General features: G+C 42.7%; 1 protein-coding gene across 1 annotated transcript; it reads left to right on the top strand.

The window, feature by feature from the left end:
* Positions 1-39,688: 39,688 nt before the first annotated feature.
* On the top strand, positions 39,689-44,310 carry LOC123426312 (protein NASP homolog 1-like). Its single transcript, XM_045110124.1, has 6 exons — positions 39,689-40,046; positions 41,101-41,333; positions 42,241-42,450; positions 42,530-42,620; positions 43,285-43,513; positions 43,636-44,310. Exons 1-6 carry the CDS (start codon positions 39,826-39,828, stop codon positions 44,020-44,022), a joined length of 1,371 nt encoding a protein of 456 aa, XP_044966059.1. The 5' UTR covers positions 39,689-39,825; the 3' UTR covers positions 44,023-44,310.
* The last annotated feature ends 27,779 nt before the right edge of the window (positions 44,311-72,089 follow it).

Raw genomic sequence — 72,089 nt, 5'->3', positions numbered from 1 at the left:
CCGGTACCCTCCGAGCACTCCCGGTACACTACCAATGAGCCCAAAACTTTTTCGGTGACCAAAACACGACTTCCTATATATCAATATTTACCTCCGGACCATTCTAGAGCTCCTCGTGATGTCCAGGATCTCATCCGGGACTTCGAACAACATTCGGTCACCAACACATATAACTCAACTATATCGAAACGTCACTGAACCTTAAGTGTGCACACCCTGCGGGTTTGAGAACTCTGCACACATGAACTGAGACACACTTTGGTCAATAACCATTAGCAGGACCTGGATGTCCATATTGGCTCCTACATATTCTACAAAGATCTCTATCGGTTGATCCCATATGTTGTTCCCTTTGTCCTTCGGTATGTTACTTGCCCGAGATTCGATCATCGGTATCTCTATACCTAGTTCAGCCTCGTTAACGGCAAGTCTCTTTACTCGTTCCATAATACAAGATCCCGTGACTAACTCCTTAGTCACATTGCTTGCAATGCTTGTTGTGATGTTGTATTACCGAGTGGGCCCCGAGATACCTCTCCGTCACACGGAGTGACAATTCCCAGTCTTGATCCATGCCAACCCAACAGACACCTTTGGAGATACCTGTAGAGCACCTTTATAGTCACCCAGTATTGTTGCAACATTTGATACACACAAGGTATTCCTCCGGTGTCCGGGAGTTGCATGATCTCATGGTCATAGGAATAGATACATTGACATGCGGAAAACAGTAGCAATAAACTGACATGATCATATGCTACGTTCATAGTTTGGGTCTTGTCCATCACATCATTCTCCTAATGATGTGATCCCGTTATCAAGTGACAATACTTGTCTATGGCCAGGAAACCTCGACCATCTTTGATCAACGAGCTAGTCAACTAGAGGCTCACTAGGGACAGTGTGTTGTCTATGTATCCACACATGTATTTGAGTTTCCAATCAATACAATTCTAGCATGGATAATAAATGATTATTATGAACAAGGAAATATAATAATAACCAATTTATTATTGCCTCTAGGGCATATTTCCAACAGTCTCCCACTTGCACTAGAGTCAATAATCTAGTTCACGTCACTATGTGATTGTAATGAATCTAACACACATACAGTTCTGGGGCTTGATCATGTCTTGCTTGTGAGAGAGGTTTTAGTCAGTGGGTCTGAACCTTTCAGATCCGTGTGTGCTTTACAAATCTCTATGCCATCCTATAGATGTTTCTACCACGCGCCATTTGGAACTATTCCAAATGACTGCTCCACTATACGAATCCGCTTTACTACTCAGAGTTATTCGGATTAGTGTCAAAGCTTGCATCGACGTAACCCTTTACGACAAACTCTTTAATCACCTCCATAATCGAGAAAAAAATTCCTTAGTCCACTAGTTACTAAGGATAACTTTGACCGCTGTCCGGTGATCCACTCCTGGATCACTCTAGTACCCCTTGAAAGATTCATGGCAAGGCACACATCAGGCGCGGTACACAGCTTGGCATACTTTAGAGCCTACGGCTAATGCATAGAGGACGACCTTCGTCCTTTATCTTTCTTCTGCCTTGGTCAAAATTTTGAGTCTTACTCAAATTCACACCTTACAACACAGCCAAGAACTCCTTCTTTGCTGATCTATTTTCAACTCCTTCAAAACCTTGTCAAGGCATGCATTTCTTTGAAAGTTTTATTAAGCGTCTTAATCTATCTCTATAGATCTTGATGCTCAATTTTCAATTAGCTTAATCCAGGTTTTCCTTTGAAAAATTCCTTTCAAGCAACCCTTTATGCCTTCCAGAAATTCTACATTATTTTTGATCAACAATATGTCCACAACATATACTCATGAGAAATTCTATATTGCTCCCACTCACTTACTTGGAAATACAAGTTTCTCATAAACTTTGTATAAATCCAAAAGCTTTGATCATCTCATCAAAGCGTATATTCCAACTCCGAGATGCTTGCTCTAGACCATAGAAGGATTGCTGGAGCTTGCTTACCTGTTAGCATCCTCAGGATCGACAAAACCTTCTGGTTGTATCACATACAACCTTTCCTCAAGGAAACCGTCGAGGAAACAATATTTTGACATTATATCTGCAAGATTTCGTAAATAATGCAGCAACTGCTAACATAATTCCAACAGACCTTTAGCATCGCTACGAGTGAGAAAGTCTCATCATAGTTAACTCTTTGAATTTGTCGAAAACATCTTTGCGACAAGTTGAGCTTTCTTAACGGTGACATTCACCATCATTGTTTGTCTTCCTTTTAAAGATCCATCTGTACTTAACAGTCTTACGACCATCAAGTAGTTCTTCCAAAGTCCACACTTTGTTTTCATACATGGATCCTCTCTCAGATTTCATGGCCTCCAGCCATTTGTCGGAATCCGGGCCCACCATTGCTTTTCCATAGCTTGTAGGTTCATTGTTGTCCAACAACATGACCTCCAAGATAGGGTTACCGTACCACTCTGGAGCAGTACGTGACCTTGTTGACCCACGAGGTTTGTAGTAACTTGATCCGAAGCTTCATGATCACTGTCATGATCTTCCACTTCAATTGGTGTAGGCGCCACACGAACAACTTTCTGCGCCCAGCTACACATTGGTTGAAGTGACGGTTCAATAACCTCATCAAGTTTCCACCATCTTCCCACTCAATTTTTCAAGAGAAACTTTTCCTCGAGAAAGGACCCGTTTCTAGAAACAAACACTTTGCTTCCGGATCCGAGATAGGATATATACCCAACTGTTTTGGGTAACCTATGAAGATGCATTTATCCGCTTTGGGTTCGAGCTTATCAGGCTGAAACTTTTTCACACATGCGTCGCAGCCCCAAACTTTTAAGAAACGACAGCTCAGGTTCCTCCAAATCATAGTTCATACAGTGTCATCTCAACGGAATTACATGGTGCTCTGTTTAAAGTGAATGCAATTGTCTCTAATGCCTAACCCAAAAACTATAGTGGTAATTCGACAGGAGACATCATAGTATGCACCATATCCAATAGGGCATGGCTATGAAGTTCAGACACATCATCACACTATGGTGTTCCAGGTGGCATGAGTTGTGAAACAATTTTCACATTGTCTTAAATGTGTACCAAACTCGCAACTCAGATATTCATCTCTGCGATCATATCGTAGACATTTCATCCTCTTATCACGATAATCTTCAACTTCACTCTGAGATTACTTGAACCTTTCAATAATTCAGACTTGTGTTTCATCAAGTAAATATACTAGTATCTACTCAAATCATCTATGAAGTAAGAACATAACGATATCCACTTCGTGCCTCAGCACTCATTGGACTTCATACATCAAAATGCATCACTTCCAATAAGTTACTTTCTTGTTCAATCTCACTAAAAATGAGGCCTTCAGTCATCTTGCCCATGATTTGCATGTCTCAAGTGATTCAAAACCAAGTGAGTCCAAAAAATCCATCTGCATGGAGTTTGTTCATGCGTTTATACCAATAGACATGGTTCACATGTCCCAAACGTTTCAAAAATGAGTGAGTCCATAGATCTATCAGTATGGAGCTTCTTCATGTGTTTTACACCAGTATGAGTCAAGCGGCGGTGCCATAAGTAAGTGGTACTATCATTACTACTTTGTATCTTTTGGCATCAATGTCATGAACATGTGTATCACTATGATCGAGATTCAATAAACCATTCAGTTTAGGTGCAAGACCATTGAAGGTATTACTCAAGTAAACAGAATAATCATTATTCTCTTTAAATGAATAATTGTGTTGCAATAAACATAATCCAATCAAGTTCATGCTCAACGCAAAACACCAAACAACATTTAGGTTCAACACTAATCTCAAAAGTAGAGGGAGCGTGCGATGGTGATCACATGAACCTTGGAATTTCTTCCAACACACATCATCACCTCATTTTTAGCTAGTCTCCGTTTATTCCGTAGCTTTTATTTCGAGTTACTAACACTTAGCAACCGAACCGGTATCTAATACACCGGTGCTACTAGGAGTACTAGTAAAGTACACATCAATATCATGTATATCCAATATACTTTTGTCGACTTCGCGAGCCTTCTCATCTACCAAGTAACTAGGGTAGTTCCGCTCCAGTGACCGTTCCCTTCATAATAGAAGCACTTAGTCTTGGGTTTGGGTTTAACTTTGGGTTCCTTCACTAGAGAGGCAACTGGTTTGCCTTCCATGAAGTATCCCTTCTTACCCTTGCCCTTCTCGAAACTAGTGGTTTTACTAACCATCAACAATTGATGCTTCTACTTGATTTCTACCTTCGCAGTGTCAAACATCGCGAGTAACTCAAGGATCATCATCTCTATCCCTGATATGTTATAGTTCATCATGAAGCTCCAGTAGCTTGGTGACAGTGACTTTGGAGAACCATCACTATCTCATCTGGAAGATTAACTCCCACTCGATTCAAGTGATTACATCACTCAAACAATCTGAGTATATGCTCAAAGATTGAGCTTTTCTCCCTTACTTTGTAGACAAAGAATCTTGTCGGAGGTCTCATACCTCTCAGCAAGGGCACGAGCATGAAATCCCTATTTAATCTCTTGGAACATCTCATATGTTTCGTGACATTCAAAAAGTCTTCGGTGCCTCAATTCTAAGCCGTTAAGCATTACGCACTGAACTATCACGTAGTCGTCAAAACCGTGCATGTCAGATGTTCGCAACATCCACAGACGACGCTCAAGGTTCAGCACACCGAGCGGTGCATTAAGTACATAAGCCTTCTGCGCAGCAATGAGGACAATCCTCAGTTTCCGGACCCAGTCCGCATAATTGCTACTATCAACTTTCAACTAAATTTTCTCTAGGAACATATCTAAAACAGTAGAGCTACACCGCAAGCTACAACATAACTTGCAAAGACCTTTTGACTATGTTCATGATAATGAGTTCAATTAATCATCTTACTTAAGAACTCCCACTCAAATAGACACCCCTCTAGTCATTCTACTGGCGCATGATCCAAATCCACTAACTCAAGTCCGACATCACGTGAGTTGAGATTAGTTTCAATGGTGAACATCTCCATGTTGATCATATCAACTATATGATTCATTATCGACCTTTCGGTCTCTTGTGTTCCGAGGCCATGTTTGTACATGCTTGGCCCGTCAAGTTTAACCCGAGTGTTCCGCGTGTGCAACTATTTTGCACCTGCTGTATGTGAACGTTGAGTCTATCACACCTGATCATCACATGGTGTCTCGAAACGACGAACTGTCGCAACAGTGCATAGTCAGGGAGAACACAATTTTATCTTGAAATATTAGCGAGGGATCACCTTATAATGCTATCGTCGTCCTAAGCAAAACAAGGTGCATAAAAGGATTAACATCACATGCAAACCATAAGTGACATGATATGGCCATGAACTTGTGCTTCTTGATCTCCATCATCAAAGCACCGGCATGATCTCCATCGTCACCAGTGCCACACCATGATCTCCATCATCATGATCTCCATCATTGTAACGACCAAACCTCGAAGGATTTGAGTCTGTGTGCTTTACTGTGCTAGTCCCTAGATCGACTCGCTAGCACACACAGTATAGATGAAAACCAGATATAGCAAGTGCATCATTTATAATAACGTATGATCCAAAATTTATAAAATATAACAATCTGCATAGCACTTAGCTAGATTTATTCTATTAAACAGCGGAAAAGTAGCAGAATAATAACGATGAGTCCCATCATAGCCCACTGGCGATGTTGAGTGAAGACTCGCGACCCTAACGGTACCTTACTCCTCGTCTGAATATCCTGCAACATCATACGTTGCAGCCATATAGGTCAATACTCTGAATGTATTGGCAAGTTACACAGGAAAAATAATATAGCAGACCTACATGTACATGCATAGTATAACAAGAGAAAGGCTGATGGTTATTTTGCAGAAATCTGATTTTATCCTCACAACTACCTAATAGTCAAGTTTTAGTTTGTTTGCTACAATAACTCACATATGGTTGAATTGGCATCTCCAACTCCAACCTATTACCATTATTAAGTTTCCCACCAAGTTTTATTAAGTGTGTCATCTGTCAAGATCATCCAACAACTGTAATGGCCTAGCTGCTCAAAATTGTCCATAACCGGGGACACGGCTAATCATGATTAGTTTATACACTCTGCAGAGGTTAGTAAGTTGTACCCACTGGACCCAACCCGAAGATTGAGACGAAGTCTTTCAGAAGCAGTCACCTAGTCCCACAGGAGGCCCATACCACCTACCATAGCTACATCAGTTGGAACATCCGGGTAAGGTTTCCACAACTGATCAACTAAGCCAGAGCCCATAATAGTCAGTGGTCGCACAAGGAAACTACTAGTCACTAAGTCTGTTTGATCTTTTTGAACCTGGGCGGCATCCACTTACATTCAGAGGGTTGATACCATGATGTTCTTGAAACCACCCAGCAATACCATATCCGCCCAGAGGTGAATTAAATCCTTAATTACTACTCAAATTTATTTTGTAGTAATCCTCACATAATCTCAATGAATACAGGAACCAATCCCCGTCTACATAGCATAGCAAAACTACAAATACCACGATCTTTCAATGACGAGGGGATATAGCTCAAAAGCATAGCAATAATAATAATATTTCTATACATGCATAATTTTCATAGGGTGATATAATACTACATGCATAGAAAAATAATAGGTAAAGGATGATCAACATGTAACTTGCCTTGATTCTGGTTCAGAAAGTCACACTCGTGACAATAGTTTGCGTCGCACTCCGCACAATCTACATGTTGCAAACAATCACACCAATCAATCACCACAATCACATAACACCAAATAAAACCATCGGCAATAAAACAACTTGTTTAAAACCAAAGCATAAATAGCATGGCAGTGGGTATAAAATCATCTACATGCTGATACGATCATGACGCAAAAAGAAACAACTAAATCGGATGAACGGTTTGCAAAATATGGCCTCCGGTAGGTCAAAAACAAATCTGATTTAACAAAAAAAATTAATTTTCGCAAAACTGAAAACTAATGGTTCTATCATGTTCTACTCATCAATACGAGATCACAAGAAAAAGAATTTCCTGATTCGGAGTTACGAGTAAAAAGATAAAGGTGTTTCAAAATTATACCGAGAATCTGAGAGAGCTAAAAATAGGTTAAAAACAGATTTTATTCGCCCAGAAGCTGTTCATCGGGGTTTGATGAATCGGATCGTGCGTGCGTTCTCACCACGAACAGCGGGGAAAAACGGAAACGTCTCGGTGTGGCTCCTCCGTCGGTGCTCTGGTGGCGGTCGAACGGACTCCGGTGACGGCGGCTCCGCGAACTCCGACGAACACGGGTGAACTCCGGTGGTGCTCCGGTGTTGCTCCGCGATGGGTTCCTCGGCGAGATGGGGCGCGATGGCACATCGAAATCGTGGCAGCAGCGGGTCTCGGACGAAGGGGCTTCGATCTCTGGGATATCTCCCACGCGAGGAGAAAAAGCCCTGGTGAACACGAGCTCTTCCCTAGCTCGGTCTCGGTTTCAACGAGAGACCGGCTCGGGATAGGAGGAACGAGGCAAGGGTGGGGCCTGGGGCGAGCTTCCACCTCGCGCTGGGGTTGCGTGGCTCGATGCGCTGTGGGGTGCGCTGGGAGCTGCGCTCGGCACGTGGCCTCGCTGGGAGCGAAGGGGCCTGGGGCTTGATCCCTGGCGATTTGGAGCCTGGCTGGCTTCTCGTCAACGCTAGGAGAAACTGGCTCGATGGGTAGGAGCCTCGTTGCGTGGGGAGCTGCGTGGTGTTGGAGGTGCGCTGGCTGGGCTGAGCCTTTGGCTCGGCCTGGCCGGTTCCTTTTTTTTAACAAAAATCAAAACAGCCACAAAAAGCTAAATAATAAATAATAATAAGTATATATATATATTTATATTTTCTAGTTAAATAAAATACCAGAAAATAACATATATATATATACTAAAATACCAAGAAAAAAATATACTAATATATATGTATATACTAAAATAGTAATATATATATATAATATGCACTAATAAAATAAAATAAAGGAACCCTAGTTCCACCTAATGCAAATTTTAAAAATAGTTTTAATGCAATAGGACGAACAACGAGCTTTTAAAAACTCAACTAAAAATAATTTCAGAGATTATAAAATTTGCAAAACCAAATCGGTGACTCCAAATAATATTCGAAACATTATGCACTTTAATTCGACAGGGGAGAAGTCATATTATCTCCACTGCAATAAATTGCCCGAAGTTACATAATGAATAAAATTTTCAAAAGAACAAAATAATGCATAGAAAAATATGAGATGCATATGAATGATCTATTAACATCCGAATTTAAGAAAATTGGGATGTTACAAACCTACCCCCCTTAAGATGAATCTCGCCCTCGAGATTCGGGTTGGCTAGCAAATAGGTGTGGGTGATCCTGCTTGAGATCCTCCTCTCGTTCCCAAGTAGCGTCTTCTTCGGTATGATGATCCCACTGAACTTTGCATAATCTGATTGTCTTGGTGCGAGTAACTCTCTCTGTTGTCTCCATAATCTTAACAGGCTTCTCCTCATATGTCAAGTCAGTCTCCAACTGAATTGCCTCAAGTGGCACTGTATCTCTCAAGGGAACATCTGCCATCTCGGCATGACACTTCTTCATCTGGGATACGTGAAACACATTATGAACTCCTGACAAAGCTTCTGGCAACTCCAGCTGATAAGCTACCTCTCCTCGATGCTCCAAGATCCTGTAAGGCCCCACAAAGCATGGTGCTAACTTACCTTTGATCCCAAACCTCTTAATTCCACGAAGTGGTGAAACTCTAAGGTATGCACGGTCTCCTACCTCATATGTCACCTCCTTACGCTTTGCATCGGCATAACTCTTCTGTCTGGACTGTGCTATCTTTAGCCTGTCATGAACCAACCTGACTTTCTCCTCAGCATCTCTAATCAAGTCTGGTCCAAAGAACTCACGCTCTCCAACCTCATCCCACATCAATGGTGTCATACACTTCCTACCATACAGAAAATCAAACGGTGCCATCTGCAAACTAGCCTGATAACTGTTATTATATGAGAACTCTGCATATGGTAAATTATCATCCCAACTGGACCCCTAGTCCAAAGCACAAGCTCTCAACATATCCTCCAATATCTGGTTCACCCTCTCAGTCTGCCCATCTGTCTGTGGATGGAATGTTGTACTGAACTCCAGTCTAGTACCCAATGATTCATGCAACTGACGCCAAAATTTAGAAGTGAACTGAGTACCTCTATCAAAAACTACCTTCTTTGGAACTCCATGCAGACAGACAATTCTGGACATATAAATCTTAGCTAGCTTAGCACTGGTATAGGTAGTCTTTACTGGGATGAAGTGAGCGACTTTAGTCAAACGATCAACAACTACCCAAATAGAATCATAACCTGATCGAGTCCTGGGTAATCTAGTGATAAAATCCATACCAATCTGATCCCACTTCCAATCAGGTATAGGCAAAGGTTGTAACAAACCTGCTGGTTTCTGATGCTCTGCTTTAACTCTCTGGCACACATCACATACTGCAATATACTCAGCAATTTCCCTCTTCAGGCTAGGCCACCAAAATCTCTCCCTCAAATCCAAATACATCTTAGTATTACCCGGGTGAATAGAATAAGGTGAATCATGCGCCTCCTGAAGAATCAGCTTTCTTATATCTGCATCCTGAGGTACACAAATACGCTTCTCAAACCATATGGTTCCATGTTCATCCTCATGGAAATATTTTGCCTTCCCTTTTAGCATATTCTCCTTTATCCCAGCAATATACTTATCATCCTTTTGAGCTTCTCTAATTCTGTCAAGCAAAGTAGGCCTTACCTCAAGTGTTGCCAAATAGCCTCTAGGGACCATATCCAATCTCAGATTTCTGAACTGCTCACATAACTCCGATGGCATATCATCAATATTAATTGCATTAGCATGGCTCCTACGACTCAATGCATCAGCAACAACATTAGCCTTATCAGGATGATACTGTACATTCAAATCATAATCCTTAATAAGCTCCAACCATCTCCTCTGTCTGAGGTTCAACTCCCTTTGAGTAAAAATGTACTTCAAGCTCTTATGATCAGTGAATATATCACAATGATTACCAACGAGATAATGCCTCCAAGTTTTTAGTGCATGCACAACTGAGGCTAAATCCAAATCATGTGTAGGATAATTATGCTCATGATTCTTAAGCTGGCGTGAAGCATAAGAAACGACTTTACCTTCCTGCATCAAAACACTCCCAAGTCCCTGACGAGAAGCATCACAATATACCTGGAAGTCTTTGTGTATGTCTCGCAGAGTTAAAACTGGTGATGTGACTAAACGTTGCTTCAACTCCTGAAAGCTAGCATCACAATCAGTCCAAACAAACTTATTCCCCTTCTTCAACAATGCAGTCATCGGCTTTGCAATCTTTGAGAAATTCTCAATAAACCTTCTGTAATAACCTGCCAAGCCTAAGAAGCTGCGAATCTCACCAACTGACGTGGGTGTCTCCCACTCTGTAACAACGGAAACCTTGGATGGATCAACTACAACTCCATTACCTGATATGACATGGCTAAGGAATGCTACCTCATCCAGCCAAAACTCACATTTACTGAACTTGGCATACAACTGGTGCTCCCTCAGTTTCTCCAACACCAAACGCAAATGCACTTCATGCTCTTGCTTATTCTTGGAGAACACCAATATATCATCAATGAAAACAACCACAAATTTATCGAAGAACTCCATAAACACCTTGTTCATCATATTCATGAAGTATGTTGGGGCATTAGTCAATCCAAATGACATAACAGTATACTCATACAGCCCATACCTCGTAGTGAAAGCGGTCTTTGGAATACCTTGCTCACGAATCTTTAATTGATGATAACCAGACCGAAGATCAATCTTAGAAAACACACTAGCTCCCTCCAACTGGTCAAACAGATCATTTATCATATGCAAAGGATACTTATTCTTAATGGTTACCTCATTCAGAGAACGATAATCAACACACATCCTCAAGGTCACATCCTTCTTCTCAAAAAACAAAACACGGGCTCCCCAAGGTGATGAACTTGGGCGAATAAATCCTTGTGCCTGTAATTCCCTTAACTGCTTCTTCAATTCCTCCAACTCTTGAGGAGGCATTCTGTATGGTCTCTTTGCAATAGGCCTAGTACCAGGCATTAAATCAATGAGAAACTCAATATCTCTATCTGGTGGCATACCTGGCAACTCCTCCGGAAACACATCTGGATAATCCTTCACAACTGGCACCTCTTCCAGGCTACCCCCCTTAAGAGAGTTCACCTGCATCCTGTTATGGTGATACTTGCATACATATTTGATTCTCTTCCCTCCTGGTGCACTGAGAGAAATAGATCGACTAGCACAATCGATAACTCCTTCATATAATTGTAACCAGTCCATACCCAAAATAATATCCAGACCTTGTGACTTCAATATGATCAAATCTGTAGGGAACTCATGCTTCCCAATAGACAAGTTTAACTAATGACAACCAACACCTGCTATCATCTCAACTCCTGGGGAACTCACTCTAATAGGCATACTAAGGGTTTTGGTTGGCAATCCATGTTTATCAACGAATACCCTCGAAATAAATGAATGCGATGCACCAGTATCAAAAAGAACAAGGGCGGGTACTGAATTGATAAAAAACTTACCAATCACTGCATCGGGCTCATTATAGACCTTCTCCACATTAACATGGTTAACATGACCCTTTTGGAAGGGGTTTGGCTTGATGACTCCAGAATTCCCATTACCATTATTGCTCTCTGGGCATGCATTGGAGTAGTGGCCCATCTTTCTGCACTTGAAGCACTGGACCTGATTAAGGTCTCTCTGCACTGGCACATTCTGGCGATTCTGGTTATTATTTCCTCCATTACCATTACCATTACCGTTGCCCTTGTGTCCATTATGATGATGGTGGCCATTATGATTGTGGCCATTACCTCCATGATGATGATGCCCATTACCTCCACGGTGATGATGTCCATAACCTCCATGATTATGATATGAAGTACGTGGCTTCTGCTGTGGTCCTGAATTAAACTTGTTGTTGCTATAATTCCTCTCGCAGTTCTCTATTGCCTGATGCTTTCCCTCAAGCACAATAGCCTTATCAACAAGCTCCTGGTAATTACCAAAAGTGGCCACAGTCAACTGAACTCCCAACTCATCATTCAGGCCCTCCAAGAAATTCTCTTGTCTAGGTGCATCAGTATTAACATCATTAGGAGCATAACGTGCAAGTTTATTGAACACCTACACATACTCATTCACTGAGCGACCTTCCTGACGCAAGCTGCGAAACTCCTTCTTCTTTAGACTCATGGCGCCAGCAGACACATGTGCGGCGCGGAAAGCTGCCTCAAACTGCGCCCATGTGATAGTATCAATGGGATAGGTGACCAAGTAGTTGTCCCACCAAGCTGCGGCAGGACCCTCCAATAGATGTGAGCCAAACCTCACCCTCTCTGCATATGTGCATCCAACGGTCTGCAGGTTCCTACCAATAGAACGAAGCCAATCATCCGCCATAATAGGTTCAGGGCTGCTGGAGAACCTCTGAGGATTCAACCTCAAGAACCTAGTAAGCATATCCATAGGCGGGGGAGGCGGTGGGTTGTTGTTGTTATTGTTTGCCAAGCTCTGGCCAAGCAACTGGATCAACTGGCCTTGTCCCTCAAGTATCTGCTGCACATATCCTGGCGGTGCATCATTGCCATTGCCATAATTGTTGCCTGCTCCTGCATTCCTGTCCCTAGGCTCACGTCTCGGCGGCATCTGGTGGGCAAGAATAGATAAGAAAATAGATAGAATAGGTCTAGAGGAATATAGATATTCTACCCATATGCATATTATGATCAAGGTAATATATATGAGGCAACAAAACACCATAGCAATAACACAAACAAGCATAACAATAATCAAACATATCTATATATATAGTCGAATAATTCCGACAAGATCCTAGTTTAACAAACAAGCAAAATAACAATCAAGCAAACAACCTAGTATCGTCATGCCACAAAGCGGGCATAAACAGATACGCTAACACGTTAATATCGCAAATAAAACAAGATAAGTGGTGGTCTCAGCACTAGTTCCTACTTAAGCTGGTCAAGATGCTAGAGTGTTTATCTAATGAAAGAGTAAGATGTAGACAAAGTTTATAGAATAATTTTTCACTCCTATGGCTTTTCTAATCCATTTTCTAGGGCCACGACCTACAGTCAACCTGGCTCTGATGACATCTGTAATGACCAAACCTCGAAGGATTTGAGTCTCTGTGCTTTACTGTGCTAGTCCCTGGATCGACTCGCTAGCACACACAGTATAGATGAAAACCAGATATAGCAAGTGCATCATTTATAATAACGTATGATCCAGAATTTATAACATATAACAATCTGCATAGCACTTAGCTAGATTTATTCTATTAAACAATGGAAAAGTAGCAGAATAATAACGATGAGTCCCATCATAGCCCACTGGCGATGTTGAGTGAAGACTCGCGACCCTAACGGTACCTTATTCCTCGTCTGAATATCCTGCAACATGATACGTTGCAGCCATATAGGTCAATACTTTGAATGTATTGGCAAGTTACACATGAAAAATAATATAGCAGACCTACATGTACATGCATAGTATAACAAGAGAAAGGCGGATGGTTATTTTGCAGAAAGCTGATTTTATCCTCACAACTACCTAATAGTCAAGTTTTAGTTTGTTTGCTACAATAACTCACATATGGTTGAATTGGCATCTCCAACTCCAACCTGTTACCATTATTAAGTTTCCCACCAAGTTTTATTAAGTGTGTCATCTGTCAAGATCATCCAACAACTGTAATGGCCTAGCTGCTCAAAATTGTCCATAACCGGGGACACGGCTAATCATGATTAGTTTATACACTCTGCACAGGTTAGTACGCTGTACCCACTGGACCCAACCCGAAGATTGAGACGAAGTCTTTCAGAAGCAGTCACCTAGTCCCACAGGAGGCCCATCCCACCTACCATAGCTACATCAGCTGGCACATCCGGGTAAGGTTTCCACAACTGATCAACTAAGCCAGAGCCCATAATAGCCAGTGGTCGCACAAGGAAGCTACTAGTCACTAAGTCTGTTTGATCTTTTTGAACCTGGGCGGCATCCACTTACATTCAGAGGGTTGATACCATGATGTTCTTGAAACCACCCAGCAATACCATATCCGCCGAGAGGTGAATTAAATCCTTAATTACTACTCAAATTTATTTTTTAGTAATCCTCACATAATCTCAATGAATACAGGAACCAATCCCCGTCTACATAGCATAGCAAAACTACAAATACCACGATCTTTCAATGACGAGGGGATATAGCTCAAAAGCGTAGCAATAATAATAATATTTCTATACATGCATAATTTTCATAGGGTAATATAATACTACATGCATAGAGAAATAATATGTAAAGGATGATCAACATGTAACTTGCCTTGATTCTGGTTCAGAAAGTCACACTCCTGACAATAGTTTGGGTCGCACTCCGCACAATCTACACGTTGCAAACAATCACACCAATCAATCACCACAATCACATAACACCAAATAAAACCATCGGCAATAAAACAACTTGTTTAAAACCAAAGCATAAATAGCATGGCAGTGGGTATAAAATCATCTACATGCTGATACGATCATGACGCAAAAAGAAACAACTAAATCGGATGAACGGTTTGCAAAATATGGCCTCCGGTAGGTCTAAAACAAATCTGATTTAACAAAAACAATTAATTTTCACAAAACTGAAAACTACTGGTTCTATCATGTTCTACTCATCAATACGAGATCACAAGAAAAAGAATTTCCTGATTTGGAGTTACGAGTAAAAAGATAAGCGCGTTTCAAAATTATACCGAGAATCTGACAGAGCTAAAAACAGGTTAAAAACATATTTTATTCGCCCAGAAGTTGTTCATCGGGGTTTGATGAATCGGATCGTGCGTGCATTCTCACCACGAACAGCGGGGAAAAACGGAACCGTCTCGGTGTGGCTCCTCCGTCGGTGCTCCGGTGGTGGTCGAACGGACTCCGGTGACGGCGGCTCCGCGAACTCCGACGAACACGGGTGAACTCCGGTGGTGCTCCGGTGTTGCTCCGCGATGGGTTCCTCGGCGAGATGGGGCGCGGTGGCAGATCGAAATCATGGCAGCAACGGGTCTCGGGCGAAGGGGCTTCGGTCTCTGGGATATCTCCCTCGCGAGGAGAAAAAGCCCTCGCGAACAGGAGCTCTTCCCTGGCGCGGTCTCGGTTTCAACGAGAGACCGACTCAGGATAGGAGGAACGAGGCAAGGGTGGGGCCTGGGGCGAGCTGCCAACTAGCGCTGGGCTGCCTGGCTCGATGCGCTGGGAGCTGCGTGTTATGAACCGACAAAACTGGGCGGTGATTAGTGAACCGTCATTAGGACGTAATTAACAGTTATTAGTCTAAACGCCGTACGGACGCGTCCGTCCGTACAGGCGCATTTTCGTACAAATGCCTTTTTGGTTTGCGTCCCAATCCTTGTATAAATATTGCCATCAATCAATGAAAGATTAGTTTTCGCACAAACACTTTCGCTATCACTCTTTACACGTTATCAGCACTGTCTGTGCCGAGAGAAGACAGAGCCATCAGGGGAAGGACAAGAAAAGGTAAGAGTCATGGCAGGGAGGGACCTGTCATCGCTAGCCTTCGCTTTTGCATGCTACATTCAGAAGCAAAGCAGTCGCCGTCGCTTTCCTCGCTCTGAGGAACATCATGTCGCACGCCGTCATGGACTTGGAGTAAACAGTGGCCCTAGACGCCACTTTTTCGCCGGGAACAACCGCCGTCGTGGAGATGCACGCCATGGCAACCACCCGGTGCACCAGGCCGGGCCTTCGGCTCCGGCCGCCGCCAACGAGATTAGACCGGCAACTCCACCAACTGCCTTCTCCATCCCTCCGATGGAGTGGTTGGTTGCAGGGCCATCGGCGCTGTTTCTTGGAGAAGAGGAGATGCTCCCATATCTGGCCCCGCCACCACTGCCCCCATACTACCTGCAGCACCAACCGTGCCCAGTGTGTACGGGCGCACCACCGCGGCTGCCATCATCGATGTCGTCGGATGAACTGCCGGAGCACTTCCTCCCTCCTGGATACGATCCCGTCCCGGAACTCCCGTCCCCGACGCCGGCTGCAGAAGAGACCCATGGCCACTCCATCATCCCGGATCTGAACATCGAGGTCAAGGTGGGAGAGGAGATGGAAGGATAGGGCTCCTCGTCGACACCTCCACCGCCTCCAGCAACACCCCTCCCTCCCACACCTCCACCAGAGGCGCGCCGCATCCTGCGGCAGTTCGCCGCAGCCATGGCCCAGAACCGCGCTACAGTACGGGGTGCGTGGTCGCCGGCGGCCCTCGGCCTCGCCGGCGCCCCCGGGGAGAGCAGCAGATGCAGGAGCCTTGCGGCGGCGCAAGCAGCACCAGATCGAGAGGAGGACGGCCATAGGAGTGGAGAACCGGCTTGGAGAGGTGCTCTGCACCAGATCTGAGTGAGAAGGGGAAACGGAAGAGGAGGGCCGGCGTGGTCAGTCTCCAGATCGAGAGGAGATGCGGGTGAATGTGAGCGGCGGCGCTGTGGGAAACCCTCGCATGCGTGTTCCCAGGCTCCCTTGTCCTCCCGTATGGATGCATAGGCCACCAGCCACGTTCTCTTCTCCAAAAAGGCCACGTTCTCTCCGTGCAGCCACGTTCTCTCTTTGCAAAAAGGCCACCAAACCACGTTCTTTCTCTCCACAAAGGCCTACAGGCCAAGAATCCACCAAGTATAGACTGCCTAAATAAAGTAACAATTAGTATGTTGTGTTAGTATAATCACAGTATTACTATATTGTAGCAGCATGTTTCTTTTATTTGGGTGTGATATCTCACTGTATTAAGAACCTCTGCTTATTATATTCACTCGGTATTGTATTGTACGTTTGAATAATTAGACTATGTATTGTCTAAAATAAAGTCTCAGAATATGTGTACATATTCTATATGATTGCCTCAGCATTTTTCATTTTTTTTAGAATATGTAGTTTTCAAGTACAACATTTTTTTTTACAATTCAAATTTCGGGAACACAATGTAGACGAGGCATCTACTGCACTTTGCAGATTATCCTCATCGCTGAAAGATCTACTTTTTGCCTTCATTCTTTTGGCAAAATGACTATCTTCGAGTGCTCTCCCTAATATGCGAATTAATGTGACTACCTCGAATTTTTGCAAATCACAAGGCAATTGTGTGATCTACTTCATAATTTGCAGATTATCCACTCTCACTGTGAGGTCTATATCCAGTCTTTTGACAAGATGATTACCTTCAAAGTGATTTTGTAAAATGTAATATGACACAAAAGTAATGGACATATGAACATCTACTGGTGAAAACCAGAATATGCTCTCCATTACTATGAGATCTACACCGCAACGGTGAATATCTTTAAAGTGCCATATACATAAAATGAGGTCTACACATATAAGTATAAAGCATCAGCTATACTTGCAAATTTTGCTTCATCAAAGCATTTGTTGTTACTTATATTTTACTCTCATAGTAAAACTAAATTATGCATGAAAATACCATGCAGGAAATGGCTAGCGTCATGCATCGTGAATTTCATGAACTTGAACTAGATGGTAGTAACTATTTACCATGGGCTATGGATGCAAAGATAGCCCCCGAAAGCTGTAAACTCGGTTTCACTATCACCACACCCGATGAAGGCGCCGGAGAAATCCCCACGGCAGCCAAATATACTGCTTTAAGTTTCTTAAGGCACCATCTCCATCCGGACTTAAAGTCGGAATATTTGATGGAAGAAGATCCACTAGCTTTGTGGAACTCTCTCAAGGAGAGATATGACCAACAAAGAGCAGTTATGCTGCCAGAAGCACAGAGAGAATGGTCCCTCATAAGGTTCCAAGACTTCAAATCTGTGGCAGCATATAACTCTGCAGTTCACAAGGTTAACTCAAAACTAAGGTTTTGCAATCAAGCAATTTCTGAAGAAGACCTTATTGAGAAGACCTTGTGCACTTTCCACCCCTCGATGAGAGTACTACAACAACAGTGCCATCAACAAAAAATACAAAAAGTATTCTGAGCTCATATACACTCTACTTCAGGCTGAGAAACATGATGAACTTCTCATGAAGAATCATCAAACATGCCCAATGGGCTCAATGCCACTCCCTGAAGCACATGCTAACACTCAGTTTACTAAAAACTATGGGGTCAACAAAAAGAATTTCAAGAAATTCAATGGAAAGTGGAAAAAGAACAACAAGCAGAAAAGCTTTGGTCAATCTAAAGGTAAAGGTCACTTCAAGAAAAATGACCGAAACACCAACTCCGAGATTTGTCAAAGGTGTGGATGTACTAACCATCGTACTAGCAAATGCCGAACTCCCAAGCATCTAGCGGATTTATACATCAAATCCAATGGGAAAGGCAAACAAGTTCATGGGAAAGCCGAAGCTCACTTCAACGCTTTACAACAAGAAGGAAACCTTGAAGCTAGCACTTCTCAAAGCGCTCCTAAGGAAACAAGGTAGGATGAAGACCTTCTTGATATTGACAAGCTGATGGTGGAATACACCCAAGACGCATATGGAGATCTCATATAATATCCACATCACTCATTTGATGTTAACACCTATTTTATTGTAATAATGGATGTTATAATTTGTATAGCTCCAAGTAGAATAAAGTCCTACGGACCAATCATATTATGTGGTTCAAACATAATATCATATTTCTATTTGTAACTGTAATATGAATACTTTGTATATGTATATTTATATGTGAGTAATATGAATAAAGTTTCCTAAAATATTCTCTTACTCTATATAGATTTTACTGGAAAATAATCCAATGGAAGAAGAATTATGTTTGGTGGATAGTTGTACCACTAACACAATTTTAAGGGAAATAAAATATTTCCAAACTCTAACTAAGAGAAAAGGGAATATTATGACAATCGCCGGTCGCGATGCATCAATTATTGGTTCAGGACGAGCCACACTTGTTCTACCTATGGGTACTACGATTGTAATTGAGGATGCACTCTTGTATCCTGAATCTACACGCACCCTTCTAAGTTTCAAAGACCTCAGATCAAATAATTTCCATCTGGAAACAATTTCTGAAAATAATTCTGAAATTTTGCTTTTAACAAAAAGCAATGGGTCTGAGAAACAAATTCTTGAAAAATTCCCCTCACTTTCATCTGGATTATATTATAGTTATATAAAACCCGTACCACATGTTGCGTACAAAATAATTTTTCAAGATCTTCATAAATTCAAGACTTGGCATGATCGCCTAGGTCATCCTGGCATAGGGATGATGAGAAAAATCATTGACAATTCTATTGGTGACAGCCTTCCAACTAAAAATTTCCCAAAATCATCAGATTTTGTGTGCACCGCATGTGCAACTGGGAAATTAATTATAAGACCATCTTATCTTAAGGTAAAAAGTGAGTCACTTAACTTTCTTGAACACATTCAAGGAGATATATGTGGTCCAATTCAACCACTATCAGGACCTTTTAGATATTTCATGGTGCTCATAGATGCATCTACTAGATGGTCACATGTATGTCTATTGTCCACACAAAATCATGCTTTTGCCAAGATAATTGCTCAAATTATCAAATTAAGAGCAAATCATCCTGAAAATAGGACAAAAACAATTCGAATGGACAATGCTGCTGAATTCTCTTCACGAGCATTCAATGACTACTGCATGGCTATGGGCATTCATTTAGAACATTATGTGCCTGATGTCCATACTCAAAATGGTTTGGCTGAGTCTCTCATCAAAAGAGTAAAATTAGTTGCTCGACCACTATTACAGAATTGTAATTTACCAGCATCTTGTTGGGCACATGCGGTATTACACGCCGCAGAACTGATACAAATCAGACCAACTGCATATCATACAACCTCCCCACTGCAACAAGTACGTGGCACTCAGCCAAGTATTTCCCATCTGCGAAAATTCGGTTGCGCAGTATACGTACCGATATCACCACCGCAGCGTACATCCATGGGCCCCCATAGAAAACTAGGGATCTATGTGGGTTATAATTCTCCGTTAATTATTAAATATCTTGAACCTCTTACAGGGGACCTGTTTACTGCCCGCTACGCTGATTCAATTTTTGATGAGGACCATTTCCCCGCATTAGGGGGAGAATCAAACCACAAAGAATGCCAGGAAATAGATTGGAATGTAACAGGCATTCAGTCCTTAGATCCACGTACTAAAGAATCTGAAACTGAAGTTCAGAGGATCATAGATTTGCAACACATTGCAAATAATCTGCCAGATGCATTTGCTGACCATAAAGGTGTCACTAAATCGCATATTCCCGCTGTTAATGCACCAGAACGAGTGGAGGTACCAACTAAAACCACTCAAACCCCAGATGATAGCAAGAGGGGGAGAAATCTGGTTAGCCGGAATATAGCTTCTCAAAAGCCTCCGCGGAAACAAAGGAAACCAAATCCTCTGCCAGTAAATGTAATTCAACCTCAAGTTGAAGGACACCAACCAGATGCTCAACATCTTGAACCCATCATAAATGCGCATAAAAACATAATAGTTGGGACATCGGAACACCATGACTCTATTGTTGTGGGAAATCACATAGAGTCTGAAGGTATAAAAGAAATTTCCATAAACTATATAGAATCAGGAGAATCATATAATAGAGAGGCTACAATTGTCGACATATATTTTGCCTCTAAAATTGCTGAAACCCTTCAACTGGATCCAGAACCAAAGACCGTCAGGGAGTGCCTCAAGCGTCCTGATTGGCCTAAATGGAAGGAAGCAATTGAGGCAGAACTGCACTCGCTCAACCAAAGAGAGGTGTTTTCCTCAGTAATACCTACTCCTCAAAATGTCTTCCCTGTGGGAGCAAAATGGGTTTTTGTTCGAAAAAGGAACGAAAACAATGAGGTGGTGAGATACAAGGCGAGACTTGTAGCACAAGGGTTCACGCAGAGACCCGGCATCGATTACGATGATACATACTCTCCTGTTATGAGTGGAATAACGTTTCGATACTTAATATCTATGGCAGTACAAATGAGTTTATCTATGCAGTTGATGGATGTAGTGACATCATACTTATATGGGTCACTCAAATCGGGTATATATATGAAAGTCCCTAAAGGACTTAAAATGCCGAATCCAAAAGCAAATCGCAACGCATATTGTGTCAAATTACAGAAGTCACTATATGGCTTAAAACAGTCGGGTAGAATGTGGTATAATCGACTAAGTGAGTTCCTTATTCAGAAAGGCTACTCAAATAATGATGATTGCCCTTGTGTATTTATAAAGAAGTCCTCAAATGGATTTTGCATCATCTCAGTGTACGTTGATGACCTCAATATCATTGGAAGTACACCTGATATCGAAGAAGCACGCAATCATCTAATGGCGGAATTTGAGATGAAAGATTTGGGAAAAACCAAATTCTGCTTAGGCTTACAGCTTGAGCACCTTCCCTCAGGAATTTTAATATACCAACCTGCCTATATTCAAAAGGTTTTGGAAAAATTTAATATGGATAAATCATATCCAACCAAAACACCCATGGTTGTCAGATCCCTTGATATGAATAAAGATCCTTTTAGACCTCGGGATAATGACGAAGAGATATTGGGACCTGGGTTCCCATATCTCAGTGCCATTGGTGCGCTAATGTACCTTGTAAATTGCACCAGGCCTGATATTGCATTTGCGGTAAATTTACTAGCTAGACATAGCACTGCTCCAACAAAACGTCATTGGACGGGAGTAAAGAATATCCTTAGATATTTACATGGCACAAAAGATCTTGGCTTATTCTATCAGAAAAACCAAGACATGACTATGGTAGGATATACTGACACTGGCTATCTATCTGATCCTCACAATGCCAGATCACAGACAAGTTTCGTATTCTTATATGGTGGAACTGCTTTTTCATGGAAGTCAACAAAACAGACTCTCGTAGCAACTTCCACTAATCATTCTGAAATCATTGCATTATTTGAAGCATCAAAAGAATGTGTATGGCTCCGCAGGATGATTAACCACATTCAAACAGCGTGTGGTGTTGGTTCACTAGGATCACCAACTATTATTTATGAAGATAATGCAGCTTGTGTTGCTCAAATGCAAATGGGTTATATAAAAAGTAATATCACACAACACATTTCTCCTAAATTGTTCTATCCTCATGAATTACAGAAAAATGGAGAGATCGATATTTTGCAAACTAAATCATGTGACAATCTAGCAGATTTGTTCACAAAGTCTTTACCAAATTCAACGTTCCAGAAATACATTCATGGAATTGGTATGAGACGACTTCGTGATTTGCAAAGTTCAGGGGGATAAATCTCCTGAAAATATAACCCTTTAATTATCATCAGGTAATGAATATTGTACTCTTTTCTTTTATGAGTTTTTCCAACAGGTTTCTCATATAAGGTTTTTAACGAGACAATTAAATACAAGCATTGATGCATGCCATATCATATTTCTCCTTATATTTTCCTACTAGGTTTTAAAGGAGTTTTTCATGGCACATCTCATTGCACTCTTTTCATTATGAGTTTCTTTGAAATTTTCTCTCATAATTTTTTTAATGAGGCGATATCTTCATTAAGATCATATGTTATACTTTCTATTTTCCTATGAAGGTTTTTAAAGGAAAGTATCTAAAACATATTTATTGTCCTCTAAAACTCACTAATAATTTTCTCCTTCTTTGAACGTTTTTCTCATATGAGTTATCAAGAGACAATAATCACTATATGTTGTATCATTTTCTCCTTATCTTTTTCCCGCTGGGTTTAAAGGAGTTTTAACAACATATCTATACATTTCTCCTCATATTTTTCCCACAGGGTTTTTGGGGGAGAATCTCAAGAATTGACTGATGGATATACAAGGAGTTTTCAATAATGGATTACTCAAGACGGTGTTGTACAAGGGGGAGTGTTACGAACCGACAAAACTGGGCGGTGATTAGTGAACCGTCATTAGGACGTAATTAACAGTTATTAGTCTAAACGTCGTACGGACGCGTCCGTCCGTACAGGCGCCTTTTTGTAGAGACGCCTTTTTGGTTTGCGTCCCAATCCTTGTATAAATATTGCCATCAATCAATGAAAGATTAGTTTTCGCACAAACACTTTCGCTATCACTCTTTACACTGCGCTCGGCACGTGGCCTCGCTGGGAGCGAAGGGGCCTGGGGCTCGATCCCTGGCGATCTGGAGCCTGGCTGGCTTCTGGTCAATGCTAGGAGAAACTGGCTCGATGGGCAGGAGCCTCGTTGCCTGGGGAGCTGCGTGGTGCTCGAGGTGCGCTCGCTGGGCTGAGCCTTTGGCTCGGCCTGGCCGGGTTTTTTTTTAACAAAAACCAAAACAGCCACAAAAAGCTAAATAATAAATAATAAAAAGTATATATATTTATATTTTCTAGTTAAATAAAATACCAGAAAATAACATATATATATACTAAAATACCAAGAAAAAAATATACTAATATATATGTATATACTAAAATAGTAATATATATATATATATAATATCCACTAATAAAATAAAATAAAGGAACCCTAGTTCCACCTAATGCAAATTTTAAAAATAGTTTTAATGCAATAGGACGAACAACGAGCTTTTAAAAACTCAACTAAAAATAATTTCAGAGATTATAAAATTTGCAAAACCAAATCGATGACTCCAAATAATATTCGAAACATTATGCACTTTAATTCGAGAGGGGAGAAGTCATATTATCTCCACTCCAATAAATTACCCGAAGTTACATAATAAATAAAATTTTCAAAAGAATAAAATAATGCATAGAAAAATATGAGATGCATATGAATGATCTATTAACATCCGAATTTAAGAAAATTGGGATGTTACAATCATTGTGCTGCCAACGAGGTTGTCGCGCTAACTATGTTGTTACTACTAAAGCTACCGACTAGCGATAAAGCAAAGCATCTCCAAGCGCAAAATAAATTTGAAGAGAATCCTATGGCTCCTGCCGGTTGCCATAGCATCGACGTGCAAGTCAATATTTAACTATTACAACATGATCATCTCATACATCCAATATATCATATCATGTCATTGGCAATGACATATCACAAGCATACCCTGCAAAAACAAGTTAGACGTCCTCTAATTTGTTGTTGCAAATTTTACGTGGCTGTTATGGGTATTTAGTATGATCGCATCTTACTTACACAAAGCTATAACGATGACATGCAAATTTCTATTTAACCTTCTCCAAGGATTGCGTTGGTCAAATCCGATTCAACTAAAGTTGAAGAAACAAACACCCGCCAGTCATCTTTATGCATCAAGTTGCATGTCAGTCGATGAAACCGGTCTCTCGTAAGCATACGAGTAAAGTTGGTCCGGGCCGCTTCAATCCAACAATACCGCCGAATCAAGAAAAGACTAAGGAGGGCAACAAATTGAACATCAACGCCCACAAACTCTTTTGTGTTCTACTCGAGATATCATCTACGCATGAACCTAGCTCTAATACCAATGTTGGGGAACGTAAGATGGGAAACAAAAAAAATTCCTACGCACACGAAGACCTATCATGGTGATGACCATCTACGAGAGGGAGATCGGATCCACATACCCTTGTAGATCGCTAAGCGGGAAGCGTTAAGAAACGTAGTTGATGTAGTGGAACGTCTTCGCAATTCAAATCGCCGCCGTCCCACGATCCGTCCCGATCTAGCGCCGAACGGATGGCACCTCCGCATTCAGCACACGTACAACTCGACGATGATATTCGCCTTCTTGATCCATCAAGAGGGGGAAGAGACGTAGATGATTTCTCCGGCAGCACAACGGCATGACAGTAATGGTGGTGGAGCTAGTCCAGCAGGGCTTTGCCTAAGCACCGTTGAAAACTAGACTAGAGGAGAAATGAATCTACAGAGAGGGCATCACGTAGCTGATTATTGTTGTCTCGAAAAACCCTCAAAATCTCTAGTATATATAGGAGGAGAGGAGGGAGGCCGCCGGCACTAGGGATGCCCCTTTGCATCGGCCAAAGTGGGAGGAGAGGAGGAGTCCTCCGCCAATCCTACTACTAGTAGGATTCCCCTTCCACTTGTAAACCTTTTCCACCTTTTGTATTTTCCTCTTATTTTTCACTCCAGTCGCATGGGCCCTTAGAGGTGGCTTCGTCCAGCCCACCATTGGCTGGTTTGCCTCCTCTCTTAGCCAATGAAGTCCTAGGGTCTTCACACCCCTCCCGCTGGTCCCCCGGTACCCTCCCGACACTCCTCGTACACTACCGATGAGCCCAAAACTTTTCCGGTGACCAAAATAGGACTTCCTATATATCATTCTTTACCTGTGGACCATTCTCGAGCTCCTCGTGATGTCCAGAATCTCATCCGAGACTCCGAACAACCTTTGGTCACCAACACCTATAACTCAACTATATTGAAACGTCACCGAACCTTAAGTGTGCAGACCCTGCGGGTTCAAGAACTATGTAGACATGACCTGGATACTCTCCAGTCAATAACCAATAGCGGGGCCTGGATGTCCATATTGGCTCCTACATATTCAACGAAGATCTCTATCGGTTGAACCTCTATGTCAGGGATTCAGTTAATCCCGTATGTTGTTCCCTTTGTCCTACGGTATGTTACTTGCCTGAGATTCGACCGTCGGTATCTCTATACCTAGTTCAATCTTGTTACCGACAAGTCTCTTTACTTGTTCTGTAATACAAGATCCTATGACTAACTCCTTAGTCACATTGCTTGCAAGGCTTGTTGTGATGTTGTATTACCGAGTGGGCCCCGAGATACCTCTCCGTCACATAGAGTGACAAATCACAGTCTTGATCCATGTCAACCCAACACACACCTTCGGAGATACCTGTAGAGCTCCTTTATAGTCACCCAGCAACGTTGCGATGTTTTATGCACACAAGGTATTCCTCCCATGTCCGGGAGTTGCATGATCTCATGGTCATAGGAATAGATACATTGACATACAGAAAACAGTAGCAATAAACTGACACGATATTATGCTACATTCATAGGTTGGGTCTTGTCCATCACATCATTCTCCTAATGATGTGATCCCGTTATCAAGTGACACCACTTGTCTATGGACACGAAACCTTGACCATCTTTGATCAACGAGCTAGTCAACTAGAGGCTCACTAGGGACAATGTGTTGTCTATGTATCCACACATGTATTTGAGTTTTCAAACAATATAATTCTGGCATGGATAATAAACAATTATTATGAACAATAAAATATAATAATAACCAATTTATTATTACCTCTAGGGCATATTTCCAACAGTAGGCACCCAAATTGCATGGAAACGAAATGCATTTTGAGGCCCAATAAATTGAGCATAGACATCTCCATCTTTTGCCTTATGGAGCACATATGATGGAGGCATACATTCTTTTGGCTTGTTGGGAGTAGGCTGCCCCCTTGTAGCCTTCCTACTCGCCACCTTCTCGACGTCTCCTAATTTGTTTTCCTTATGCCCTTTGATAATCCCCAAGTGCAAGGAATCATCGTTGCAATTTCCACGTGGAAGTGATAATTATGGAGTGTCGAAGCCACAAGGAGCTAAAGATAAGATCAATGTTCTCTCAAGTCCTATCTGCCATTGATATAACTCTACGTACGTCGAACGTTTGCTTCCAACTAGGAACGAGAAATAAAACTACGTTATGCGTATGAAGAGAATAGCTTTGCATGACATCGGAGAACTAAAATACAAAAATAGGTGTTGTTAACATAAAGTTAGAATATATTACAATATATTACAAATAGCGAGTGTGGAATAATGATGGGTCGGTGTGCGGAATTGTCCTAGGCAATTGTTAACAAGATAGGTAATCATTATTGCATTTTTATATGAGGGAGAGGAATAAGCTAACATACTTCCTCTACTTGGATCATATGCACTTATGATTGGAACTCTAGCAAGCATCCGCAACTACTAAAGATCGTTAAGGTAAAACCCAACCATAGCATTAAAGTATCAAGTCCCCTTTATCCCATACGCAACAATCCACCTACTCGGGTTTATGCTTGTGTCACTGAAGCAGCCCACTATAAGCGTATCATGAATGTATTGCAACAACCTACAGCGGGAATCCCTCACACTTGCGTGACATGAAGAGCACCATAGGACATCATCAATAATAAAGCATGCAACTCAAACCAATTTAGATCATCAATCAACCCATAAGACAAAGGGAATATACTCAAAACATCATAGGATGACAACACATGATTGGATCATAATATGTGGCATAAAGCACCATGTTCAAGTAGGGGATTACAGTGGGGTGCGGGAGAGTGGACCGTTAAAAGAAGATGAGGATGGTGATGAAGAAGGTGATATTGATGAAGACGATCACCACGGAGATGGTTCCCCCGGTGGCACTCCGACACCATCGGGAGAGAGGGGGAAAGGGTATCCCCCTTGTGCCTCCTCCTCCATGGCCTCCCCCAAGGTGGGGAGAGGTTCTCCCTCCGGTCCTTGGCCTCCATGGTGATGATGGCCCCTCCGTCTTCCTCCTCCATGGTCTCCGGTAATGGTGCCCCCTCTGGCAGGGTGCCGAAGAGGGTGAAGATTGGTTTTTCGTGGCTCTGGAGGCTTGCGATGGCGGAACTCCTGACCTAGGTTTCTTTTCGGGGGTTTATGTATTTATAAGAATATTTGGCATTGGAATCACATCAGGGGAGTGCTGGAGCGGCCCATAAGTCAAGGGCGCGCCCTGGTGTCTTGTGGCTGCCTCGGGACTCCTCTCCGGTATCTTTTTGCTCCATTTTTTTTATATTTTCCACAAATATTCTCAGTAAATTTTCATCCCATTCCGTGAACTTTTATTTCTGCACAAAAACAACACCACGGTAGTTGTGCTGAAAACAACGTTAGTCCGAGTTAATTCTAATAAAATGATACCAAAATCATATAGAATTATTGTAAATATGGCATGAATACTTCATAAATTATAGATACAATGTATCAACATCCCCAAGATTGATTCCTGCTCGCCCTCAATTAGGTAAATGATAAAAGAAATAATTTATGAAGTGTGAATGCTAGCATAGTGCATAAATCTGATCAATGATAGTTCCAACACTTTTTCTACCATCATTATATATCATAAACAGTAGCTCATCTCATAAAAATTCTCATGATGAAGTAACAAGCTATTCACGTGTTAAAGTGTAGACCATAAAGTTTCTTGAAAACTAACAAACTATGCTTTCAGTCACCAAACAATTGCAATTCATCTTATTTCGAGGAAGGGTCTATGTAAGAGCTTTGATTTAGCAAATTCCACATACTCAACTATCATATAGTCTTCCATGATTATTGACACTCAAAGCATATTTTTAGAACAAATAGCATCCATCGAATATAGAGAAATATAGGGGCTTAAAGTTTCGCCTCCCAACTTATTTATCATATAGATAATTGTCAACAATAATAATTCAGGGTCAAATATATTTGTATGGATATATATGTTTGGATCTTTCCCCACCACATCATGCTTGCCAACTAATACTTTGAGGTTGGAGTAAGAAGTTAACTCAACAAGAATAGTAAATAACATGAAAGTAAATAGACTGGCCCTTCGCATAGGGAAGCAGTGATTTGCATATGTGCCACAACTCGAGCTTTTAAAACAAAGATGAATACTAATTTTGAGTGGTATGCTTTCATTGTCAACATAACAACCGAGAGATCTCGGTATCTTCCATGCTAGATACATTATAGGCGGATCCCAAACAGAATGGTAAAGTTTTTACTCCCCCTCCACCAATCAATCACACTCCACGGCGAGCCGAATCCACGGGTACCGTCCATACAAACAACAATCTTGTGGGAGTTTTGTTTCATTATATTTTGATTTGATTTTTGAGCATGGAACTGGGCATCCCGAATACCAGCCACTTTATCATGAAAGATAGTGAATCAACACATATCGTGAGAATAACCCACCTAGCATGGAAGATACTGACAACCCCTAGTCACTACATGAGCGATTCAGGCATACAAAACAGACTATTATTTGAAGGTTTAGAGTTCGGCACATGCAAATTTACTTGGAACGACACGTAAATACCGCATATAGGTAGATATAGTGGACTTTCATGGCAAGAAACTGGGTTTAAGGGTTTTTGTATGCACAAGTAGTATCTCTACTTAGTACGAAGTGTTGGCTAGCAAAAGGTTCTAAACAAGCACCACATGTTGGAGGATCCATAACAATATAACTTCTATGCAAATATACCCAAACATAACTCATTAAGTTGTCTTACTTGTCCAACTTCAACTAATTTGCTCAATTTTGAAAATAATCAATGGGGCTCACAATCATAGAAGATGTCCAAGATAGTATATTTATATGTGGAATGTCTCTTCCTTCAATATTCTTTCATGAATTGTTCAAGTGACCAATGCGGTGATTGCTAACTTCCAATAAATTTTACCACCTATACTTCTTATATGTGAAGTCATTAATCCCCATGGGATAAGCATTTAAAACATATATAATTTCAGATTTATGATATTCAATTCATTCAACTATTTACTCATAGGATATAAGTGAAGCATGAGAGTAAATGACAAAACTACTCCAAAACATATAAGTGAAGATCAATGAGTAGTCAAACAATTAAGTAGCTATGTGAGGACTTCCTCTCTCTCAATAAATATTTTTAGATCTGAGTATTTTATTTAAACAACAAGCAAGAGAAAAATAACACTCCAAGAAGAGGACACTTCATGTGAACGAATAAAAATTTAGGCTCAACATAGGCTAACCGATAGTTGACGAAGAGAGGTGGAATGCATAGCATCCCCAAGCTTAGATGCTTGAGAGTTCTTGAAATATTTATTTGGGGTGCCCTGGGCATCCCCAATCTTGATCTTTTGTATCTCGTTCAATCCTCTCATATCATGGTTTCACCTATTCTCAAAAACTTCATCCACACCGAACTCGAAAATAACTCGTGAGATAGGTTAGTACACACAATAATAAATCAACTCTTCATGTACTGCCAAGACAAGTTGTATAATAATTTTAAAACATCATCTGCTATTCACTATCGTTTCCACAATTTATATCTACCAATATAGGCTATGGAATCTATAGGATAAGTAGATAACAAAACTATGACAACAATCTGTCCAAACAGAACAATCTATAGCAATTTATGAAAACAGTGTACTTATTTAACTCAAAAAATTATGACAATTTAGGACATGCTATAAAATTTATGTGACAACACTGTGTAATAATTTCAGAAATTTTCCATGTTCCAGTAAAATATGAAAATTCAAACACTACAACAAGGGTTTTTGTTTTTACACAACACACATCAAACCATGCAATGCAAGCATCCTAATGCAATTCTTGGAACTTTTTTATTGTTTTTTAATAAATAAAACCTAACATAAATCAAAGAAATAAAATGATGATCCAAGCAAAACTTATATTATGTGACGAATAAAAATATAGCTCTAAGTACGATTACTGATAACGTTGGAGAAGAAAGAGGGGATGCTTCTGAGGCATCCTCAAGCTTAGGCACTTGAGTCTTCCATGGATATTACCTTGGGGGTGCCTTGGGCATCCCCAAGCTTAGGTACTTGTCACTCCTTTTTATCCTCATATCGGTATCTCACCCAAAACTTGAAAACTTCAATCACACAAAACTTAACAGAACTTCGTGAGAAGGGTTAGTGTAATAAAGATAGATCAGTCACTTAGGTACTGTAAAAACAAGATTCATAATTGTTCCCACATGATACCTACTATATTCTATCACTCCCATATTTTATATTACTGAATATAAGCTACGGGAACACTAAAATAAGCAAACTATGCATGCAAAACAGAATCTGTCAAAAACATAACAGTGTGTGAAGATCTGTTGTATAGACATACTTCCCTGTCTCTAAAAATTCTGAAAAAATAGTATAACCATAAGAATTTGTATATAAAGACTGTGTAAAAATTTCAGATAATTATCAAGCTCGAGTAAAAAATGAAAATTCCTGTAATGGAGTCAAAAGTTTCTGTTTTGGTTCAACATCAACTCTACTCATCTTGTGAGTCATCCCAAAGGCACTTTATTAAAATAAAAGACACAAAACATGATTACTACAGTAGCTTAATCATGTTAACTCATAAAAACAGAAGGTATAAGTGTTGGGTTGTCTCCCAACAAGCGCTTTTTAATGCCTTTTAGCTAGGCATGGTTATTTTAGTGATGCTCTTCCAAGCCTAATTCCGATGATGATTTCATTCATACTCTGAAAGATATAAGTGAAGTTCATAGAGCATTCTACAATTAATATATATCAACCAATATCCAAGCGCAAAATATATAAGTGAAGCACACGAAGCATTCTATAAGGCCATACTCAAAAGATTTAAGTGAAGTACGAAGAGCATTGTATAGAGCCATACTCAAAAGATTTAAGTGAAGCACAAAGAGCATTCTACAAAGCCATACTCAAAAGATTTAAGTGAAGCACACGAAGCATTCTGTAAATCAATGAAGGACTATATCATACTAGAAGGGTGCATAAAAGGAGAAGAAAAACACTAAAGACGCAAATGTGAACAAAACAAAAAACCGAGGTATACCGATAATTATTGAGGAATAAAGATGGGATGCGCCTCCTTGAAATATTTACTTGGAGTGCCTTGGGCATCCCCAAGCTTGAACTCTTATCTCTTTGTATTATTCTTTTATCGATACCTCCTCGATCTTCGAATACTTCATTCACACAAAACTTAACAAAACCCTCGTGAGATCCGTTAGTATAATAAAGAAAATACTACTTTAAGTACTGTTGTGAACTCATTCCAAATTCACATTAGCATTATATATATTGTAGTCCAACTTTACCATGGTTCATACCCCCCGGTACTACCCATAGATTCATCAAAATAAGACAACAATGCATGGAAAACAGAATCTGTCAAAAACAGGACAGTCTGTAGCAATCTAGAAACTTCGTATACCTGTGTAACTAAAAAATATTGAATAATTAGGACGAAATAAAAAAAATTCATAGCAGTACTGTGTACAAATTTCAGAAACTTTTGACATTCCAGTAAAAAAACGTAAATTCACGCACTACAACCAAAGTTTATGTTTTTGCACTGCACACACCAAACAAGCAATCTAATCATCCTAAAGGCAAATCTTAACACATTATTTATATAATACAATGGATATATACAAGGGAATAATTATTTTTGAGAAACTTCCATGAAAAATTCTACATTGCTTCCATGAGCATGAATACAAGTGTTCAGGGTCGACCCTCACTTCTCCAATGCACAACCTTCCAATCACTTTACTTTTTGAAAACTTCTTAGGCATAAGAGGCAAGTAACTCTTTTTGAATTTTTAATCATTTAATTGTTTTGGTTTATTTCACCTACAACTAAGTAAATTAAAAAGGGAAAACAAAATCTACTTAGTGAAGAAAGAAAACAAGCACACACGATAATATCAACCCCACGCTATTGCTGCCCGACAACGGCGCCATAAAAGAGCTTGATAATCACAAAGTGCAAGGGATCATCGTAGCAATTTCTAAAGGTGGAATTGATAAGTATGGAGTGTCGAATCCACAAGAAGCTAAAGGTAAGAGCAATATTCTCTAAAGTCCTATCTGCCACTGATACAACTCTACGTACGCCGAACGTTTGCTTTCAACTAGGAACGAGAAATAAAACTACGTTGTGGGTATGAAGAGAATAGATTTGCATGACATCGGAGAACTGAAATATAAAAATAGGCGATGTTATCATAAAGTTATAATATATTACAATATATTACAAATAGCAAGTGTGGAATAATGATGGGTTGGTGTGTGGAATTGTCCTATGCAATTGTTAACAAGATCGCTAATCATTATTGCAATTTTATACGAGGGAGAGGCATAAGCTAACATACTTCCTCTACTTGGATCATATGCACTTATGATTGGAACTCTAGAAAGCATCTGAAACTAATATAGATCATTAAGGTAAAACCCAACCATAGCATTAAAGCATCAAGTCCCCTTTATCCCGTACGCAACAATCCACCTACTCGGGTTTATGCTTCTTTCACTCAAGCAACCCACTATAAGAGAATCATGAACGTATTGCACCACCCTATAGCAGGAATCCCTCACGCTTGCGCGACACGGAGAGCACCATAGGACAACACCGATAATAAAGCATGCAACTCAAACCAATTTAGATCATCAATCAACCCATAAGACAAAGGGAATCTACTCAAAACATCATAGGATGGCAACACATCATTGGATCATAATATATGGCATAAAGCACCATGTTCGAGTAGGGGATTACAACGGGGTGCGGGAGAGTGGACCGCTAAAAGAAGATGAGGATGGTGATGAAGAAGGTGATGTTGATGAAGACGATCACCGCGGCGATGGTTCCCCTGGTGGCACTCCGGCACCATCGGGGGAGAGGGGGAAAGGTATCCCCCTTGTGCCTCCTCCTCCATGGCCTCCCCCAAGGTGCAGAGAGGTTCTCCCTTTGGTCCTTGGGCACCATGGTGATGATGGCCCCTCCGTCTTCCTCCTCCATGGTCTCGGGTGATGGTGACCCCCTCTGGCAGGGTGCCGAAGAGGGTGAAGATTGGTTTTTCGTGGCTCTGGAGGCTTGCGGTAGCGGAACTCCCGATCTAGGTTTCTTTTCACGGGTTTCTGTATTTATAAGAATATTTGGCGTTGGAATCACGTCAGGGGAGTACTCGAGGGGCCCACAAGCCAGGGGGGCGCGCTCTAGGGGGGCCCTGGTGGCTTGTGGCTGCCTCGGGAGTCCTCTTTGGTACCTTTTTTGCTCTATTATTTTTCATATTTTCCAAAAATATTGTTCGTATATTTTCAGCCCATTCCAAGAACTTTTATTTCTGCACAAAAACAACACCACGGTAGCTATGCTGAAAACAGCGCCAGTCCGGGTTAGTTCTAATAAAATCATACCAAAATCATATAGAATTACTGTAAACATGGCATGAATACTTCATAAATTATAGACACGTTGGAGACGTATCACCCTTCTTGCACAAATATCTCCTTGAGGGGAGTTGTGGACTTATGTGTCGTCATTGTATTCATGTTTATGCTTGGATCAAATCCAAGCCATTCCTTAGCTACTACCTCCTTGTGTTGACTCAATGCTTCACTAAGGTTATTTTGTCCTTGGGCACATGACATGAGCCCTTTTTCAATTTGAGCCTTTAGCGACCGGTTCTCCTCAAGTACACTAGCTAGGTCACAATTGGGTTAGTAGCACAAGCATCAACATTTATAATAGGAGAGGAGTAAACTTTGCCTAAAATGTTAAGGTATGTAAGCTTGAGTTTGTCAAACTTCTTTGTAAGAGTAGCGAGCTCCTCTTCCTTTGTCTTGAGAGACAAATGTAAGAGCTCACGGTCCTTAGAAAGAGTGGCATGAGACTCATCAAGTTTACACTTGTCACTTTTTAACATTTCAATAAGTGCTTTCGGTCCTAGTCAAAGAGGTAAGTTATTTAGTGTGCTTATCAACGTTTGCATCTATTTTTAAGCACAATTCGTCATTACGTGCTTACTCATATAGGACTTTTTGTTCAAGGATTTCACATTTCTCCTTTTCCTCAGGGACGAGGGTTTCTAGTTTCTTAATGGAGGTGGTGTGCTTACTCACCATATCCATAAGCATACGAAACATAATGAGTTTCTTTCCTTTGAGAGAGCGCATGACTTTCTTCATTTTAGCAAACATGGCATCACTTATTTCAGATTCATGATCATGATCCCGAGCATCAATATATTCATCACTAGATGTGGTAGAGGAAAATAGAGGAGGGTTAGGTCATGGAGTTACCTTTACTTTGTGTGAAGATGTTTGTGCCTCATCATATTATACCACACCTTTTTCCATGAGACATTTGTGTGCATTACCCTTGTAGTCTTTCATGTAGTTGTATGTGACAACATCACCACCTTTGTTGATCAGTCTCAATGTGGTTTGAGTGTCTTGGGCTACGCCTGCAACACCCCCAACATCATTGGTATCAGATTCATCTTGAGAAACCATTGCCTTCCCATATCTCTTCTTGAACTTGTAGTTTAATGGGTTGGGCAACTTCTTATTTACAAAAGTCTTCCGAAATATTGGTTTGTCTTCTCCCTTCTCATAGGGACACTCGTTTGAGAAGTGGTTGGTTTCTTCACAATTCTAGCAGGTCCTTACTTTCTTATTTTGGAATCTTCCCTTGAATCTTCCTGCACTAAACTTCTTGACAAAGAGATCCATGTATTCATACGAGAGCCCGTCATCTGATTCATCTTCATAACCTTCTTCTTCATCTTCCTGTTTTTCTTTATTAACATCGTCATCCCTCACATGCTTGGCCTTCAAGGCAAGATTTGTCTTGAGTGATGAGGAGCCATGCATGGCAAGATGTCTTGTATCATTGGCCTTTGATTCTTCGAATAATTGGAAGGTTGAGATGACATCATCGGGAGACATGTCCTTAAAGCCATGTTCTCTCCTTATGTCACATACCATTTGATGGTGGTATGTAATAAGAGCATTTAGAAGTTTATACACAAGAATCGTTTGGTCAAGTTGAATCTGTCTTGACTCTTTTCACAATCATATGATTCTTTATTGACAACAAGTGTCATCAATCTCTCAAGAAGATGCTTGGGATTCTCTCCTTTCTCCATGTAGAAATATTGTAATGCCCCTTTTGCAATCTCATATTGTGCAAGACAAAGAGAGGACGTTCCTGTCTTGGTCATCACAATGCTATCCCAAAGTTCTTTTGCATTTGATAGGTGAATGTAGTGTCTTTTCTCCTTGTCAGACATGCCCTTTCTTATGAGCATGATCACGTTGTCATTGAGGTGCTTGTCATATACTTAACCTAGTGTGAGGTCCTTGGGGGTTCACGGGGTTGTAACCTTTCTCCAAGATCTCCAGCATCTCAACATTGGCAAACCAAAGATGATCATGCATACCAACTCCCCACAAAGAAAAATCGGCAGTGTCATCAAGTAAAGGAGGGTTTCCCCCAACATTATACTTATGTTTCTCCACTCTAGGTTTTGCATATAGCCATGGAACACCGGTGTTGTTATCAGTTTGAGGTTGTTGGCCCAATTTAGGGAGAGATGCATTTGATTGTTTTATCACACCCATTGGGTTCTCTGGTGGTGTAATTTTTGCACCTAATGCATCCAACCTCATTTTGACCAAAGCGTCAATAGAAGCATGATGCTCCTCTTCTGCTTAGCAAGGGCCCGTTCAAGATCTTCGGAAGTGAAGCATCTCCTTTCATCTGCGGATGAAGCTCCTCCCTCAAGGGGAGGAGCAGTCAGAGGGTTCCCATTCTTATCCATCTCGCTCTAAGGCGGTTAAGCCACATAATTAGAGCACGAGGATCTCATACCAATTGAAAAGGATCAAGATGGACCTAGAGGGGGGGTGAATAGGTGCAATTACAAATTTTAATTGTTACTTACCAGTTTTAGGCTATAATGCGGAATATGAACTTTAGCCTAACAATTGCTCCCGAGATAAGGTGACAAGTATGATATACAAGTTAAGCACTTAAATAGATAAACAACCTTAATATGAAAACATATTATACATGTAAGGAGACAAGTAAATACAAGTAAGGAGCTAGGGTTAGGAATAACCGCAACTCCGAGAGACGAGGATGTATTCCGATGTTCACTTCCTTGGAGGGAAGCTACGTCACCGTCTAGAGAGGCGGATGTTACCACTAAGGCACACCAACGCCACGAAGTCTCGCCCTATTATCTCCTTGAGACAACACCACGAAGGCGTTTCTCAACCACTGGTGGTAGGCCTCAAGGTGGCCTCCAAACCCTCACAAACTTTCTGGGGGAAATCACAAATGTTTGATTCCTCTCCGAAGAACTCCTACCGCCTAGGAATCTCCAACCTCCAAGAGTAACAAGATCAAGGGAACCGCTCAAAACTTGCTCAAACCAGGAATTGCTTTGGTTGAAATGAGGAGGGAGGGACGATATAGAGCTATTTTGTTTTGTTTCTCCGTACTTGAATATCATGGATATGTCAGTTATGATGCAACCCGACAATCTCATGAGAACTAAACCTGAAACACACTTGACGAAGGTGATTAGTTCCATATGTGTATGTTGTTAAAAACATCAAAATATAATTAAAGGCATGATTGTACTTTCAAGGAGGTGGATCATGAGAAACCGCGTGAGCCTCCTCGGCTTGGTTGTTGGCAATGAAGATGTCAGACACAACTGACGGGACAGAGGTGGCATCGGTGAGGCCACCATCGGCCCTCGTGACAAGGGAGCGCGTAGGTTGCGGGTCGAGACGCCCGCGAGGAGCTTGGAGAGCACCGCGTCCTATAGTGCAGACTGCGTGTCGTACCATGCCTTTGCCTTCGCCTCGAACTCATCAGGGTAAGCTGTCATCTCAGGATGCATGGTGGTGGAGAGAATGGTGTGCTGAAAAAATGGTGGTGGAGAGAATGGTGTGCTGAAAAAAAATAGACAGAGCTTTAGGCGAATTTGGAGGGATGATGAGAAGGCTGTGACGCGAGATGTTAGCATCTCGCGTCCCAACTGATAAATCTATCAATAAGGATGGATTACACAGTTTGAGTAGCTAATTTGAGATACAAATCGCTACTAACTAGGAGATGGAACGAGGGAGCCAGAGGTAGGAGAAGAGGAAACCACCGTTGCCGTTTCGTGATCCAAGCCCGGATGATCTTCTTGGTGCTTTAGTCCAGCTACTAGTACCGAAAAAGCATGGCGGCACGCCGCACCCGTAAGAAAGCCTGTTTGATTCGTTGGAGTGGGAATGATAGTTTTGTTTGACCAATTATTTCTTTTATCTCCTCGTGTAGTATTTTTTGGTTGGATGCAAGCCTTTGTACATGCTTTTTATTCATTGTGACAAATGTATCGCTTGAATATTTTCAAGAAGTGATAACTAAGAAGTTATGACAACCAAGAAGTCACCAACTGATACAGTCCATCACTGCATGAAAACAATTCAAGAAGCAGAAGTCCACCAATTTCATTTATAAATAATCTTAGAATGCATTTCTAAATAATATCAGAATTACAATTCTTCATCGACATGAATTCAACAGCTAAAAAAAATCTCACTTCAATAACAAAGTAAGGTTCTTACCTCTAAGAACAATGATAATACGGAGGAATCCTTGAACAATTATGGGAGCATTTCATTTCTGTCATTAACAAATTCATCCCCTTCCACAATCTTGTGAAGAATCCTTCAAGCTTCATACACCACGCCTAAAAAACTGCAAAAAAAACACTCAGATCAGCATCGAGAAACCTTTTCACGAGTACTAAACTTTATGCTTCCAGCAGGAATTCCGATGAAAAGTAGCTGCCGTACTATAGCTTGAGGAAATGTATAATCCATTGTACTCTTTCCAATAGTAAATATACCGATATTCATGTATGTGTTTCGAAGACACAACCAAATATGGAATCAATATTTCACATGATACTCGACTCACGGAAAAATATTTTTTATTAAAGCCTATTTGTTTTTCAGTTTGACAGAAGCAATATACTGGAGTATATAGGAGAATGACCATGCTATGAAATAGGAGGGTTAGTTGACATGTATATGGAGGATAAATCACATTAGACTACCACTTGATGAACTTCACATCAACTACAACAATGAATCCATCATTGCCGTTTCACACAATCTAGCATTTAATTTCATTTCTTGCTTCATCTATAGAATCAATTTATTTTCATATTTTTTTGATTAAATTTAACGAGTTATGAACAAACTAAAATTTTGAATAAGGATCAAGTTAGTAGATATGTTATTTGCATTGGATACCAGCTTATTGAGCTATTTTGCACTTTGAAAGTGCAAGAAGCTGCACTAAAGGGTGACCAAAACCTACACAAATTTTTTAACATCAGTTTGTATTGGGGCTCGCCGGAGGACCATGTTCAACACCGGCCAGGCTCATCATCGGCAAGCTTTTGGTTGGCTCAGTCCTATACTCCGGTTCATGTTTAGCTTGACCTGTGGACTTGTTGTGGGGTGCAGTCGTGGTGTGATAACTCATGTGCACATGAAAGTTTCAAAATTTGAAACGAGTATGGCTATTGGCAGCGCGCCGGAGGATGGTGATTGGGCACAGATCGACTCCACTGCTAGTTCCAGTCCTACAGTTTGTATTTTATTTTAATTCGATGTGTTCTACATGTACGAGGAGTGTGAATGTGTGAGTGAACTTACCATCAGCTTAAATTTTTATAAGTAGGAAAGATATTTGTATTTGCTCATCCACCGAATGGGCCTGCCTCGCAGCCCTCCGCTGAGCCCAAGATGTGTGGAGGCCCAACCGGTCCCTAACATACACTTTCCCCAGAATGCGCGCTGCGTCTCCCCGAAACATTCCCCATTTCATCGCCCCTGCTCCCGCTCCCTCCCTCCCCACCACCCGCAGCTCCCGGCGCCGACAGGGAACGATACCCTGCCCCCCGCCCCCCGCCCCCCGCCGCCGCTGCCGCTGCCGCTGCCCATGGACTCCACCTCGGATAACTTCGTGGCGCCGGTAGACGAGCGCCAGGACCCGCCACCCCCGAACCCTAGCGAGGAGGAGGCGGGCGGCGAGAAGAAAGAGGGGGAGGAGGAGAAAACCCTAGAGCGGGCGGAGGAGCTGTTTGACAAGGGATCCAAGGCCATCGAGGAGGGGGACTTCGTCGAAGCCGTCGACTGCCTCAGCCGCGCCCTCGAGATCAGGTTAGGGTTCCTCCCGCCCACCGATCCTACTCATAGCCCGGCGAAAATTCCCCTACGGATGTATCGTGTGCTTAATATCCGTTTAGTCCATTTCTCTTCTGGGTTAGTTACGTCGGCGGTAGGTCCGTCGAGCTTTTGGTTTATGTAGTTTGCTGGATGGGTTTACCATGGTTTAAGAGATTCTACAGGAAGGTGATCACCAGTTGTGGTATTTACGTTTATTGTGTTCAGCAGGCAGCGCAATGGGATGTGGTAGGATGCGAGGGATGATTATTCGGTCCAATGAGCCTACTCTTATTTGGCAGCAATTATATGGATTTTCCCATTTTGTTGTGATGTGCCATGTGTGAGTTGTGATAACTATATAAAATGAAAGGGCAACAAATTCGGGACTAGGTATTATCCATATTCCATAGGAATGTCTATATGGCTCTCTAGTACAGCTAGTGCTTCTGACTGGCACTATTAGTCATTTGTAAACAATCAACATAGCTCATAATTAGCACCTTGCGACAATATTCACCTACTGGAAACTGATTATATGTGTTCTGTAGATTCAGCTTGTACTTGCAGTGCTTTATATGTGGTTTCCCCCCCTTTTTTTTTCTTTTTCTTTTTGCTTTGGCACGAGGCCCCTTAACTGTGAGGTTACGTTGGCAATTGGTGCTTGATGTGTGTACTAGGATGAGCATTAAATCTAAGTGTAATTACGTGAGGCATAGGCGCGATCCTTTTTCAGAAATGTGTACATGCCTCTTAAGTAATGGTTAGTTACGGATATTTTACTGCTATCTAGTTTATTCATCCTACTTCAGCATTGTACTTACTAAATAGGCTGTGCAAGCGCCAATCAGTAGTTAACTTTTTCTAAACGGCAACCAAGAGGAAGCATAATTAGCATTCTCTGTCATCAAAATGGTTGATGGAACCTTTGTGCTGGTTAACTCTGTTTGGCTTGCTTCATCTCAGATTACGTTACCTTCCATGTTCTTATGTTGTACCCTTAATACCTTTACAATGATACACTGAAAATGTACGGCTTTGTTCTCGCCAGGGTTGAACGTTATGGAGAACTTGCTTCAGAGTGTGCCAGCACGTATTACAAATATGGATGTGCCTTGCTATACAAATCACAGGAGGAGACCGATCCTTTGGGTAATGTTCCCAAGAGTGCACCAGATGAAGAACCATCGAAGAGCACAGCCAGTAAGGATAGTGGAAACTCAAAGGCATCCAGTAGCAATGTCAAAGGTGATGATCCATCTTCAGACAATGGTGGTCTTGAAGGTGTGTTGTTATTCCTTTGCCCAAATAGTTTCAGATGCAGTTATACACCAGAAGACAGACATTAATCTGGACATATTATTATATTAATAACATTATGGTCATTATGATTTAAGACTTATTTATATTCCTCTCTTCCTACCAACTGATGGCTATACACAATAAAATATTAATCAGTAATGAGCTCCTGTGCTGCAAAATGCTGGGTCTTATTAGGAGCTATGTAGTGTTCATAGTTGTTTCTTGAGTTCTCAACTTCTCATCCACTTCATGAAAGTGATTATGTTAATTGGTTAAACGTCTAAAACAATTATGCTATAGATAGCAGATGATTTCGAAGGCAGTAAAAATATGTGCTTTGATTGCTCATTCAAAAGCTTGTTATGGATCAACAATATGTTGTGTGGTTGTCTGCCTGCCTTCTTCTTTTGTCGGATATTTTCCTTCCTGCTTTTAATATTTATGTCTGCCATTGTTGTCCATACACATGGATGACAACACAAAATTAAACAGATATGGGTGCATGAAACTTTGAATGTGTCGCAGCTAGCTGTCTAAATAGTGCACTTGCATGACCTTGGTTTTATGCTTTGTAAGCTGCCTTCAGCCCTTACTCCTTAGTCCTTGATCTTTTGCGGTTCCATGTTTGAACGGGGGTGACCTCCGTGCTTATCTCATGGTTCATGCAAGTTCCCTACTTTTGCAGTTATGTGCTATGTAAGTGTTGCAGAATGTGAATAACTGTCTCACATTTCCATGAGAACTCTAGTTATTTGCTCATGATTATATATATTGATAAAAAGTGATCATGTTATGCTGATAAGTTATATGTATCTCATTACTTACTTTAGCTATATTGCTGCTTGCTCTTCTTCCTACCGTGGTAAACACTGACATAGTCATTAATTAGGTCAAAACTCAAATGAGAAAGATCAGGAGGATGTAGATGGCGACAGTGACAAGGATGGTGATGAGATGGGAGGTGAAGAAGATGATTCTGATTTGGATCTAGCCTGGCAAATGTTAGATATTGCAAGGGGTATAGTGGAGAAGAACCCAGAAAACACTTTGGAGAAAGTGAAAATCTTTTGTGCTCTAGCTGAAGTCTCCATGGAAAGAGGTAATCCCTGTTATCTTAGTTACTCGTGCAATAAACGAGTGTGTGGTCTTGATACTCATGTCCCTACATTTGTTTGCAGAGGACATAGACAACTCACTTGGTGACTACTTCAAAGCTTTGGCCATCTTGGAGCATTTGGTGGAGCCTGACCATCGTCGAATTGTTGAACTGTATCCTCCTTGTGCTAATAATAATGTCATTGTCTGCCATGTAGTAGTATGATGAAGTGGCATATTTGGTTTTAGTGGTGCATATTTTATTATCTGAAGATTTATGTGGCTGAAGTTATCCTTAATATTTTCATATCCATGCATGATGTAAGTAATTGATCCTACTGATTCGAACATCTCACGGGTACCTTCACCTACACAAATGCACATGCAAGTCTGATGTGGTTATCAATACACAGATGTATATAGACGTATTTTAGAGTGTAGATTCACTCATTTTGCTCCGTATGTAGTACATATTGGAATATCTGAAAAGGCTTATATTTAGGAACGGAGGGCGTATGTAATACTCCATCTATTCCTAAATATAAGGTGTATTATTTTTTAAAAAGGTCAAACTTCTCTAACTTTGACCAGGTTTGTAAACAAAAATATCAAGGTCTAGAATATCAAATCATTATCACTAGATTTATCATGAAATATATTTTCATATTTTATATATCTAGTATTGTAGATCATCATATATTTTGATATAAAGTTGGTCAAACGTAGACAAGGTTTGACTTTTTAAAAAACTAATACACCTTATATTTAGGAACGGAGGGAGTACCGTTATCTTGTGGACTGTTGTTCTTTCTTTGCTAATTTCCTTAATCAATGCTAGAAACTTCCGCATCTGTTTGGTCTATGAGTTGGCATCTAAGATTGGAGAGGCGATCCCATATTGTGCAAAGGCTGTTTCATTGTGCAAGTCACGTTTAGAGAGCCTGAAAAATGCGAAGGAAACCTTGTTGGCTGATAAAGCATCTACTGCTGATGGAGACTCAAAGAAATCATCTGTAGAAGATGAGATGGAGCTTGTTACTGGTATATTGCCTGACCTTGAGAAGAAGGTAACTAATCTAGATCCTGCACCTTATCAACTTGATGTTCGTCTTGAGCCTATTGATGTACGAGTGAAAATGTTTATGTTTATCATAATGAGCAATGAGATCTCTGAACTGTTTTTGTTAAGCTTGAAGACCTGGAGCAAGCAATGGAAACCCCAGTGAGCCAGCTTATGAACATCATTGCTGCAAAAGTAGCGTTTATGGAGAAGGATGGCAATGCCGTGCCACCAAGAGCTGCATCTTTGACTTCTTCACAAATGGCTGGAGTAAACAATGGCTTTGACTCCCCAACAATGTCTACAGCAGCAACATCGGGAAGCACTGGAGGTACTGTTACTGACCTTGGTGTTGTAGGCAGAGGCATCAAGCGAGCTAATATCAAGCCTATTTCTGCTGAACCGTGTTCAAAGAGACTGGCAGCAGATGATTCACTGTCTGTGAAAGGCGACAGCAGCAACAACTCAGATGTTCACCCCACGCCGCAAGATGGCGAGGGTTCCGTATCAAAGTAGAGTTCATTATCGTTCGCCTTACATCGCGTTAGTAACTCGCTGGAATCTGTGAGCTGCATATTTGGCACTGTTAAACTTGTCAGAGTCATTAAATTGTTTGTGGATTGCGGGAACCATCTTCTCTTAAGTTGTACTAGTAGCTTGAACTGGTGATAAGTTTATCAAGTGTGACAGTTGGTGAGCTTGTTCATCATGGATGCGTGTAAGGTGATTTGTGCTTTTTCAAATACGTGTTTCTACGTATGTGAGTTTATCAATGACGTGTAAGGTGATTTGTGCTTTTCCAAATACGTGTTTCTACATATGTGAGTTTACCGATGAAGGAACAATCTCACAAGAAACAGATGCTTGCCTCTTGGTCTCATGGACCGGCATCGGTGCACGCTCCTTTCATCCTCGGCGTGGCGGACGTTTCTTGTGTCACGGTTGCGGTGATTTGTGCTTTTCCAAATACTCTCTCCGTCCAAAATATTTGTCTTAAAAATGTATAAAATGGATGTATCTATAAGTAAAATAAGTCTAGGTACATCTATTTCTAGGACAAATATAATCTCTTGTGCCGCAGCTGAACAAGGGTATCTTGGCACTTCTCATTGGTTATTTTGATCTGTGACAACTTGAGCGGATATTGAGGCACAACTTGAGCGGTATACATATAGGAATCTTACCGTTTAAGTATGTTGAGCCACACTGAGGAAGTGAGGAATCATTTTTGTTTTGCACTGAAACGCATCACGGACGGTAGCGTAGCGTATCTGAAGCGGGCTCGTAGTCCCGATCCATCTCCTCCTTTTTCGGCCATCATCATCATCATCATATATCGTACTACTAGTCACCCTGGATCATGGTTTGCAAGGAAAACAATCTAGCCTAGGTATTCCCGATCTCGCATCGCAAATGACGCCGATCCCAAGAGCGACATGAACCTCAACCAGAACCGCCTCGACGGAGCGAGCATGCAGCATAGGGGGCAAGTTTTTTTTTTTTTTTTAAAAAAAAAAGGAGGATGACCCCCGGTCTCTGCATCTAGGAGATACATGCGACCATTTTATCGATTATTTTCGAGGACTTTACAAAGTAGTACAACAATATGTCTAAATCCGTCATCTTGGCGACATTTCCCGCTACTTCTATCCATATGATGAAGGGGTGCAAGCTGAGCCAAATACCCAGACCTCTCACCTAAGCCTACCATCTAAAGCCGGAGGCCTCGATCGAGCCACATCCCGGGTCAGGGGCACACACCGGTCTGACGCACTTACATGTGTCGCCGCCATCATCTTTCACTGGTTCATCTTCAGAGCAGATTGAGGTACCAGCCTTGGCAGGTGCCTTCGCCATTGACGCCACCATGACGCCAAACGACGAGCTCCACCTACGTGAGTCCATCTCCAAGCAGCGGACGTAGATCCATGATAGGATAGGACCGCACCACCGCCGTCGCCCACCACTCACAAGCACCACCCAGCCCAAAGGTTCCCAAAGCGGCGCCTTCAAGAAGGGAACGACGTCGTGAGCGCCGCCGCCGCCCAACAAAGTTAGGGCTTTCGCCCGGGATACCTGGGGGAAGGGGAAGTGAGGGGATCAATCCATACCGACGCCTCCAAGGAGGGGAACGGCGCCCTCAGGCGTCGCCGTCGATGCGGCCGGCCATGGTCGGCCAGAGATTTAGCCCGAACTAGATCCCCGTCACCAGTAGTGCCTCCTGTACAGAACCGGCGACCCAAGAAAGCACGACCCGACCAGGCTAGCCCGCACGCCGAACATGGGACGAGGGGATGCGCCAGATCACGCGCACCGACCACAGCAGAAGCCGCCGCCCGCCGCCAACGACCATTGGATCCCGCCGCGCACGCGGCTCGGACGCCAGATCCACCGCCCGCACGACTGCTAGCTTGTCGTGACTCGTCCATGGAGCCGCCGCTTCAGATCCGGAGTTCCCCATGCAGAGGCAGGGCAGCCAAGGCCCCGCCCCGCCGCCACGATCCTTGGCGCCACGGGCTTGCCCGACGGCTGCCTCACGCGGCGGCGAGGAAGGGAGGGGAGGGAGTTGGGCGGCTAGGGTTGGGAGGGAGAGGGAGTGGGGAGGAGCGGGAGTGGGGAGGAGGGGGGCAAGTTTGTACATGGAGGGGACAAAGTTCATATGAAATGAATTTTTTTGGCTATGATAATCACTATTATAGTAGAAAAATCAATTTGTTAGGGGGGTCTAGCCCCCTCGCCCCCTAGAATCGTCCCCGCGCCTCCTCTTGTCGTGCAAGGGCGCCACCCCATCATCGGCCTCCTGTCCTGCAAGGAGGCATACCTTTGCGGAGACATACCTTATCCATGAGGTAAGGACGGGCTGCGCATCATCGCCTTGGACGACCACGTCAACGAGTTTGGCTTCAAGCTCAGGTACCTCCGCTCCAACGGCGCCTACCGCTTCATCAGCGACTGGGGCGAGTTCGTCAAGGAGCACGGGCTGCACGACGCCACATAAGAAACGTCCACCATGCCGAGGAAGAAAAGGAGCGACCGGTCCATGAGACCAAGAGGCAGGCATCGGTGCAACAAGAGCAGTTCGCGAATGCGGATGCGCATGTGAGTCAGACTCAAAATATCACGTCGGAAGACATGGTTAGAGCATCTTTAACAGCCGCCCAACGCACGACGCACGACGCGTTAAAAATTAGTTTGTGGCGCGTTTTTCTTGTTTTGGCGCGGCGGTCAGCGCTGACTCCAGCGATTGTTGTAAAATGCAATACGCGTGTAGCTTCAGTAGGCGCATTAAAATGCAGCGCGCGCTATCGCTCAAACAACATATGCGCTCAAAACACAAGCAAAAAGATCAAACACAAAACAAAATAAATCAACAAAAATAGTTCAATTTCATTACAACTCAAACAAATAGTTTTTACAACTCAAATAAATAGTTTATCTTTCAATACAACAAATAGTTCAACAGTACAACATCAAATGCACAAATCATGATGCTCTTTGTCGGTCATCCCATGTCCACCATTCCTCGATGAGATCCTTCTGAAGATCAATATGCGTTTCCGGACGCTGAATCACATGATAAGAGGCAACAAAACGGGTCACACTTTCAGCCCTCCGCCGCACTAGCACGGGATGTCCCAAGAGCTCATACTGAGAGTAGTCTAAATCTTGACCATGCTCATTCTCGATGATCATGTTGTGCATGATCACACAAGCACACATGATGTACCAAAGCGTCTGTTGATCTCAAAATCTAGCTGGTCTTCTCACAATAGCAAATTGGGTTTGCAAAATCCCCAAATCTCTCTTCACATCTTTTCTAGACGCCGCCTGAGCATTGTGGAAATCAAATTTTTTCTTACCTTCCGGTTTTTTCAACGGCTTGCCAAATGTTTGCCACTTTGGATAGATACCATCCGGAAGATAGTAGCCATAGTTGTATGTACGACCATTTCCTACAAACTACACCGATGTCAGTTCCTCATTTACAATCTTATTCATCAGTGGTGACCGGTTAACAACGTTGATGTCATTCAAAGATACAGGCATTCCAAAAAAAAACATGCCAAATCCAAGGTGGAGTTTTGTCGAACACCTTGCGGGCGTTTTGTCGAACACCTTGCGGGCGCCGAGCGGCAGTGGGTGGCCGGGCGCTGTTTGTCGGACGACAAGGGGCCGCGGTGACTAGAGAGAGATGGAGGAAGCAACGACGGCGCGGGGATAGGCTGGGGAAGCGCCGAACGGTCGTCGGAAGAAATGGGGTGGCACGGGCGACGGTGGCGCCGCGGCTGGATGGGGTAGGTGTAGTTGCGAGCGGGCGCTCAAGTATGCCGTGCAAGGGAGCGGACGTAGCAAATAAACGGCGTGCGATGGCGTTTTTGCCCCGCGCTGAATCGGTTATGCCGAGCGTGGTTTTTTCGCCTTCGTTGGAGCGTCCGAAGCTGTAACACGCGCGAAAAATGACTAATTTTTTAACGCGATGCTTGTTTAGCGCGTGTGTTAAAGATGCTCTTACGTCGGTTGGGGAGAAGATGACGGATGCTTTGATGGGGTTGTTGATGCTCCGTTCCATTTGCCTCCGTTCCAAAACACGTCCTTACATTTTAGGACAAGATTTTGGGTTCAGGTGTCTAAAATACTTTAGTTATGTCGTTCAATTTTATTTTTCACTGTAATGTTGGCAGGGAGACTGCTACGCACCGTTGTGGTCACGTGCTAATGGTGGGCTAATTAAACTTCGTAAACTAATATAAAAATATTAGATTAAAAAAAGGTAATATAAAAACATTTGCAACACTACTTTCAATAACTTAAATGTTTTTGTATTAATCTACAAAGAAAATACTACACTACACTGTAATACTAGAGCAGACAATATCTAAATTATGCCCTATTTGGATTAGCGTGTTTTTTCAAATATACGAGTGTAAGAAAATAGATTTCTCCGCGGTTTCCGGCCGGAAGTCACTCGTGGACGGTATAACACCTCCATATTAAGATACACGAATACGCACACGGCCTTAATTTCTAAAACTAGTTTTATACATACACACATGCTATACATGCAAATCATGTCTACATCAATGTAAAAGTCTGAGACCAACGTTTCAGAAGACTTTTCTCTTATTTTATTATCATCGTATGATTTATTTGATTATCATATTCATCATTGCATCATGCGCATTGCATCGGCACTCCGTTGGCGTTATTTTTCAAAACTTGCATCCGTTATTAGTTGCGGATTTCCTTCGTTTTCGTCGTTGATTGTTTTGAGACCAAACACACTCACACGTGCCCGCGACATTGTTAAAATATTATTTTTAAAAGTGTGTATAAATCTTTTTTGGGATTAGGTTAAAAATTGGCGTGCGGTCTTAATATAGTGTACGTAAGCCGTCTGTTAAATTTCGTCGCAATCGAAGGTCTTTTAATCCCTCAATGGATAAACCTATAGTGACACTATAGCCGATTTAATTGTCGGGTGTTTCAGTATTTAAAATCTTGCCAAGGGCCTCAAACCCCCCTCTCTTCTCACCCCAACAACCCCAATACCAACCCACAAACCCTAGCCCCATTGTTATATACTAGCAAAAGGACCCGTGCGTTGCAACGGAGAAAAACAATTATAATCTCCAACGTAGTTACCGTATTATGTCTTTTAAATTTTAGGACATTTTTTGAAATGCATGAACATTTTTTGAATTAGCAAACATTTTTTTCATTTACACTCAAAAAATAACACACAAACTTTTTTTTCAAAATCATGGACTTTTATTGTTTTCACCAACATTGTTCTCAAAATTATGAATATTTTTCTGAATATGCGAATATTTTTACAAAAATCCTGAGCATTTTTTGAATTCACAAACATTTTATATTTTCTTCAAACTTTTATTTCAAAATTCCTAGTTTTTTAAATTGTAAAAGTTTTTTAAAGTTCTAAATTATTTAAACTAAAAAATGGAACGGAAAAATGAAAAGAAAAAATGAGACCAAAAACAGAGGCACAAACTGTTTTTAAGATTTTTACATGGACTTTTGTTTCAAATCATTGAATTTTTTTATTTTATGAAAATTTTCTCAAAGTTTAAACATTTTTTATAAGCAAAAAATTTCAAAACTCCTGAGTAGTTTTTGAATTCTCAAAAAAATATATGTTTTTTTGAATATTTTATTTGGAAATTCTCAGTTTTTTAAAATTGGGAAAAGTTGTTTGAACTTCTAAATTGTTTAAAGTAGAAAAATAAAATGGAACTGAAAAGATAAATAAAAAACTAAACTAAAAAAACAGGCGCCCACGCATGGACCAGCCTAAAAGGTGTGCTGCATCTTTTTTCAACGCCCAGAGCGTAATATAGAAGGCCCTACATGGGCCGGCCCAGTCTGAACATTTTTCTGTTTGAAACGTTTTTTATGACTTATAGGTGACAATGGTGAGTAATTTTAGTTAACTTTAAAGACAATTTGAATGACGTACGAAAGAAGCATTATTTGCTTTATTAATAGAGAAGAAGGTAAGGTAAGGTAAGATAGATCTCCTCTAGTCCATTTTTGACATCCCTACAAATCCCAGCCTCTCCTAACCTACAACCGCCTACACCTTGAAATCCGCGCATCTCCAGCCCACCTACGCCGCTTGGTCGCGCTAGTGCCGCCATCGTCGCCGCAACCGTCGCCCCCATCCATCCGCAGACCGCCACGTCGCCCCTGCCCAGCCAGCCAGTCGCGCGGGCCCCGCGAGACCAGATCCGGCCCGCTGGGCCCAAATTGCCGCCACCGCTCGTCCCGAGCCGTCCCGCAACTGCAGCCGCCACGGATCCGCTCCCACGCCCGATTCGACCTCGCCGCGCTGCTCCCGTCGTCGATGCCCCGCTCCAGCGTCGACAACTCCTCGTCGGAGTTCGCCAGCCGCCTGGATCCCCCAAGCCGCTGGCGCCGCGGCGCTCGACCTTATCCCCGACCCCTCCGTCGGCCGCACATGACCTCCACGACCCCGCGCATGGCGCCCGAGGCCGCAGCCGTGTAACCTCGCTACCCCCTTGTCGGTCACGCCTCGCCTCCGACCAGATTCGGGACGACCGCCCCCGGATCCGACGACCCCCGACCAATCGCGCCCGTCCTTGTGCCTCCGACCGCCCCTCGCTGCTGGCTGCCCGCCGTCGTTGTCCTGTTGCTCAAGTAGGGGCGCTCGCGACTGACGCGAGCCAGCGCCAGGCGGGCCATGGCTCGACCCCGGCCTAGCTCCCCGTTGACCGTGCCAGCAAGGCCCAGCTCGCCCCGCCTCAACCGGCCCAACCGCTCCACCGAGCCAGGCCCAAGGCGTGCAAGGTGAGCACAACCGGTGTCCCTCACCCGTGCGTTCCATAGCTAAACTACGTCATGCGCTGTTGGCCCATTTGCTCACCAGATTCGGCCCACCCCGTGTTTTTTTCTTATAGCGAATTTGCCTAAATGTCCAGGACATTTAGTAATTTAATGAAAATTGCATATTTTTAAATTGCTAATAACTAATTAACCGTGCATCGCATGTAATTTTTTATATATATGTAAAATCTCCATAATTTCATGTAGGTTAATAATATCCAACTTTCATTTATGTTTAAACATGTTTAACCTGCTGTTTGCATTGTTTTGCGTGATGCCATATTAAAATGATTTAATTCATAGCAAAATAACCGTGCATTAGATTTAAATACTTTACACATGAAAAATGCTTAGAACTTTGTGTAGTTTCATAATATCCAACTCTCATATGTGTTTAAAATGTTTAACTTGTTGTTTTCATTTAATTTGCACAAATGCCATGTTAAAATGATCTGTCTCATAATTAATTAACCGTAGCTCCGATTAAAATGATCCACATGTATAACTTGACTAGAAAAATGTGTAGAATAACACAATGATATTTATTTTGCTGTTTAACGACTCTAAAGTTGTGTTATAGGCAAAACATTACCGAAAACTTAATTTGCATATGAGGACTTTCTGAAATTGTTATTCGTTGTTCCGGCCTCATTTAAACTTGTCTAGAATTTCATGTAGTTTCATAATATCTTGTTGCATCCATGATTAACATGCTTGTGGCTGTCATTTGTATACATTTTATATTCATACCATATCATCTTGTGTTGCTCATATCTTTTAGATCGTAGCTCCATTTTTTATGATCTATATATATGAATCGACTAGAATGATGTGTAGAATCACATGGTCCACTTTATTTTGCTGTTTAGTAAATATAAAATATGTTTAGTTAAGATATGTACCAATTTAGAAATTAACATATGGGGTCATTTGAAAATGCTATATGTTGTCTCCGACCTCATTTCAAATGCCTAGATATTGTAGTTTAATTATGCTTCACCTCTTACCATGTTTAAGAACATTTAATATTACCGTGTACCTAAACGGGAGTGAACTAAATAATTCCAATGTGGAGATCCGTCAATATGCAACTCTTTGCATATTGAGCTTCACTTAATGTGTAGGACTTGATTGTTGCGCTTTGCCATACCATGCATAATTAATTGAATATGCATCATATTTGTTTGCGCATCATGTCTTGCATATGTTGTGGTGTTTATTGTGTGTTGATTATTATTTCCGGATTGTTTCTTATCGATAGAGTTTCGAACCGCTTCGGAGCATGAGGATTCGTTCGACTACGCCGGTTTGTCTACTTCATGGATTCGTTCTTCTTCTAAGCGGGATCACATGCAAGATGATCATTTCCCTAGATACCACTACTATCATTGCTATGCTAGTTTTCTCATTTCTATCGCTATGTCTCGCTGCCTACCACCTGTTATGTCAAGCCTCCCAACATTGCCATGAAAAGCCTCTAACCCCATCCACATCCCAGAAAACCTTTGTTTGGCTATGTTACCGCTTGCCCAACCTTCTTATAGAGTTGATAGTTGCAGATGCAGATGCTTTCATGTGAAAACATGGGTTCCCTGATATATCATCATATTATTGCTATTTAATTTAATGCACCTATATATTGGTGAGGCTGGAAGGCTTGGCCTTCTAGCTCGATGTTTTGTTCCACCTTTGTCGCCCTAGTTACTTGTGTACCGGTGTTATGTTCCATATTGAGCGCTCCTAACATGCTTGGGATTGTTATGGGCCCCCCTTGATTTTTGTTTTGGGATAAAACTCTTCCGACAGGGTCCAACATTGGTACTATATTTTCCCAACATAATAATACCGAACACCGTTAGTAACGCATAGGGAGTTAGCACTATCCGTGGATTAATTCAACATAATAAAGGGTGACCAATGCTAATGGTGCTGGTCCAAAACGGGCGATGTACGGCGCCCCCTGGTCACCTGGGGTTTCAGCCAACTCGTCGTCTTGCCCATCCGGTCGTGCCCTAAGAACGAGATAAGCGGCTCTATCAGGATTGTCGGCATGTCGGGTGGTCTTGCTGGACTTGTTTTACTCTTACCGAAGGTCTTGTGCACTAGGATATCGAGGATACCTAGGGCTATCTCGAGGTTGAGATTTTCTCACCAGGGCAGCTTGTGGTAGTTTGTGATGGACTAGTTGGAGCACCCCTGCAGGGTTAAATCTTTGGGAAAGCCGTGCCCGCGGTTATGTAGCAACTTGGAAACTTTGCTTAACACCCGGTCATAGCAAAATTAAAGTAAACTCAATTAAAATATGCCAACCGTGTGTGTAACCGCGTCTGTCTCTTCTCGTGAGTTGTTATCCGAGAGAGGACACGGGTGGTTATGTTTGACGTAAGTAGGTGTTCATGATCATTTCTTGATCATTATTAGTTCGCGTCCGTTTATGCATAGAACATCCCCCTCTATTCATATACTCTCAAGTTAGCCACTCAAATAAATGCTTAGCGCTTGCTGCAACCTCACCACTTAACCATACCTCACCCATTAAGCTTTGCTAGTCTTGATACCTTTGAAAACGAGATGGCTGAGTTCGTGTTGCTCATAGATTACTACAACAACAGTTGCAGGTACATGTAAAGCGATAATTTGACGTGAGCGCGATGATTGTTCTATTTGGAGTTTTCTTCATCTTCTTCATCGATCTAGGATGGGTTCCAGGTCGTCAGCCTGGGATATCAAGGATGGACGTCGTTTTATCGTTTGAATTCGTTCTTAGTTGGACCCTGATCTTCTAGATGGTGATATAATATATTGTTGTATTGTGTTGTTCATACTGTAGCTTTTGGCGAGTTTAAGCCAATTCCATATACTCATCTCTTTTGTGCATGTACCTGTATCGATATCCATTCTTGCAAAATGACGAGATGCAATTCTATCCCCGTCGAGGCCCTCAAGCCAAAATAAGGATAGGATCGCATCTTGGAGGTTACAATCAACCATAAAGATTAATATAAAGACATAAGAGGGAGTTAATTATATTATATTATATTTAGCAATCTTCATGCTATATCAGTTGATTTAATTAAAACAACACAATAACACAAGATTTGGTAGTGAGAATGGAAACTAAAATAAGACCTAAAAAAATTTAAAAAATGAAGTTTTCTAAGGAAGAATGAATAATAATAAAAAACAAAAAAGGATGACAGATACTTGCACCAAAAATTGCACTTCTTCGTAAATGCAAATATATAGAGTGGATGGATTCAGATCGATAATTGTCGTGCATATACTATCACTTCCGAACAGTCATCTACCTAGGCATCCAAACATCAATGTTAAGCAGACCATTTTGGTACGAGCGTGGTATCTATGGTGGATTAGGAGTCAAACCACAGACAATGAAAATTATCCACCCTCACGGAGATGCCCTATCTATGGGAGACACTTAACAAGACAAATGTGCAATTTTTAATTTGCTTGGGACTTGGGCAGATTTTAGCATAAGTTAAGTTGCATCCAATGAGTCATACACATGCATATCTAGAGATAAAGGAGCGGAATATAAATACCATGCATTTTCAAGAGACATAAAGGACGGTAGAGCTGGAAGATCAAACACAATAAAAGCATGGAGATTTTTGGGATGATTCCGATAGGTGATGGTATCATACGTCCACGTTGATGGAGACGTCAACCCATGAAGGGTAACAGTTGCGCGAGTCCATGGAGGGCTCCACCCATGAAGGGTCCACGAACAAGCAACCTTGTCTATTCCATCATGGTTTACGTCCGCGAAGGACTAGCCTCATTTGGGGTAGATCTTCACGAAGTAGGCGATCTCCTTGCCCTTACAAACTTCTTGGTTCAACTCCACATGATTTGAAGGATTCCAAGCGACACATAACCAACCTAGGAGACACCACTGTGCAAAAGGTAGTATATGATGTATAGATGATGAACTCCTTGCTCTTGTGCTTTAAAAGATAGTCTCCTCAACACTCAATTACTCTCTCATAGAATTTGGCTTGGTAGAAGAGGATGATTGGGTGGAAAGAAACTTGGGGAGGCTAGAAATCAAGAATCATATGGTAGGAATAGAATATCTTGATATCAACACATGAGTAGGTGGTTCTCTCTCAACAAATGAATGGTGGAAGTGTTGGTTCGTTCTGAGTGCTCTCTCTATGAGTGAGAGGGATGTGGAGGGGTATATACAGCCTTCCCCAAAAATCCAATGTTACAATATTATTGCCTAACTCGGTGACACCAAAGTTAAAACTCGGTGCCACTCACTAGTGCAAAATGTCCTAACTTTTGGCCTTTCGGTGTGACTGATTCAACTTAACCTAGGAAAATCCACTACTTCGAAGGTTCCAAAAATGAAATCTGGGAAATTCCAAAACTCAAATCTCGAGCATAGAAACTTGGTCACTAATTTTTGGTTTCATCGAACGCAGTCTCGGTTCTACCGAGGCGCTAGGGTTTGGCATAGTCTCTATCTCGGTGGGACCAAAGTGGAATTCTTGGTGGCACCGAATTTGGAGTTTAGGGTTTAAGACAGAGGGTTTTGTGAGAATTTGGCTGAGGCTTTTGGTGGCATATCTCTAAGCACATGAGCAACGAGATCATCATCAGTATATCATCCCCTCTGAATAGTATTGGCTTTCCTATGGACTCAATTGTGTTTACTCACATAAAAAATATAGAGTATTGGAGCTTTTGCCAATAAGATTCGTTTGCATCCAAGGGGTCTCTCACCATATCTCCTAGCCATTCCAATCATTGAAGATTTCCTGAAATATACTAGATGAAACTGTTAGTCCAAGAAATAATATGTGTTTTCATTAATTATCAAAACCACCAAGGGAGCATTTGTGCTTTCAATATCCCCCTTTTTAGTAATTGATGACAACATACTACTAGTGCAGAAAAGCCTAGCTATGCCATGGCAATTATGGCCTTGCTACTGTGGACACCCTACGCCACCAATATGATGCTATAGTTAAAACATACCGTTGGTGTGGCATACGACACCACCAGTATATGACATGTTGTTGGTGTCCACGTGGCCAACACCAGCTATACATTTATACTACCTTTGTCGTGCATTGTGGTCCAACGCGAGCAATTTGTTTGTTGGATAATAAAAAAAATACTTTAGAAACTAAGAGTTTAAACTTCACAAAATGTATCGATCAACTAAACATACTCATAAACTTAAGATTTTAAAACTTCAAAAAAGGTGCTAATCAAATAAACATGCTCATAATTAAACTTAAGAGTTTAAAACTTCACAAAAGGTACCGCAATAATTAAACCACCCTTTATTAGGAATTAGGCTAAGCTGGCTTATCTTCTTCCGATTACTCTCTACATAATTTTTGAAATGAGAAACTTCCATCTTTAGCTCACTCCTCTTTGCCTTGAGTAGTTTTCTCTCCTCCTTTAGTTTATCCCTCTCCCCCTTAAAGTCATCCCTCTCCTCCCTCAGTTTGTTTGACTTATTGAGGCCATCAACACCCTCTCTGAGCAGCCTATCCCTTTAATTATTCACACATACATTATGTTCTTCTAGATTTTTTACGAGCCATTGTGAATGTTGTAAGCACTCCTTATTCCACTTGTTCATGCCGTACACCGGTTCGTTGTTGCTTGTAGAATTGTCCATATGCCCTTTTTCAAATTATGTACGCAAAAAAAATTAAAACTTGTAGTAGAAATTATAAATCAACTACTACCTAAACGTTGCAATATTGATACATATGAAACTTCTGTATAAACCATCCTATGCATTCTACAAGGATATACGTGTACAAGGATAATTACTCATATGAAATTATCTAATACTAAGATCCCCTCAAAACATAAACCAACAACACCTACACACCCATGGCGCATCACCAAATCTTGATTTTTTCGCACGCCCAAACCATAACTACTATACTCTGACTCCTGACTATAATATGGCCTAGATGTATGTTCTCAAATCCATGTAGCATAAAGCAGTGAAAAGTAAATGTTCTACGAGCCGAATTAGTGCAATCTTCGATGATTGTTACTTTATGTCCTTAGGTTTTACCCATGTAATATATGATCACTATTTTAGAGAGACTAATCAAGTAGCCCATGAATTAGCTAGGTCAGCTAAGATTTCTCCCCCTGAATTATGGATGGATTCGACCTCTAGTGCGATCTATATCTAGATTGAACTAAATGGTGTCTCTATATAGATTGAACTAAATCAGTTATCCCACAATGTTGTATCTATCTAGATCCACCACTGGGGAGGTAGGGGTGGCGCTCAGGTACCTATCAAGGTCAACAACATGGAGGGTGCTGATAGCGTTGGACGGGGTGGCGGCGGGCGGGGGAGACGCGGACGGGACGGTGTCGGGCGAGGGGGGAGGTGGCGAGCGAGGCGGCGTCAGGGATTAAGAGGATTGGGCAGCGGTGTCGGGCGACGCTGAGATGGGGGAGACGAGGTGGGTGGGAGTGAGTGTGATGGGATAAGACCACAATGGTGTGGGGTTCACATAAAATGGGCTAGTGCTGGTGTGGGCCTAATGGGCGACGCCAACACAATGTGTACCAATAAAAAACCCCCGTGAAATTACCTATGGCATTAGATAATATTGCAACACCACAACTTTGTATATAGCAATGACGTGCAAATTGAGCAAATACCAACACTTTTACAAAAATATTAGTGTTGGAGTTGGAAATGGAGCGCCACCAACAAGAGTTGTGGCTAGACATTTCTCCACTAGTGTACAATCAAAGCTTCAATTTGAAATATGCAACATAATGTATGATAGCTTCGGGTGACATATGACTAAAGCAAGCTCCCCTACATGTGTGCAGTTCATTTTAGGGAATGGTTGCTTTTGAAATGCACGAACACACATAGAATGGAAAAAGCGACAAGTCATATATGTCTTGTCTATATGAATATGCTAAGGATGTGAATGAAGTATGTCCATGTTCATGACTCTTTCTTGCAAACAATATGTGCAAGAAGCAAGAGATCATTCTGAACATGAAGAAGATGCATATACTTACCTTGAAATACTAGAGCACTTTAACTAGGGAAAACATACTTGAGAAAATAAAGGTTAGGTATCACAAGAATGTTCCTTTCATACAAATGCAAGAGTTTCAAGAATACCAAGATTTGGAAAACATGTAGAAGAATTAGTATTTTTTTTCTTCAGATTTACATGTTTCCAAAAGATGTGTTTGAGAAGGATTTTCAAAAAGATACAACAAGATATGAATAGAGCTTTCTCCACTGAGTATGAAGTTTCCTTCTTCCTCCCCCCGTGAACCTTAGCATGTAGATATTGGGAGTAGGTGGGTGAGATAAGTCTAAAGTATAGGATCATGTGGAATAATCAAAATCACTTATAATAAAAAACACTTAACTTCTCTCCTTTTACTTGTTGATTTTTATCTCTCTCCCTTAATATATCTTCCCTCTCTATATATCTTTAAGCTTTGATATTTCTCCCCCATTGGCATCAATTTCCAAGAAGGGTGAGAGGGTAAGGGATCTCGAAGAGAAGGGTCATGGAGCAGAGCTAGAAAATGTTAATTTTTTAGCAAATACCTCTGGCAAGCACCAGAATCAGTGACTCCAAGTCAAGTTTAATTGGTGGGACCTAAAAGGAATTGGAGTCTCTGAGGTATTTAAGTGGTACTGAGGGGTTTCATGTTGGTTGTACTAAAGAATCATTAGGCAACATAGTTGCTATATCGGCAACACCGATTTCTTTGAGTTGGAGATTCCAAACTGCAAACAGAAACTTGGGAGAGACAAACTTAGCCAATTTTTTCAAAACAAATCAGAAGAATTTTCAGAGAATTTTAGTAATATTTGCAAGGAATTTTCAAATAATATTTGCAAGGAATTTTCAACTAGATGAATATTTATTGGTAGCAAGAATAACATGCAACTAAGAGATGAACCAACCAAGAACCTTCATCTAGCTGATGGTCGGTGACTAGGTCACCTATGTTAGAGTATATTGACTTAGGAGTCAAGTGAGAACATTTGACCATAGGTCATACTCATCGTTAAGCTCAAAATGGGGTTACCGGTTTTTGCTTAAGCATTTTTATGTTTTCATGTCACTAGAGATGCTTTGGCTCATAACTTGGAGTAAAGATTCTTCAAGGATATGATTACATACCTTTGGGTGATGTTGAGTTCAAAATTCTGTAGGTAGTCTTGTTGTGGATGCTCAAGTGTTGGAGTTTGGAGCTCTCCTTCTTTCTTTGAAGTAGATCCTCCTACATGGATTAGTCATGCAAGGAATAACCTGAATATATACAATGTGACTTGAGTGAGGTTTTGAGTCAAGTATTGTCAAGGATATAGTTTGTGTTATCCTCTTCCTTCAGCACAATAAACAATTGTTGATACTTGGCCATGAAAAAATTGCTTATAATTTGAGTTGATGGCAATTTTGTAGAGTGTAGTCCATCCAAGTACCTACAAAGAGTTATATGCAATACAAGGGAGCATAGTTTTTGAAGATATGAGATAGTATCATGTCAATAGCATCAAAGAGTAGTCATGTAAGCTCATGCCCTTGCATGCATCTGTGTGAGTCTCTAGAACAAGTTTGAAGCATCAACGATGTTTAACTCACTCCTCAAGTGAGATTTTTCTCATCAAGCAATTTTTTGAAGATATCTGCCAATTGCTTGTCGGTACAAACATGTTTGAGATTGATATCCCCTTTTGCAACATGATCACGAATGAAATGATGATGAACTTGAATATGCATAGTTTGAGAATGTTGCACGTGACTGTGTGCAATATTGATATAATCTCATTGTCACAAAACAATGAAACATGTTTCAGATGTTTTGCATAGTCCTTAAGAGTTTGGATCATCCATAGAAATTGCGCACAATAAGCTCCAGCGGCAATGTATTCCGATTTCGGCGGTAGATAGAGATGCTGCAGGGTTTGTTTCTTGGAACACCAAGACACAAGAGATCTCTCAAGAAATTGACAATTGTACCCGAAGTGGATTTTTATCAACCTTATTTCTGACATAGCCCGAGTGGTAATACCCATAAGGTTACAAGAAAACCCCTTAGGATAGCCAATGCCAAAATTTGGTGCATGTATCAAATTTCTCACAATTCTTTTCATGGCCTTGAGATGGCACACTTTAGGTGCCGCTTGATATCGGGCACACATGCACACACTTAGCATGATATCGAGATGGAAGGCACAAAGATATAACAATGAACCAATCATTGATCGATAAATTGTTTGATCAACCAGTTTGTGCTCCTTAGTGAAGTCAACATGTCCACTAGTATGCATGGGATTTTCATAGCTTTGCATTCTTGCATGTTGAACTTTTTGAACAAGTCCTTGGCATACTTGGGTTGAGAGAGAAATGTGACATATCTCGTTTGCTTGATTTGCAAACCAAGGAAAATTTTCAGATCACACACTGATGCTTGTGATCTGCATTGGGTTTTTCATGAAGTGGAATGGGTGATGCATCACAATATAGGTAAGTATTTCCCCTAGTAGAGAACCAAGGTTTTTCGAACCAATAGGAGTAACAACCAACCCCCGCCTTCAGTGACTGCACACAAAAGAAACAATCACTTGCACCCAATGCGGGCAAGAGGGTTGTCAATCCCCTTGGACTCATTATTTGTAAGCAAGTAAAGTGTGTAGATAGAAGTTGTACAGTGCAAAGTAAATAAAAATTAAATGAAGGCAGCGAGAATTTTGTAGCATTTGTAAACTTATAAGTGAATAGACCCGGGGCCCGTAGTTTTCCCTAATGGCATCTCTCGTGTAGTAGGCATACGGTGGGTAAACAAATTACTGTTTGGAAATTGGTAGAAAAGCGCATAGTTATGTGATATTCACGACAATGATTATGTGTATATAGGCATTAAGTCCATAAGGCTAACTCCTGCCTGCACCTATTACTATTACTCCACCAATCGAACGCTATCGAGCATGCATCTAGAGTATCAAGTAAAACAAAGTAATGCTTGAAGAACAATGACATGATGTAGACAAAGAGAACTCAATCAATAAAAATTAACCCCATCATTTTACCCTTAGTGGCAACAATACAAAGACGTATCTTATCCCCTACTATGTCATTGGGATATAGATATCCGTCAGAATGAACGCACTACAACGCACCCCTCTCACTGAAGAAATAACAATCTAGTTGGCCAAACTATTTCAATAGATCGGAGAGATTTACGAAGCTATGATAATCATGCAAATAAGAATCATAATTAGAATTCAGAGAACACTCATATCTTTGTCATGAATAACCTGAACATAAACCCAGAATTCATCAGATCCCAACAAACCCACCGCACAATAGGATTACATCAGATAGATCAAAGCGAAGATGCGATGATCACTGCATTGAAGATCAAGAGAGAGAGAGAGAGACAGATAGCCGTCTAGGTACTAGCTACGGACATGTACGTCTGTGGTAAACTACTTACACATCACCATGGGAGCAACAATATTGATGTAGAGGTCCTCCATGATCGCCCCTCCCATAGGACATCGAAAAAGGGCTCCAGATGGCCACACGGCCGAAGAGAGACTTGCGGCAGCGAAAAAAGTGTTTCGGGTGGCTCTATAGGGTTTTTGGGATAATTGAAGATTTATAGAATGAAGAGAGACATCACGAGGTGCCAGGGGGACCCACCACACAATAGGGCGCTCCTTGATATGTGATTCCCCCTTGTGCGGCCTCCAGCCTCCTTCTGAAGCTTCCCGATGAGGGAGTCCGTGTCACACCCTGTGTTGCACCACCTTGTCACTAGTGTTTTTATTTTTCAAAATTTGGAGTCAATTAAAACTTTTTTAAGTGAGCGTGTAGGATTGAAAGTATGTCTAGGGGGGGGGGGTGATTAGACTACTTGACAAGATAATGTTTTTGCATTTTCCCAATTTTACTTGAGAGGCATCTATGACAGTTATAACAGGTCAAGTGCACCCTACACATGCAGTTCAAAAAGTAAAGCAGTGGAAAGTAAAACATGCAAGTGTGAAGTAAAGGAGTAAGGTAGGGAGATTAAACGCATGAGGTTGACATGACGATTTTTTGGCATGGTTCCGACAGGTGGCGCTATCATACGTCCATGTTAGTGGAGACTTCAACCCACAGAGGGTAATGGTTGCGAGAGTCCACGGAGGGCTCCACCCGCGGAGGGTCCACAAAGAAGCGACCTTGTCTATCCCACCACGACTTTCGTCTGATGGGGATATGTACCTAGGGTAGGGCCATAGGCCTGACCTACAGGTCCTACCCAAGGGCACATCATTAAGGACTTAAAGATTTCAAAGAAGATTCCGACTGATTCGCCATGAGTCCGACACTTCTTTCTCTTTCTTGTGTGAACAAACTAGAACCTGCCAGCCCAGCCATATCTTCCGAATCAGAATGGACTAGTGATTTTGTTGTAAAGTTTCCTTAACTCTTTGCGCAGTTTCATAATGTTCGTTGCCAACGATCCGAGGCCCGGAGGGGTCCCGGGTTGCTTTGGCGCGCCCCACCCCATCAGTCCTGTGTTGTACTTGACTTGACTCTCCCCCGCTTGCCCCATGCCGGATTAATCGTATTCTAGGCCGGAGTGATGAACCTATTTGAAGTGGCAATTCACAAACGGCAAGGAAGTCAAAAGTGACGCTTACAGGTCGTACGACAATTGCTTCTCTTCCCTTCAACGAGTGAGTGTTATTCCCATTCCTTACTTTGATCCGACCCTGTTCCCCGACCAGTTTGCTTGCTCACTAGAAGAGTCAAGCGAGAGCAGCTAGTTTAGAAGGAAAAGGACACCAGGGGCTATTTGGCCTCACTTGTAGGAGACTGAACTACCGCACTCGGTAGAGCATCCACTCGGAGATTTGCTCTATCCACTCGACAGAATACTTCCACTCGAAAGAATATGAAGCCAGTCAACTGAAGAAGTTCAGAAGTCACTCCAGAGAGGCCAAAGAGCAAGCATTCGACTGGTCATCATAAGTAACATTTACTACGTACGTTATCAGTAACGCACACCTTTGTCTTCATTACTTGAACCCTTGGTTGCCTGGGCCTTGCTGAGGGGTAGCGCACTCTATATAAGCCACCCTCCCCTCTGGCACAAGGGTTCGCATCCCCTGTAACACCGACTCCACACTTCAAGAGTTCCCAAGCACTGAGACGTAGGGCTGTTAACTCCACGAGAGGGGCATGAACTCATACATCATGTGTACAAGCTTGCCGTAGCTTGGAATATGCCCTCTCCTTTCGTACCCCTCACCTCTACAGTCAGATTCATTCTCATGATAGTTGGCACCCACCATGGGGGCAGGCGTCTAAGTGACTTCCAGCAAGTTTGCGATTTTCATTCTCCGCCATGTCTTCCGGCGACGATTCATTCTTGGGCCGCGAGATCCATCTCGGCGCGCTCGTCTTTGTTGCCGATCACTCGACATGGCTTTAGGAGGCGCTTCTGGACGTTGATGCGCTCCCGATCCGCACGGCAACACACTTCCGTGCAAGTTCCTGCAGCATTGTCCTTCGGCAGCCATCGACCCCTGTGTCGACTGTTCGCACCGCGGCTCGTTGCCACAAGCGATCTGGTCGCTCGTGACTCCAGCGATGGGTGAAGCACGCGGTGGCTCGCCAGTCATCATCTCGGCAGATTGCAACAATCGAGCTTGCCAAATCCCTTCGCGACGCGTTTGACTCGGTGTCAGATCAGTCTGATGTTCCTTCCGAGTGCGAGAGCTGCAATCTTGCAGAGGAGGTCTTCATGGAGGGTTCTATGGAGAGCCCACCTGGGTTCGGTCACGCCTGGCGCGAGGCTGGAGAGCCGTTGAGTGGACATGCCCGCCAACATCCTCAAGTTTCGTGTTGGCGTCAACAACATCTGTTTCCGAGTGGACCACAGAACAATATTGAGGTATTTTGTACTCCAGTTCTAAATGTTACAGCTGCCGCTAAGATAGAAAATTCTATTCAGACGTCAAACTCAGAGGATGACAGAGGCTTAGAGCAGCTTCGTACATTGCTTCAAGCGGCGCAGCAGCAAAACCCAGCTGTATCATAGTCACTCAATAGATTGCACAATAATTCACCGAGAGCAGATATAGTTCTTTCAGTTATAGTCCAGGGTCACCTCAGCATCACAGAGGCGGGGGTTACCGAGAGGATCAACACAGAGATCAAGGGCAAAATCCAGGGTCACCTCAGCATCGCAGAGGCGGGGGTTACCGAGAGGATCAACACAGAGATCAAGGGCGAAATCAGTTTGCTCCCTGTTACCACCGTGATGACCGCCGTCGGGTGCATTCTCCTCCACAGAGTGGTTCGTATGTGTCCCGACACTACGATGATAGACACCCATTCGGTGATGGGCGGAGTCCTGGGTTTGATGCGAGGAATGTACTCGCGCAGAGGCGGATTGACAGGGGCATAGCTCACAGAGATGGTTTTGACAGAGATCGTCCGAGCGGAAGCGACACTCTGGTCTCCGGCCCCGAGTGATTCAGTAGGGCAACTCGTTTTGCTGATATTCCCCCAACTTCAGGTTGGTGGCTGGAATAAGTAAATTTACACGAGAATCTAAGCCTGAAACATGGCTCGATGACTACCGAGTGGCAGTGTAGATTGGCGGACGTAACGACAATGTTGCCATGAATCATTTGTTCTGATGTTGGATGGTTCGGCCAGGGTGTGGCTGAATCAGTTGGCTCCTTCTAGCATCTATTGCTGGGATGATATCGCCCGAGTGTTCATCAAAACATTCGAGGGCACTTGCAAGCACCCTACTGGTTTGACCGAGTTGCAACATTGCGTGCAAAAGCCGAGTGACTCTTTGAGAGATTATATCTAGCGTTGGACCACGCTTCATCACACGGTGGAAAACGTTTCTGAGCACCAGACAGTCTGCGCTTTCAAGGCTCGTGTCAGGTATAGGGAATTATATGTGAAGTTCGGTCAGACAAGTGACATGTCCATGAGCAAGATGATGGAGATTGCCGCCCAATACACCAATGGTGAAGAAGAAGTCCGCCTCCGCAGCGGTAAAGGAAAAGCAATCGACAATGACGCTGGCGATAATTCCAATCGGAAACAAAAACGCAAGGCTGATGGTTCCGCTCCGGCAGAAGCAGCCGCCCTGGCGGCACAAGGAAAGTTCAAGGGAAATCCCAAAGGGCAATTCCCTCCCAAAAAGTTGAAGAATCAGTCAGATGTACTGGATTTACCGTGTGCAATCCACACGAAGAAAGATGAGGACAGCAATCTGATATTGCCCAAACACACTACTCGTCAGTGCAGACTGTTGATCCAGCAGTTCAAAGATAATCCATTCAGTGAGAGGACTCCTGAGAAGGAGGATGTAGAAGATAAAGAAGCTTTCCGAGAGGTCAATGCTACTCTGATGATTTTTGTTGATGTAGAGAGTAAAAGTCGGTTGAAGGTCATAAACAGAGAGGTCAACATGGCAGTTCCGACCACCCCATCATAGCTCAAGTGGTCTCAGACTCCCATAACGTTTGATCAGTCGGATCACCCTGCTCACGTCTCTACCCCTGGTCGACAAGCTTTGGTGGTAGACCCAGTTGTGGGAGGCGTTCACCTTCGCAAGGTTTTGATGGATGGAGGGAGTGGACTGAACATTCTGTATGCAGATACCCTTAAGGGAATGTGTATTTCGATGTCCCGACTGAGTGAAAGCAATATACAGTTCCATGGGGTCATCCCTAGGAAAAGGGCCAGGTTACTTGGCCAGATTGCGCTAGATGTGGTATTCGGCACAGACAAGAACTTTCGCAAGGAGAAGCTAACATTCGAAGTTATGGACTTTCAGAGTGCCTACCATGCCATCCTGGCCGCCCAACCTATGCACGTTTCATGGCACGCTCATGTTACGTGTATCTCAAGATGAAGACGACAGGGCCCAAGGGCGTCATCACTGTCACAGGCAATCGACAGAGAGCTGAAGAGTGCTTACAACAAGGCTCCAAGATCGCTGACCAGCATATGGCTGTGGTTGAGTTGGAGGAATACCGGAAGACCACTGATCCTGCCGACCTGCTGCGCTCCAAGAAGTCCGCTTCTGAGTCTGCTTTTTAGTCGGCACGTGAAGTCAAAAAGGTGAACATCCACCCAACAGATCCTGATGCTGCCCCGACCAACATCTCAACAACACTCGACAACAAATAGGAAGCCGAGCTCATCCAGTTCCACCGTGAGAACTGGGACATCTTTGCATGGAAGCCTGCTGACATGTCGGGTGTGCCTAGGGAACTAGCTGAGCACCAAATGAGAGTGGATCTAAAGGCAAAGCCTGTTAAAGAAAATTTTGGGTCGGTCTGCAGTAGAGAAACAGAAAGCAATCGGCAAGGAGGTGGCTCGACTCTTGGAGGCGAAGTTCATACGTGAGGTTTACCACTCCAAGTGGCTCGCAAACGTCGTTATTGTCCCCAAAAAGGACAAGTCCCTTCGTATGTGTATCAATTTCAAGAATATCAATAAGGTCTGCCTGAAAGATCACTTTCTGCTCCCCCGCATCAATCAAATTGTCGACTCGACTGCAAGGTGTGAGCGTTTATCCTTTCTTGATGCGTACTCTAGCTACCATCAGATCCGTCTGTTTGGTCCAGATGAAATAAAAACGGCCTTCATCACCCCTTTCGGGTGTTTCTACTATATCACCATGCCTTTTGGTTTGAAAAATGCTGACGCTACTTTCATGCATATGATTCAGAAGTGCCTGCTTGATCAAATCAGCCGGAATGTCGAAGCCTATATGGATGATATTGTAGTCAAGTCTCGCAAAGGTTCCGACCTGCTGACTGACTTGCCAGAAACATTCGCCAATCTGAGAAAATATGATATCAAGTTGAATCCAGCTAAGTGCACTTTTGGAGTTCCTGGCGGCAAGTTACTCGGTTTCTTCGTTTCGAAACATGAGATCAACGTCAACCCCGAGAAGATCGACGCCATCATCCGAATGAAATGCCTTGTGCATGTGCACGATGTTAAGAGGCTCACAGGCTGCCTGGCGGCATTGAGCGGTTCATTTCTCGTCTCGGTGAGAAGGCATTGCCTTTGTATCGACTCATGAAGAAGTCCGATGTGTTCGAGTGGACTGATGAAGTAGAAGCAACGTTTGTCAAGCTAAAAGCCCTGCTTTTCACCCAGCCGGTGCTTGCTGCTCCACACAGTAAAGAACCCCTGCTCTTATACATCGCAGCTACAAATCAAGTCGTCAGCACAGTTCTAACTGTTGAACGTGAAGAAGAGGGCAAAGCTTACAAAGTCCAACATCCAGTATACTATATTTCTGAAGTGTTGACTTCTTCGAAGCAAATGTACCCCCATTATCACAAGCTCCTCTATGGCATATATGCATCAGCGAAGAAGGTGGCACACTACTTCCAAGATCACTCGGTCTCAGTCGTCAGTGATGCTCCGTTGTCTGAGATCCTCAACAACCGAGACACGGCTAGTCGAGTGGCCAAATGGGCCATTGAACTCTTATATTTCGATACCAATTTTGAAGCAAAGAAGGGAATCAAGTCTCAAGCGCTTGCTGATTTCATGGCCGAGTGGGTAGAACATCAACAACTGACTCAAATTCACTCGCCACACTGGACCATGTTCTTTGATTGTTCTAAAATGTTGAACTGGTCTGGTGCCGGTGTGGTTTTGGTATCTCCAAAAGGTGACAAGCTCAGCTACGTTCTCCAGATTCACTTTGATTCCTCCAATAATGAAGCTAAATATGAGGCACTCCTCTATGGGCTACGTATGGCCATCTCACTCGGTGTCCGACACCTGATGCGGTGACTCGGATTTGGTGGTCAATCAAGTGATGAAGGAATGGGATGTCAGGAACCCTGCCATGATCGGGTATTGCAATGCAGTAAGAAAGCTGGAGAAGAAGTTTGAAGGTTTGGAACTTCATCATATTCTTCGAGTGAAAAATCAAGCCGCTGACGACCTAGCCAAGATTGGATCCACTCGGAAACCTGTACCCAACAACGTGTTTCTGGAACACTTATATTCTCCTTCCGTACAGGAAGATCCCTTCGCTGAAGAGCCCCCACAAGCGATAAGCACTTCCAACCCGACTGAGGTTGATGTTCGAGCAGTTTTTGATCTGGTCATGGAGATTCTAGTCATTACACCCGATTGGACAGTTCCATACATTCCATATATATTGACGCAAGAAGTCCCAGAAGATGAGGTTGAAGCTCGAAAGGTTGTCCACAGATCCAAAGCATTTATTGTAATGAACGAACAACTTTTCAAAGAAAGTGTGACTGGTGTAGCTCAGCGGTGCATCTCTCCTGAAGAAGGTTGATTGATTCTGGATGAAATCCACTCGGTGACCTGTGGTCATCATGCGCCCTCTCGGACAATTGTTGCCAAAGCATACCGAGCTAGTTTTTTCCTGGCAACGTGCTAATGAGATGGCCAAGGAAATCGTGGATCGCTATGAAGGATGCCAGCCTTACTCCAATTTGTCACATAAACCCGCGTCTGCTCTGAAGACTATTCCACTCGTCTGGCCATTTTCTATGTGGGGTCTGGATATGGTCGGTCCTCTCCGAACATGCTAGAGTGGATTCACTCATTTACTTGTGGCAGTCGACAAGTTCACCAAGGGGATCGAAGCCAAACCCGTAAAAAGCTGGATTCTCGCACTGCTATCTAGTTCATAAAGGAAATAACATTCTGGTATGGAGTGCCCCACAATATTATTACAGACAATGGTTCTAACTTCGACTCAGAAGAATTCAGATACTTTTGCTCCGCCCAAGGCACCCGAGTCGATTACGCGTCTGTCGCGCACCCCCAAACTAATGGTCAAGCGGAGCAGGCGAATGGCCTTATCCTTCAAGGGTTGAAGCCTCGACTCATGCGAGACTTGGAACATGCAGCCCGAGCTTGGGTTACCGAACTACCATCGGTTCTGTTGGGCTTGAGGACAACACCCAATCGGTCGACTGGATGCACTCCTTTCTTCTTGGTTTATGGAGCCGAAGCTGTTTTACCTATTGACCTCCTTCACAGTTCTCCCCGAGTGGAACATTATTCTGAGGCTGAAGCAGAACAGGCATGACAGGACGACATAGACCTTCTGGAAGAAGAACGCGAACTAGCTCTAACTAGGTCGATAGTCTACCAACTGGATCTGCGCCGTTTTCATGCAAGACATGTTAGGAGCCGGTCGTTTCACGAAGGTGATTTGGTGCTCCGAGTGGATCAGCAACGGCCACACAAGCTCGCCCCCGCACGAGAAGGACCGTTCATCATTACCAAGGTGCTGAACAATGGAGCCGACCACTTCTTCAATCTCAAGAAAAGAATCGACGAACCATGTGCATGGAACACATATTTGTTGTGACGATTTTACCCTTGACGATCGTGTGATTTGATGTAATAAGAGTGTACTAGGCAATGTTCTTATAAAAGCTATGACTCCTGCAGTCTTTTCTGATTCCGATTGTGCAATCCCAAATTCAAACCTACTCCGAGTGGCGAGCAATCCTCTCACTTGGGGGCTTAGCTGCGAAAAATATTTCGCCTAAGTATCGAAACATACTCTGAGTGGCGAGCAATGCTCTCACTCGAAGGATTAGCTGTGAATCAATCGCCTAAGTTAAAACCTACTCCGAGTAGCGAGCAATCCTCTCACTTGGAGGCTTAGCTGTGAATCAATCGCCTAAGTTAAAACCTACTCCGAGTGAAGAGCAGTCCTCTCACTCGGGGGCTTAGCTGCGAATGAGATTTTGTCTAAGTGTCGAAACATACTCAGAGTGGCGAGCAATCCTCTCACTCGGAGGCTTAGCTGCAAATCAATCGCCTAAGTTAAAACCTACTCCGAGTGGCGAGCAATCCTCTCACTCAGAGGCTTAGCTGCGAATCAATCGCCTAAGTTAAAACCTACTCCGAGTGGCGAGAAATCCTCTCGCTCGGGGGCTTAGCTGCGAACAAGATTTCTCCTAAGTGTCGAAACATACTCCGAGTGGTGAGCAATCCTCTCACTCGGGGGCTTAGCTGCGAACAAGATTTTGCCTAAGTTTCTAAACATACTCCGAGTGGTGATCAATCCTCTCACTTGGGGGCTTAGCTGCGAATCAATCGCCTAAGTTAAAATATACTCTGAGTGGCGAGCAATCCTTTCACTCAGAGACTTAGCTGCGAACAAAATTTAGCCTAAGTTTCTAAAAACATTCCGAGTGGCGAGCAACCCTCTCACTTCGGAATTTAGCTGCGAGTCAGTCGCCTAAGTTAAACATACTCCGAGTGCAGGGCAATCCTTTCACTCGAAGACTTAGTCGCGAACCAGTCTTCGTCTAAGTGAAGTTCCCCCGAGCAATGAACGTGTTGGATTTCAGGCTCCGCAAACCCTAAGGATTCAAACTTAGGGGCGTGTACAAAGATCTCTCTCGGGCTCACCTCACCTAGCTTGCTACTCGCTGGGGATGGCAGAGAACTCACTCGATGGTGAGGAAGACACAAAACACGGCAGTTTACACAGGTTCGGGCCGCTGAGAAGCGTAATACCCTACTCCTTCTTTGGTGGATTGCCTCTCAAGGAGGTTGGTGGATGAACTAGTACAATGTTCGAGGGCCTTCGGAGGCTGGGTGGCCTTTGTGTGGTGTGCGTGCGAATGTGAGTTGATCAGATCAGGGCGGATGGGATGGGATCCCCCTCTACAAAGTAACCTATCCTCTATATATAGCGGCGGCCCGGGTCCTCTTCCCTTATCGCATGGGCGGGAAGGGATCCCACAATGGCCAATTTTGAAGGGGAACATGGGAACATGCTCCCCCTGCCCAAAGGTGATCTTCGCGTGCAAAAGTGGCTGTTAACGCAGCAGGGACGGGTCGAGGGGTGACGTCCGTCCTGCTGGCGGGCGGTGGTGGCCTTGTTGCACCAGAATGGAAACCTTTGGGAGATGCCTTGGGAACCCGCATATGTCCTTCCCTCCTTTGCCCGAAAGGGGAACTGCACCTTCCCGCAATCTGCTGCCTGCCCGTCCTTTCCCTGCGTCATCCTTGACTCCCGAGGCCGGGCCTTGCCTCGGAATATCCGCCGCTCCGGAGGGGTCCTGAGGAGGCCCCCTGCAGGTCTTGAAGCGGTTCCTCCTCGCGAGGCTTGGCCCCTCGCGAGGAACTTGCCTTGAGTGGTGTCGGGCCTGTTGGTTTTTGGTCGATGAAGTGGGCCAACCCTGGGCCGCAGGCAGGCAGGTCTGGGTACCCCCATTCCCAGAATGCCGACAGAACGCCAGATTCATTCAGAAACCAAATAAATTCAATCAAGCAAAAGATTGGAAAGCCAAATGCAGATAAAACTCAAGATCTCCAGCTCGGAGTAAAACTGTCTTCCCGAACGTAAGTACTCGGACTTAAGGCCCGAACGAACTTTAAATCGGTTACACAATCTCTTGGCATACCGAGTCAAAATTTAATCATAATCAAAGTTTTTTAAGGCGCGCGAGGACTCGCAGGCTCGACGAAGGTGTCCAAGTCGATCCCATCAACAATACGGGTAGTCGCATTGATGAAGGTCTCCATGAAGTTCTCAAACTAAAGCTTCTTCGTGTTGGCCACCTGGAGCACCTTCAACTTTTCTTATTTAGCCTCCTTAACATGGACCCGAACGAGTGAAAGAGCCACATTGCTCCACAACACGAAACATATTTCTTCCAAGCCTGCACTCAATCCGGGATCTGGTTAAGGTGACCCATCATCGAGTCAAGATCGATTTGGAGAGTGTCTTCTGGCCACAGCTCCTTATCAATCCTCTCTAGGGTGGTTCTCAGTCGGGCAATGTATTCTTGGACTTCCCTAAGGCGAGCGTCGATGCGGAACATATTCATGGACACTACATCTCCAACGGGTGACTTGACAGGGTCCAGATTCGGCTCGAGTTCTTCGGTCTCCTTGTCGAAGTCCTGGCAGAAGTCTAAACAAAGGGAAAAGACGAGCCACCTCGTGAGGACCCATGCAAGAAGAAGAAGGAGCTCCTCCCCATGAAGCGCCCTCGGGCTTCGGGCTCCGTGTCAGGGGACGGGGCCATGCGTCCCATCGCATAGGAAGGCGCGTTCAGTGCCCCCCTTGGGTCAGGGCTGGGGGCTCCCACCGGGGAGGTTCCGGGCCTGACTAGTGAGGCGAGGGTGGCGCTCGAGCACAACCCGAGGGCGA

This window comes from Hordeum vulgare, chromosome 2H (genome assembly GCF_904849725.1).
Source record: "Hordeum vulgare subsp. vulgare chromosome 2H, MorexV3_pseudomolecules_assembly, whole genome shotgun sequence".
Classification (NCBI taxonomy): domain Eukaryota; kingdom Viridiplantae; phylum Streptophyta; class Magnoliopsida; order Poales; family Poaceae; genus Hordeum; species Hordeum vulgare.
Note: the sequence above shows the minus strand (reverse complement) of the source record. Positions and strands in the feature narration are given on the sequence as shown.

Bases quoted from the DNA above. Each gene is read 5' to 3' on its own strand.
- LOC123426312 (XM_045110124.1), top strand. From the start codon at position 39,826: ATGGACTCCACCTCGGATAACTTCGTGGCGCCGGTAGACGAGCGCCAG. The intron at 41,334-42,240 runs GTGTGTTGTTAT...GTCATTAATTAG, and splicing joins AGACAATGGTGGTCTTGAAG to GTCAAAACTCAAATGAGAAA. The intron at 42,621-43,284 runs GTATCCTCCTTG...AATCAATGCTAG, and splicing joins CATCGTCGAATTGTTGAACT to AAACTTCCGCATCTGTTTGG.